This window comes from Schistocerca cancellata, chromosome 4 (assembly GCF_023864275.1).
Source record: "Schistocerca cancellata isolate TAMUIC-IGC-003103 chromosome 4, iqSchCanc2.1, whole genome shotgun sequence".
Lineage (NCBI taxonomy): Eukaryota > Metazoa > Arthropoda > Insecta > Orthoptera > Acrididae > Schistocerca > Schistocerca cancellata.
Window position 1 is genome coordinate 423,233,241 of NC_064629.1, and position 72,089 is coordinate 423,305,329.

Consider the following 72,089-nt stretch of genomic DNA (forward strand, 5'->3'; position numbering starts at 1 on the left):
CCAGAATTGTGGCCTCCTCTTGTGAGTTTCGTCTACATTTAGTTTCATTTTATTTGAGGTGAACCTTTCCTCGGCCTTTCTGAAGACACATCTGATTCCAGGACTGCTTGAGTTGGATTTTCCCCCTTTGCGGTAAGAGTGGTGTCACTGGCAAATTGTAGTGTGTTACTATCTTGGCTTAGATCATTTACAAAAATGAGAAAGGAGAGAGGGGTTGTGATGGAACCTTGTGGTGTGCCATGTTCGAACTTCTGTCCCAGCGGTCACTGCTCCTTGGAATGAAACAATCTGTTACCTGTTTTCTTAGCAGCACTGAAGGGTAGCTAGAACAGCACCTCCCGTACCATAGCATTTTAATACTTTTAGTAAGGTCTTATGAGGAATGCAATCAAATGCTTTGCTCAAATCACACAGTGTGTGTGCCACCAACTTTCTCTCTTCGAATGCCAGCTTTATTTATTTATTTTAATAAGTCCACTACAACAGTAGCTGTAGACTTTCCCTTTCAAAACCATGTTGCACATGATGGAAGAGTCTGTTACTCGTACTAATCAAGAAGCTGATTTTTCATTATGGATTCAGTCACCTTAGCTAACAGTGGAGTGACTGAAAGTTGCCTATAGTAAGGAGTTTTTCTAGTGATCATACTTGAAACCCTCAAATACACTGAAGCGTCAAAGAAACTGGTATAGGCATGCGTATTCAAATACAGAGACATGTAAAGAGGCACAATATAACACTGTGGTCAGCAATGCCTATATAGGACAACAAGTGTCTGGCGAAGTTGTTAGATTGCTTACTGCTGTTACAATGGCAGGTTGTCAAGATTTAAGTGAGTTTGAATGTGGTGTTATAGTTGGTGCATGAGCGATGGGACACAGCATCTCCGAGGCAGTGATGAAGTGAGGACTTTCCAGTATGAGCATTTCACAAGTGTACCATGAATGTCAGGAATCTGACAAAACATTGAATCTCCAACATCACTGTGGGCAGAAAAAGATCCTGCAAGAAGGGAACCAATGGTGACTGAAGGGAATCATTCAATGTGGCAGAAGTGCAACCCTTCTGCAAATTGCTGCAGATTTCAATGCTGGGCTATCAATAAGGGTCAGTGTACGAACCATTCGAGGAAACATCATCGATATGGGCTTTTGGAGTCAAAGGCCCACTCATGTCCCCTCAATTATTGCATGACACAAAGCTTTACAACAATTGGCATTGATTAATAGAGTTGTTGGATGTCTTCCTGAGGGATATCATGCCCAGTTCTGTCCAATTGGTGTACTAGAACATCAACATTCAAATTGCGTTGAGCAGATGGATGTGTACAGGTATGTAGACAGCCTTATGAGTCCATGGAGCCCGCATGTCAGCAGGGGATTGTGCTGGTGGAGGCACTGTAATGGTGTGGGGTGTGTGCAGTTGGAGTGATGTGTGACCCCTGATACATCTAGATATGGCTCTGACAGGTGACACATGTATCCATTCATGTCCATTGTGTGTTCCAACAAACTTGACCAATTCCAGCAGGATCCCACATGTACAGAATTGCAACAGAATGGCTCCAGAAAACTGTTCTCAGTTTAAACACTTCCACTGGCCACCAAAGACTCCAGACATGAACATTATTGAGTGCATCTGGGATGCCTTGTAACATGCTGCGCAGAAGAGATCTCCACCCTCTTGTGCCCCGACTGATTTATGGAAAGCCCTGCAGGATTCATGGTGTCAGTTCCCTCCAGCACTACTTCAGACATTTGTTGGCCCATGCCATGTTGTGTTGTGGCACCTCTGCATGCTCATCAGGGCCCTACATGATGTTAGGCTGGTGTACCAGTTTCTTTGGCTCTTCAGTGCATTTTTATACAATGTCATCTGAATGTAGAGTCTTCCTAGGAGGAAAAATGTGTACCAGGTGAAAGAGCGCATGAAAGTCCAGGGAGGAAAGGAGTAAGAGATGAAAGTCTAATAACAAATTTTGAGAGAAATGAGGTGTGTGTAATCATATGTTTTATTATACAGACTGAATCACCCTTGAAAAATGAAAATAATTACTTTGATTTTTCCTCATACAGGCACATACATATTTATATAAAGACTGTAGTTTGTATTCTTGCATGCCACAAGACTGATGCCTTACATCAGGTGCTCTAGCTTGAGTGAATGTGAGTGAAGCCATAGTGGGACAAAATAGCCTGCATCACTGGTAGTTCAGATTGTTCTCATAAATAGGGCTGTTTTAAGGTTACATAGGGTCCAGACCATGCAAGGACCTTATTTGTGCAATATGTACTCACACTCTTTTTTGAAATGTTTTTATTTTTCATCAATATAATATATGAATGCAACATTTGAAGCAAATATTTCATTAATTTAAACACTAACAGATGCTATGCGCTTTAATTCATTATCTAACCAACATAATGAACATGAGTCAAGACACAGTTACCTACAACAGTTGACTTTTATTAGCTCCATTCACACAGTATGGAAAAACCGCTGTTTAGACAAATAAATAGTTTAATGGCAATATGTGATTGCTTCCCTCCCAAGAAGAGAATTGTTGCTTCATTGAGGAGACTACACACTAATGTGTCAAGACTGATCATGGATGTAGGTGTTTTGATTCAAGTGAGGTTTGTTGTGGTTCAGTTCCACTGATCAACCTCAGTCCAGGTTCAGGCAAATATCCACATTTGTTTAGGCAAAGAGACTGCATTGGTCCACCTCTGGCCCTTCTGTAATCAGTTATTCAGCTTGGCATTGATTAATAGAGTTGTTGGATGTCTTCCTGAGGGATATCATGCCCAGTTCTGTCCAATTGGTGTACTAGAACATCAACATACTGAGCTGGTTGGAAGGCTCCACCCCTAATGCCCCAAATGTTATCAGTTGTTAAGACATCTGGCGACTTTGCTGGCCAAAATAAGGTTGGGCAAGCATGAAGACAAGCAGTAGAAACTCTCACTATGTGCAGGTGGACAATATTTTGCTGAAATGTAAGCCCAGGACACCTTGCTATGAAGAGCAACATACAGGGCATAGAATATCATCGATATACTACTATTTTATAAGGGTGCCATGGATGACAACCAAAGGGGTCTTGTTATGAAAGGAAGTGGCATCCCAGACCAACACCCCCTGCTGTCAGGTCATCTCTTGGCCAGTCATCAGGTCTGAATTCGAATCGGGACTCATCACTGAAGCTAATTCTACTCCAGTCAATGAGAATCCATGCCAAAGATGTGTCTGGAGATGCCCAAGACAGTGATAGGATACCAACCTGTCTGTTGCCTGCCATAAGGTCTGACAGCCAGGAGTGGTGGTCTTGGGTGCCATTTCTTTTCATGGTAGGACCCCTTTGGTTGTCATCTGTAACACCTTTACAGTGCAGTCTTACATCAATGATATTCTAAGCCTCCTTTTGTTGCTCTTCCTGGCAAGCCATCCTGGGCTTACACTTCAGTAAGAAATTCTCACCTATACACAGGAAGAGTTTCCACTGCTTATCTTCATGCTTGCCAAACCCTACCTTGGCCAGCAAGGTTGCTGGATATCTCCACAATTGAGAACATCTGGAGCATTATGGACAGGCCCCTCCATCCATCTCAGGACTTTGGCAGTGTAACACACCAATTGGTCAGAATATGGTACAGTATCCCTCAGGAGGACATCAAACAACTCTATCAATGAATTCCAAGCTGAATAACTGCTTGCATAAGGGCCAGGGGTGGACCAACATGTTACTGACTTGGTCAATTTGTGAAGCCTCTCCTCTTGAACAAATCATCAAATATTTCTGAAATTGTAATCATTTGTTTGTCTATACATGTACATCACCTCTACTGATTTCCATCCCATTTGGCTAATTCCTTAGTGGTGCATTATTTTTTTTTTTTTTTTTTTTGTATTAAATTCTATTTAAGCCTTGGTCTCACTTTTCAGTTTTTACCCCATCCCTACCCCAACTTTCCAGCAGTACCAAATAATTTCTTGATGCCTCACAATGTGTCATATAATATACCCCTTCTTTTAGTCAAGTTTTGCCACAAAGTTCTTTTCTCATCAATTTCATTTAATATCTCTTCATTAACTACTTGATTTACTCTTCTGTGGCATGACATTTGAAAAGATTCTGTTCTCTTCTGGTCTGTAGTCTTTATTGTCCATGTTTCACGTTCAGACAAAGCTAGATTCTAGGCAAATACTTTAGAAATTATTCCTAAAACTTAAATGTATATTCATGTACTAGCAGAGTTGATGTTAAATAATCAAAACGCTCATAAACAAGACACAACTGAGAACATATTTGTCTGCTTGTGTCTGTATATGTGTGGATGGATATGTGTGTGTGTGCGCGCGCGAGTGTATACCCGTCCTTTTTTCCCCCTAAGGTAAGTCTTTTCGCTCCCGGGACTGGAATGACTCCTTACCCTCTCCCTTAAAACCCACATCCTTTCGTCTTTCCCTCTCCTTCCCCCTTTCCTGATGAGGCAACAGTTTGTTGCGAAAGCTTGAATTTTGTGTGTATGTTTGTGTTCGTTTGTGTGTCTGTCGACCTGCCAGCACTTTCATTTGGTAAGTCACATCATCTTTGTTTTTAGGTATATTTTTCCTACGTGGAATGTTTCCTTCAAACAAAAGTGTTGGTATGTTGATAGAGACACTAACAAACAAACACACACACAAAATTCAAGCTTTTGCAACCAACAGTTGCTTCATCAGAAAAACCTAAAGTAGCATATATGAGAATGGGGTGTCATGTTATTTATATATATAACTTACCAAACGAAAGCGTTGGTATGTTGATAGAGACACTAACAAACATAAACACACACACAATAAATAAATAAATATATATATATATATATATATATATATATATATATATATATATATATATATATATATATATATTTATTTATTCTGGGAAAAATATATCTGAAAACAAAGATGTTGTGACTTACCAAACGAAAGTGCTGGCATGTTGATAGACACACAAACAAACACAAACATACACACAAAATTCAAGCTTTCGCAACAAACGGTTGCTTCATCAGGAAAGAGGGAAGGAGAGGGAAAGATGAAAGGATGTGGGTTTTAAGAGAGAGGGTAAGGAGCCATTCCAATCCCGGGAGCAGAAAGACTTACCTTAGGGGGAAAAAAGGACAGGTATACACTCGCACACGCACACATATCCATCCGTACATATACAGACACTAGCAGACATTTGTAAAGGCAAAGAGTTGGGCCTTTACGAATGTCCGCCCATGTCCACATATGTGCGGATGGACACGTTGTAGGGAAGCAGCATACTCACGCCTTATAAAATTCACATCAGTCTTTCCATTGTGTGCCAGCCTAGTCCGCTGTAACTAGCTCTGACGTCATAAATATTGCGCAATACTTTAAAATGAAGTAAATAACTTGAAACGTTTCTAGCATGTCAGGAGTAATACAAAATCAATATTTGTTGGATATCAGTTCAGTAACTTTAACCATTTTCGAAATTTGGATGTTTTTCTGTAAAAATCATTGGCGCAACGGAAAAGAGCTAGAAACTTAAAAATTTATATTTAGATTCCTTTTGCATAATAATTTAGTAGAAACAGTATTCTGGATCTCACAAATTAAAATTTTAGTTGAAATTCATGATTTTCTGGTTTTTGTCTTAGAAATTAAGGAAGCAAGATAGATTAAGCAGGCGAATAAATAAAGCTAGGATGTTTAAATGTAAGTAGAAGGGAGATCTGCTATAATCATAAAAATGTGAGAAGTTTCAACAGAATAACTGTAAAACTATAGCTGTAGCATATCTCCAAAGAGCAAGTTCAGAGCTCGTCTACTGTGTGTAGTGTAATTCTCTCGCCCAAAATATTTGACTTAGCCACGTCAGACTTTTATTATGATTACTTACTTGTGTGCTGATTGCACAATTAAATTGAAAGCTTCATCAGCCATCAGCAAAGGAAGCAATGATTTATTCAATAACTTAAAGTGGTGCATTACTAGCCCAGCGGTTAGTCAGGAGAGCAGATTTGATCAGGCGTTCCCTTAGCCGTCCGCACCGCGGCTTTATACGTAAGAACACTGTGCGAGAGAAAGAAGGCCCCAGTTCTCTCCAGACGCTGATTAGCACACCACCTGTGCCAGGAGTCGGGTCGCGTCGGTATCGTTGATATAAACAGCCTCGGATGCAGTAATAAGTTACTCGGGATACGCGTAACCATGAAATCGTTTTCGAGTGAAGTGTTAATTTTGGGATGACGTTAATGATGTATCTTTAGTTGGCGTATAGCGTATTTTCACGTGCCGCCACAGGACAGACATTCTACCATTATTAGCGTGGCGTTTGATGAACATTATCATCAAATTATGGCGAGCATTCACTTAAACATTTAATTTGAACAGTTATAATTGCATCAGCGCATGAGACTCTGAACTGCTCTGGTAGATGGATTGAGTGGATTCTTTTTGATCTGTGACTTTCAGAATATAGTGAACATTTTAGAGAGAATGGTTTTTGATTATGAACCGCAGACAATCTCCTAATTCCTCAGAGCTATAAGCTGTAGCTATAAATGTATTTCGCAGATGAAGTGGGCACTAGGAATTCTAATTACAGGCTTTACATTTTGCTAATCACTTTCTGGTTGCCAATATTGTAGTTAGAGAGCCAGTGTTGAGAACGGCAAACAGCATAAATACAAAACATTTATTCTATTATTCCACCCGCCGCCCCACATATATTGCTAATCAACCAGAAATGAACTGACAGAAAAGTGAAAGTGATTTTTAAATATTCGGATTCGGAAGTGAAATGCAACATGCAACTGAGCAATGGAACAGTGATAGACTGTTGCATGTGCATGTGGATGACTCATTGGATTAACAACGCATCTGGATTGACAGAGCTGGCACTGACTCTAGCCGCACTGCCGGCATCGCGAGAAGCCAGTTTCGCCTCACCACAGTCGTCCGCTGGAGCAACCGGAGCCGCGCCTGCAGTTGCGGGCCACGCAAACACACAGCAGCTGTCGAAGTGCCATCTGCAGTTCAACGCGCCGCGTCGCATCAGTAATCCTGGTACACTGCGCCGGCAACGCCATACGTCGTGCAGAAGGATTTAAGTTAAGAGAAAAGCTGTTAAAACTTTTACTAACCTGCGCTAAAAGACTGTCGGCGATGGAACCGCAAAAAGAAACAGAAGTTAAACCTAGATCAGGACCTATGTCTGTTGAAGGAACTGTAAATCCAGTAAACGGTTAAAGTGTAAATATGCATGAAAATAGTAATGTTAAAGTTAAATCATAACTAGTGTCTCCTGACAGTAGTGTGAAAAAGGGCAATGATTCAATAGTAGAGACCCCTGTAGTAAAGCAGAAATCAGAAAGTGTTAAGTTATTGGATGATAGTTTCTCTGATGAATTAAAAATGAAACAGTCATCAGAGATGGTAGAGTTTAAAAAGGAGAAGTTAGATAGGACTGATCAATCACAAGTTTCATTTAGTTTTGAAGATTCTGGTGTTGGAGCTAGTTTTCCATCACCTGAGTGTGATAAAAAGCCAGCTAGTGAGCAACCCAAAGATACTGGGGCTATTGATTTAAATATAATATTACAAGCAATAGCTGCCAGTAATGCAAAAATGTCACCCAGTAATGCTAGAATGACAGCTGAGTTAAAATCTGATATAACTGAGGTAAATAACAGGATTGTGGCCAGCCAAACCAATTTTAATAAACGGTTTGAGGCAATGGACAATAAATTAGAATCCAATAAAGCTGAATTAGAAACTTCCTTTAAGACTGGCTGCAATAAGTTGAAAGAGGATCTGGACAGTTTAAATTATAAAATTGATTACAACCATGAGGATATTAAGAAAAAGGTTGCTCAACAGTTATCTGAGATGTATAAAACAGTAAAATCCGAAGTTGCTGAGGTTCGCAAAGACTTCCAAATGGAAGATGCGAAGCTGGAGCACAAGTTAACGCAAAAGATTGAGGCGGAATCTGCACTGTGCTCAGATAGGTTTAAAGATGTTAATATAAAAGTAAACATATGTCAAGCAGAAGCAGACGCAATCAAAACTGATACTACTCATATTGTGCAAAGAGTAGATAACGTTGAAATGAGAGTAGAAAATATTAGTACTAACATTGCTAACATTGAGAGTAAAGTAGTCCGCAGCTCGTGGTCGTGCGGTAGCGTTCTCGCTTCCCACGCCCGGGTTTCCGGGTTCGATTCCCGGCGGGGTCAGGGATTTTCTCTACCTCGTGATGACTGGGTGTTGTGTGATGTCCTTAGGTTAGATAGGTTTAAGTAGTTCTAAGTTCTAGGGAACTGATGACCATAGATGTAAAGTCCCATAGTGCTCAGAGCCATTTTTTTGAGAGTAAAGTAGCTTCAGTAACTTCTGGTAATGGTAGTATGCAACAAGTTGTAGCTGCAAACGCCGCTTTTATCGGGTGTCGGCAGTTCTTGCAGTTCGATCCAGATAAAAATATCCACCCGCTAGATTTCTGGAACGTTTTTGAAGATGTGATTTCACCAACTTGGTCTGAACGAGAGAAAATCTCATTTATTAGAAGCCATTTAGCGGGTGATGCCATGCGTTGGTCAGCTGATGTTATGTTGAACTGTAAAACATTAGCGGAATTTAAAACAGCTTTTATTAATGAGTATTGGTCTAGCAATAAGCAAAATGAAGTGTTGAGAGAATTTTGGAGTGGAAAACACTTTAATGCAGCCAAGGAATCTATTAAAGAGTTTGCCAGGTCAAGCATCTCACGTTTGTCACATTTAGCCGAAAAGCTAAAATCTGAAATGATAATACTAGGTCTTGAAGCCAAACTGCCATAGTATTGGCAAACTAGAATTATATCTGCCCCTAGAGACAATCTGCATCGTTTCATTGAATATTTGGGACGTGTAGAGCGTGTGGCTGCCAATGAGGAGCAAGCACGTAATAACAGAAATGCTAATAACACTAGTAGTAATTTTAAGAACGAGCAGAATGGCAATGTAAACATCAGAACAGTAGGTGTTTGCTATCCTAAGAAAGGTAGGGATTGGAGAAATAATTACCAGAACCAACAATGGCATCCAAATGATAGTAATTTTGTTCCTAACAAAAATGTGCAAGTAAACAACAATGTTGAAAGCAATGCTGTGCCAGTTAACTATAATGCAAATAAAGGTAACAGTAGTAGGCAGAGGCTGGAAAACTAGTTCCCGTCTATGAGGATACTGGCGCTCACCAGGTGGTTGCTTCTCCTAAGCCAGTAATTACAGTAATTAGTATGACAGATCAGAATACTCAAACTGAGGATTCGGATGATGGGTCGGTAGCGTCCAATGATACTGCAGAAATATTAAACCACTCACAGTATTTGATAAATACCATGTTAGAGATGCTTTCTAAGTGGAAAGAGAAAGAGAAGGCGCAGCAGTGTAATGGTAGGGAAGAGCTACAAAATACTGAATTGTCAGGTGAAGAAGCAGAAGAAATTCATGCTTATATTTACGATGAGGATGATGTGCTCTTATCTAAAGCGCGTGTGCAGGATGTTGATACTGTACTAATAGATTTAGGACAGGAGGTAAGTGAGAATGTAGAGGATAGCCTGTTGGGGGTCGATGAACCCAGTAGCTGTGACCAGTTGTCACTTGAGAAGGAACCCGACGATAATAGTGAAAGTGGTTTAGCTGTAACTAGTGTTATGCCCGCTCTGGAGGCGCAGAATCGCTCAGACTACAGTAATTTGGGTCATGTTCAACAAACTAAATGTAATGAAGTCATGCGGTGTTTCAATTTAAAATTAATAGACCGACTGGAAAAGGCAGCTGAAAACGTAATTCAGGAAACCCCTACACACTTTGACCTAAATGTAATGAAGACAGATGTCGATAACTTTAGTTGGAGACTAATCTAAAAGCAACTATTGAATGAGTTTGAGGAACCACCTGTACAACCTAGAATAAGCCACCCTATAACAGTGAATATGTTGGGTATCAATGTACGTTGTCTCTTAGACAGTGGAAGTGAGGTGAGTGCGATATCTCAGTCCTTCTTTGATGCATTACCTGGTAAAGACAAGCTTACAGTAATGAGGGTATCAGGACTAAGAATAATTGGTGCTACTGGCAAGGTGTCAAAAACGGTAAAGCAAGAAGCTTTACTGCCCTTTGATATTAATGGTAATTTAATTGATCATCCATGCTTAATTTAAACAATCTCAGTATTGAGGTTTTAATTGGCATAGATTTCTTGTCGAAATATCAGAGTGTTGTTGACTTTTAAAGAAGCCAGTAAAAATTGGTCTTGCCGATAACTGGAGTAATTACGGTACCTTTTATTGATAAACATGTAGTAACTAATGAAACTTGGGAGCTGCCTATACGAGTTCTGAAAAATAGGAGATATTGGGACGAAGGTGTTAATCTTAGTAAAAGTAAGCTAATGAATTCTGTAGGGAGGAGGTTGTTCTGTAACCTCTACACAGTGTGGCAGCTGTGCAGTCCCAGCTGGGTGAGATCTTCTTTCCCATTTCAGGTCTCACTCTATCTTCATCTTTCCTATCCACCGACGTTTCGACTCCTTCTTTGCAATACAAAAATTTTCCGTCATGGCTATCAAGCCATGAGTTCTGTAACCATTCTGTCCACCGATTAGTGAAGAAAATACCTAATGTGACAAACCTAACAGTGACATAAACAACAGAGAAGTATGATGTAATTAAGATACAAAGGTATTTGAGTAACAAGTATGTATAGAACCCTGGTAATATTATAAGTACAAAGTAGTTGTTTTTTGGAAATGGTCCACCAACAGTAATTTAAAAAGATATACAAATTCGTGTGCAAGCAGGATCTGAAGTGACAGTGAAACCTATTGTATGCTGTAGAGCTAACTAATTAATAGTAAAAGAGATTGCTTAGTGTTATGAAAAATATGCAGATAAGTTGTAAGAATGAACTCACCTTGTGTAGCAAGGAATGGCAGTGTAATAGAATTGAACAGTGTTTGTGGTTGAGAAGTGAAGGACACGTCCTTGAAATATTCATAAGGTTGGAGCTGGCCGTTATTTGGTGTAGTGTGTGACAGGACACACCTACACGTATTGAAGTTATGAGATGGAGGCGTGAATGCGACCATAGGCACCCTTATGTTAGATGAGACAGAGCAGCTCATAGTGTCCTATAGGTTTAAGGAATTTAGCATTACGCTTGGCCATAATTACCTAATGCACTTTAGTGGTAGGTTGAGAGAGACTACCTGTGGTTTCAGCATCCAATCAAGTGGAAATGGATTGCAACGTGAGCAAACTGATCAGCTGCAATACACTATAGATATGAAATAAATGTGCTATCCTATGCTTTAAATTTCAATGGAGTGAGTATTACTTAAGTTCATACACTAGCAAAGTAAGTAAGTACATAATTGCAGATGTGGAACTGACACAGCAGCAGAAGACCAATAAGTGGATTTAGTAGTCAACTAAACGTAGTGTGTTTTGAACACTCAGAACTGTACTATTACCACAAGTTACTCACATACACAAAGAGGTTGAGAAGACAACTGCTAATCAAATATACTATCTCTAAGAATAAGGTAATCGAAGATGAGTCAGTTAAGTAAATAAAATACAGATTTGTCAGGAATGTACCGAGCATTGGTTCAGTGTTCTGGGCCAGAAATAATAAATTGAGATTAAATAGGATTCATGATTGTATGCCTTGAGCATAAATTTTCTCTAGTACATGACTAAGGGCGTTTTGAGCCATTTGTTTACCAATTTTATGACAGTTAAGTAACTGCGAGAGCCACAGGGTGAGCCTCATTACCAACAAACACTGTCTGCCTGTGTCCATTCATGTGAATGGACAGTCACACGTGGCTCTGCCTTTGATCGTGATTTACCAACTGACCTGCCTACACTGTGAAGCTTTCTATGTGGGAATGACCAGAAACAAACTGTCCATTCGCATGAATGGACACAGGCAGACAGTGTTTGTTGGTAATGAGGATCACCCTGTGGCTAAACATGCCTTGGTGCATGGCCAGCACATCTTGGCACAGTGTTACACCATCTGGGTCATCTGGATACTTCCCACTAACACCAACCTGTCAGAACTCCGGCGATGGGAACTTGCCCTTCAGTATATCCTCTCTTCTCGTTACCCACCAGGCCTCAACCTCTGCTAATTTCAAGTTGCCGCCACTCATACCTCACCTGTCATTCAACAACATGTTTGCCTTTGTACTTCCACATCGACTGACATTTCTGTCCAAACTCTTTGCCTTTACAAATGTCTGCTTGTGTCTGTGTATGTGCGGATGGATGTGTGTGTGTGTGTGTGTGCGCGCGAGTGTGTGCCTGTCCTTTTTTCCCCCTGAGGGAGTCATTCCCCCCTCCCAGGATTGGAATGACTCCTTGCCCTCTCCCTTAAAGCCCGCATCCTTTCGTCTTTCCTTCTCCTTCCCTCTTTCCTGATGAGGCGGCCGTTGGTTGCGAAAGCTTGAATTTTGTGTGTATGTTTGTGTTTGTTTGTGTGTCTATCAACATGCCAGCACTTTCGTTTGGTAAGTCACATCATCTCTGTTTTTAGGTATATTTTATATATTTTTCCCACGTGGAATATATATATAAAATTCAAGCTTTCTCCACCAACGGTGGCTTCATCGGGAGGGAGGGAGGGAGAGGGAGGGACAAAGGGATGTGGGTTTTGGGGGGAGTGGGTGGGGAGTCGTTCCAGTCCTGGGAGCGGGGGGACTTACCTTGGGGGGAAAGAAGGACGGGTGTGCACTCGCGCCCGCACACGTGTCCATCCGCACATATACGGTCACGGGCGGACATTTGTAAAGGCCAAACTCTTTGCCTTTACTAATGTCTGCTTGTGTCTGTATATGTGTGGATGGATATGTGTGTGTGTGTGCACGAGCGTATACCTGTCCTTTTTTTCCCCCTAAGATAAGTCTTTCCGCTCCCAGGATTGGATTGACTCCTTACCCTCTTCCTTAAAACCCACATCCTTTCGTCCTTCCCTCTCCTTCTCTCTTTCCTGATGAAGCAACCGTTGGTTGCAAAAGCTTGAATTTTGTGTGTATGTTTGTGTCTCTATCAACATGCCAGCGCTTTCATTTGGTAAGTCATATCATCTCTGTTTTATATATATATATATATATATATATATATATATATATATATATATATATATATATATAAAGAAAGATGATGAGACTTACCAAACAAAAGTGCTGGCAGGTTGATAGGTGTGTGTGTGTGTGTGTGTGTGTGTGTGTGTGTGTGTGTGTGTGTGCGCGTGTGTGTGTGTGCGTGTGTGTGTGTGTGCGTGTGTGTGTGTGTTTGTGTTTGTTTGTGTGTCTATCGACCTGCCAGCGCTTTTGTTTGGTAAGTCTCATCATCTTTGTTTTTAGATATATTTTTCCCACGTGTGTGTGTGTGTGTGTGTGTTGCAGGACTTCACATTAAAAATAATATGACAGAACTTGTTGTCAGGGGGAAGTTCATGACCACAATATTAGGGCTAAGTCAAAGTTAGACATACCTAGGCACAGGTTAGCAATGACTGGAAATTCTCACAAAGTAAACCCACTCAGAATTTTCAGTAAGTTACCAGTCTTTGCTCGGACCATGGATATAATTAGTTTTAAACATAAGTGGTACAATTAGTTAACAGATCACCCTTCTTATAACAATACAGAATACTTTGATTTATCAGGTCATTATATTAACTTTTAAACACTGTTACTTTTAATTGTACTATTATGTACTGCATAAACTTTGTAGAACTAATATTTAATGCTACACGTTGTACTACTGTGCATTGTATATACTTTATCTTGTATCATATTGATGAAACCCATATCATTGTGAAATGATTTATGGTGAATAAAGATTCTTGATTCTTGTATATACACAATGAGAGTATAGTGAATATATTTGTTACTGATGAAGACATGAGAGATTTCCCTGTATCCCAGATCATATAACAGTCTAACAGCTCTTTTATAGCACCAGTATTCTCTTCAAGTACACATCAGTGATTAAGTCCCACAGCCCTAACCAATAACTTATAATTGGGAAAATGTCCCATCAGTTGGTTCAGCAAGTACAATGCACTACTTGTTTTTCTGCATACAAAGTTAACAAGGTTTTCCCATTGAAAATTGCCATCCAAGTGCAGATCTTTATGGCCTCAATTAACGGTATATGAAATTCCACAAATATTTCCTACACGTCTGTGCCACGAGTTTCCTTCTTTGAACTCAAATAACTGTGATTTTGTGGTATATACTTTTAGGCTTTAGTTACTTAAATATTCAGTCACTTCTGATATCTCATCTGTTGAAAAATATGTTACACCCTCCTCATTGTCACTATGAAAGAGCAGAGAGGCATCATCAGCATAAGTAATTAAACGGAAATTCAAAGGGTGTATAAATTACACAAGGAAAAGAAACTGTCTCAATATAGACTCCTGTGGCACTCTGAGCATTACTGTTTCAGTCATAGACTGGATACTACTTTTCCTCATCCCTTTTCAATAATTTATATTTGTCCATTGTTTATGGATTTTTTAGGCAAGTAGATGGGAGTTTAAGAGATGAGTGCAGGCCCTCAGTTTTTGCAAGAGAAGTATATGGTTTACCGGTTTGAAAGCATTTATGAGATACAACAATATGTTCACAGTATTCTTTCCTTCATCTACATAGCTATGTTTTATTTGGTGCTACAATTGATGAGATATTTAACCAGTTCAAGTATGGCATTTATGCTTTTTTTTTTAATTACAATTCTGGAAAGACCATCCCAACCATTTGAGTGTTTGTTTTTTAGCTGCAGAATTATTTTGCACACCTCTTGTTCTTCTGCTTTCTAATTCAAAGTCCTTATATGTTGTGTAGCAGTGTAGTAGTTACAGCACCACCAGGAAACCTTAAAGTTTTATTTCTTCATCTTGAACTTTAAGATGCTTTCCAAATTTATCGTTAGTTCCCTTGCTCATTGTACAGACTGAGTAACATGGAGGTGGGGGATCTGCAACCCTGTCACACACCCTTATTGATTACTGCCTCTATTTCACATTCTTAAACTCTTGAAACTGCAGTCTGTTTTCCGTGCAACTTATAGATTATGCTTTGCTTAATGTATTTTATCCCTGATAATTTAACAATTCCAAAGAGTGTATAACACTGTCCAAACCTTTTTCTACACTGACATATGATACAAATTTTGGTTTGTTTTCCTGCAGTCTATCTTTTGAGATAAGCACCATGGGATCCTGTGTGCTTGTTCTCTGGTGGGTCAGGGTGAGACAGAAGCCACTCAAAGACTGCAGAATCCTTCATTACTTCCCAGCAGTTGATATTTCAAGCTCAAGGCTGAATCTGGCAGTACTGGAAGTTTGGCCTCACCTCATGGACCCCAGTGGCAAAGCACTACTTTGAAGACACTGACAGCTACAATGCTCACCACAGCCCATGTTTGGCATGACCTTGTGTGGTAAGCAATGCTAACCAGTGGCTGAGCTAAGTCAGGAGCTGATGCAGCAGGCTCGCATGGGCAGCTGAGTTTGGGATGGCTGGCAACCAGCCGTGGCTGTGACAGGTGACAGGACATGGATGTCCTGGGTGTGAACCTTAGTCTGGTGGCTGGCTGGTGGTTACTGGTGGGCACCCCAATGACTTGGTGGCTAGGAGGGTCTCAGTAAAGCTCTCAGTTCATCCAGTTGCAGACACCTGTGGCCTGTAGTCCTGTGAGGATGATGTTAGAGTAGTAGCAACCTCACAGCAGAGGCTGACACTTTGATAACCGCCTACTCAATGACTCACCAATTTGATGACCAGCCTGCCTGAATGGCTAGTAGTTATATGTGCCAAAGCAGTTTTGTTGTGGTGTTGATGATGTAAATGTAATGTAAGTTGGGTACTGAAGTGTCCCTGATTTCAATACTAACCAAGCACTGACCTGCAGGTGGGCAGCAGTGTCCAGCAGGTGCTATGGCTTGTTGCTGAAAGTGTGCTTTTTTTATAGCATTGAGCCCTCTTGCTTAGGATTGCACAGTTACACCAAATTTCTCTGGACTCCAAACTGATCTTACCTCAGGTTGGTTATTACCAGTTGCTCCTTTATATAACACTTCTATCTATTCCTTCCACTTTTCACTCTCATCTCCTTTACCTATTATTGGCTTACCATCTGAGTTCTTGTTGTTCATATATCTGCTTCTATTTTATCACAAGGTTTCTTTAATTTTCCTGTATGTCACTTCTATCTTTCCTATAATCAAGCATGCTACTGTGTATCTCTGCATATCTCCTTGAATCCTGCCTGCTTTGCCATTTTTCACTTCCTGTCCATGTCATTTTTTAGGCATCTGTTTTCCACTTTGTTTGTTTCTTTTGCTGCATTTTTATATTTTCTCATTTCATCAGTGAAGTTTAATGTTCTGTGTTATCCAAAGATTTCAGCTGGGCCCTATCTTTTTGACTAGTTGTTTGTTTGCTGCCTTTACTAGCTTACCTTTCAAACCTAATCATTCCTCTTTCATTGTAATTTTCTCCTGTTTCAGTTAGTCATTGCCTATTGCCATCTTTGGAACTCTCAACAATTTTTGATTGTTTCCTCTTACCCAGATTCCATCTTCAGCCTTACTGTGAATTTTGTAACCAATAAATCACAGTCAGAGTCCACATCTTCTCCTGGAAATGTTTTGTCACTTAAAAGTGAAGTATTAATTTCTGTCATCCCATTATATAATCTATATGAAATCTGATGTCCTCCACATCCCTTCCATGCATAAACCCTCCTTCATGATTAAAAAACCGAGTGTTTGAAATGATTAAATTGTGCTCTATACAAAATTTTACCAGGTGGCTTCCCCTTACGTTCTTTCCTCTCAATTCTTGTTCCCTTACTATTTTTCCATCCATTCATTTCCTCCCATGCACATTTCAGTTCCACAACACAGTTAAATTTTCATCTCCCTGAAAGAATAGTATAATGTCTTTAATCTCATTGCAGATTTTTTTCCTGATTTGTTTATCTGCAGAGCTATTAAGCATATATACATGTGCTAATTTGGTATGTTGTGGCTTGGTTTCTATCTTAGCTACAATAATCTGTTCACTGTACTGTTTGTAATAGTTCACTCACATTTCTATTTTCTAGTTCATTGTTTGACCAACTGTTGCATTGATCATACTTGTTTTCATGTTGATAACACTATGCTTATGCGACCATAAATCCCATTTTGGGTGCCACTGAACTTCACAAATTTTTACTATTTCCAACTTTGACCTATCCGTTTCTCTTTAAGTTCTTTAAACTACCTACACAAGTAACAGAGTCACATTTCACCTCTTTAGGCCATATTCACTAATGTTGCAAGGACAGGCCAGACAATATTTCAGGGTGATGATCCTGCAACTACCAAAAAAGTCTGTTACCTCTGTTCAGGAAGCAGTAGGTTAACCTGACTTCTCTGCACACACCATTTTGACATGGTTACACTTATGGTTTGGCTATTGGTATCACTGACACATTTGAGGTACCCATCACGTCAAGGTCTATGGTTCATAAGGGGAGAGAACTAATATGCAGAGGAGGGTGCAATTTGTGTGCACCTGTTTGTGTCTTAATGTCAAAAGCATAAAGTTCAAGTACTACTGTTTGTGTTATGTTAGAGAAAGTACTAATGTTTGTGTTATGTTAGAGACAACAGTCACCTCTGCTGATGAAAAAACAGGTGCTCTTGCACAGAGCAACAAGTTTTGCAGGAGCAAAGAGTACAAAAATACGTTCCATCTTACTCTTTAGATTATGTACTGACCCACCCTGATACATTGAAGATATTATGGGAAATAGCTAATAATGATGATAGTGTGCAAAATTGCAGCTTTTACAGAAATGTTCAGGTTGGGGAAGTGAAGCCACTCTCTGTTCATAGACCAGTACACACGAGGAGCAGTGACCTACAGGCAGCCAATAGTTGGCACTACAAATATTTTCTTCATTATTTAGCATGCTAAAGGCTATTGTGTGCATAAACTGAATATTATGATGATCAATGCATGTTTATTTAGTGATACAATGATTAAACAAGGAGTGGAACAAGACCAGCTCAATACGGTTGGGGTTTGTCTCCAAATACCTAATGTTGAGTGAAATATATATATATTTCTGAAAACAGAACACTGTTTTGTAGCATGGTTAACAGAGGGAAATCTGCTTGGCTGGCTGGTGATTTCAACGGATAATGAGATAAGTTTTTTTGTACTGTTTTTCTGAGAAATAGGTAACAGTCTGTGATTAGAGTCACTTCCATAATTTTCTATTTAATAGCAATTTTCATAAGAATTCACCATATGGTTTCAAGATTTTAAGCATTAATTTCAAGAAGGGATTTGGAAGAGAGGTGGCAGAGTGTGACATTGCATAGAAGCAGGGCCTAATTCCTTGGTTTATACAACATCTGTCCAGTGAGCTCTGAGATTGATTTTATTCCTGTCATATAAGCAATGTCTACATTTACATGTACATCTATATTTTACAAGCTACCTTATGGTGTGTGGCACAGGCTATTTTGCATACCATTGGCACTTCCCTCTTTTCCTGTTACAGTCATGAATGGTTCATGGGAAGAGCAATTGCTAGTAAGCCTCTGTGTGGGCTAGAATCTCTCTAATTTTAACTTCATAGTGTTTTTGTGAGATATACACAGAATGGAAGCAATATATTGTTTCATTCTTTTAAGAACGTATGCTCTCAGAACTTTAACTGGATGCCATGCTGTAATGTAGAATGCCTCTCTTGCAGCATCTTCCACTGCAGTTGGCTGAGCATCTCCATCGTGCTTTTCCACTTACTGAATGAACCTGTAACAAAATGTGCTGCAATCCTTGGATCTTCTTTATTTTCTCTATCAGTCCTATATGGTATAGATCCCAGACTGATGAGCAATATTGAAGCATTGGCTGAATGAATTTGTGCAAGTTACTTTGTTTGTTGAAGAACTACGTTTTCTAAAGATTCTTCCAATGAATCATTCAGGTATCTATCTTACCCATGATTAATTTTATTTGGCCATTCCACTTCAGATCTCTCCACAAGCATATTCCTAGATATTTTATGGAAGTAACTGCTTCTAATGACTGTTTTTGCAATCATGAAATCATTCAAAAAGGACCATTCTGCCTATGTATTCGCAAAATGCTACATTTGGTTATGTTGAGGGTCAATTTCCACTCCCTGCACAAACCATCACTCCTTTCCAGGTCTTCTTGTATTTTGCTACAATGTTCTATCATTTAAAATTTTCTGCATACAACATCATCATCCACAAAAAGCCCCATGGAACTTCCGACATTATCTACTGTGTCATTTATATGTACTGTGAAAAGTTATGGTCCTTCCTTGGGGCACACTGGAAGTTAATGTTCTGTCTGAAGACTTCTCTCCATTAAGAATGACATTCTGAGTTCTGTTTGATAGGGACTCTTCAGTCCAACCACACAGTTGGTTTGATATTCCATATGTTGGTATTTTGTTCATTAGGTGGCAGTGCAGAACTGTACTGAATGCCTTCCAGAATTTAAGGAATATGGCATCTACTGCTTTCTATGTCTTGTGGAGAAACTGAGCAAGCTGAGTTTCACAAATTGTTCTTGGAGACCATGTTGATTCCTACAGAGGAAATTTTTGGTCTCCAGCAATATTATAATATCTGAGCATAAAACATCTTCCAAAATTATACAACCGACTGATGTCAGAGATATAGACCTTCCTGAAATGGGAATGACCTGTGCTTTACTCCAATTGTTAGGAATGGTTTACTCCTCCTGGGGGGAAAAAGGCAAAAGTTCTTTCGCCTACTCTGTGTAGACATGAACTGGTATTCTGTCAGACCCAGTGGCTTTTCATCTGTTGAGTGATTTATGTTGCTTTTGTATCCCTTAGACGCTTATTTTGATATCTGTCATTTTGCTGTTCTCGCAATAATTTATAGGAGGAATTACAGTGTAATCTTCCTCTGTGAAATTTTTTTGGTAAAATATGATTAGTATTTCAGCCTGTCCTGTATCATCCTCCATTTCAGTGCCATTGTGGTCACAGAGTATCTTTGATTCATTTACTGGTTTAACATAAGATCAAAACTTCAATGGATTTTCTGTCAAGTCAAGAGATAGAATTTTACTTTTGAATTCATTGAATGCTTTGCACATGACCCTCCGTATGCTAAGTTTGGTTTACTTCAATTTTTGTTTTGCTGGTATTTAAATTTGCAATGTAGCTCTCTTTTCTTTCATAACAGCTGTCTAACATGGTTGTTGAATCATGGTAGATCTTTTCTTTTCTTAAATAGTCCAGAGATAAAATGGTCCCATACTTGGGAGATAAAATGGTCCCATACTTGGATTTCTGAGTGGAGGATGTTGTCAGTCAAGAAACCTGATGTTTACATTAAGCTCTGATGCTGAACTTCATATGTGTGTGGCTGGTGTACACGTTGAGCCCAGTATATTGGAAGGGAAGACAAACTGCTGGGAGCTTTAATGACAAGATGAATGATAAATGTGTTGACCAAGGATGGTGCACAGTTGCAGTATAAGGACTGTGGTGTCTGGCAAGAGGACTGCCATGGGAAGTAACAAAAAATGAAAGCAACTTATTCTCATTTTTTAACTTTGTTTCTTTATTTTTTACTTATGAACTTATTTGTGGTCTTTATTCTATGAGATCTTGTAATGGTATGTGCCTCATTTTACTTTTTTATTTTAAGTATGGAAGCTTGGTCTCCTGAAATACGTCATTTTAATGTCACAGTATTTCAAAATGATTAACATTATAAATGAGGGTTAAGCAAAATATTCTCATAAATTGTTAAATTACAACTCTGACCTCAATTTCATTTGGCTCTCTGGATAAAATTGTAGTTCAGTCTCATTTACCCCATACTGGTCCTTTCCCAGAAAGGAAGACCTCCAATACAATTTAGCATTAGGAAAGCAATAACCAAAAGTATGATAAATTATGAAATGATATCACCTCAATTCATAAATGCCATAGGGGCCTAATGATATTGACAAAAGTTGTTGTTGTCTTCAGTCTGAAGACTGGTTTGATACAATTCTCCAAGCTAATCTATCCTATACAAGCCTCTTCACCTCTGTATAACTATAACAATCTACATCCATTTGAACCTACTTACTGCAATCAAGCCTTGGCTTTCCCCTAAAATTTTTATCCCTCACACTTCCCTATATTACCAAATTGATGCTTCTCTGATGCTTCAGATTGTGTCCCATTAAGATACCTTCTTTTAGTCAAGTTGTAACTTAAATTTCTTTTCCCTCCAGTTCAGTTCACAACACCCCCCTTACTTATTTGCTTTAACAGTCTAATTTTCAGCATTCTTCTGTAATATCACATTTCAAAAGCTTCTATTCTTTTCTTGTCTGAACTATTTATATTCTACATTTCAGTTCTTTACAATGCTACACTGCAGACAAATATCTACAGAAAAGATTTCCTACCACTTAAATTTAATTTGGTTATCATCAGTTATTTTGCGCCCAAAATAGCAAAATTAATTAACTACTTTTAGTGTCTCATCTCCTAATCTAAATCTCTCAGCATCACATGATTTAATTTTACAATGTTCCATTATCCTTTTTTACTTTTGTTGTATTTTATCATGTAATCACATTTCAAGACATTATCCAAGGTTTTTTTCCTCCAATTTCGTTGCCATCTCACAGAACTATGTTGTCATTAGCAAACCTCAAAGTTTTAAATTCTTCTCCCCGAACTTTAATTCCCTTTCCAAATTTCTCTTAGGTTTCCAATATTACACTGGTAAAAACTTTTACACTAGCTCAGATAATCACAAAATAACATAATTTCATGTGGATCAATAGCCTGGTGCTAGTTTCTTGATTGGAAACAACTATGGTAACTTGTGTGTTGCTAACCTATCCAGCAATTCTACTAGTGAAAGGGGACCTACAGTTTACTATGGAATCCAAACCATGTGTCATTCCTGGTGAATCTCCACATCATTAAGAGGTGAAGGCAGAAGACAGAATGAAGTATTTATGGTCTGCCAGGGATTCAGTCCTATGACTTTTCAGTTTCCAGGCACACACTTTACCACCAGTCCCAGCACAAGATATATCAGTGTAAATGATAAAATTAGATGACTGTGTTAGCTGATGCAATTAAATGTGAAATAGTCTTACTGGAGATGCAGAAGGAAATTGTGTAGCCTGTAGTCTTGGCACCATAGCATGGCGTCATTCCACATCAAAGGGACCAATATTAAAAAGTGTCACCACTCGGCCATCTACAAATCTAATGAAATTTGATGTGAAGGTTGTACAAGGCCTTTGATTGTTATATACCGAATTCCAGACCAGTATCTTCAGTGTTTGAATTCTTAGGGAATTTTAAAGAGAGTCTACTGACCTCCACATCATGTACAAAGGTGTAAATGTACCAACTTTGTTAGGCTTTTTTTAAAAGTTCTAGAAAACATTTGGTCATTTGCTTTAATATACATTGACAACCTTTTACGCTGAATCACACCATGGCAAAAATTAGGGATTTAGTCATACCTAAATATAGATACAAAACTCTAAAGTGTCACACTATTCTGAGAGCCATGGTTTGACGGACCATTGCTACTTTTTGTATGAGTCAATCATGTCACAACTTCAGATGGCTATTCCTACCTATGATGTCTATGTATCAATCAAACTTAATTAGCACTGGATGTCCAGATGAAAAGATATGCGTCTGCAAAGTTGGCCAAAATTTTCTAATTGCATATTTTAGGGTATTTATGGGGGGCAATAACTCAACTGTGTCTTCTTCAATACTTTTTTTCTGGTCACAGCTGGATAGAGCAGCCTTTAAGCTTTCAAAGTTATACTGTTTAATTTCTGGATTTTGCATATTGATGAGTAAGAATACCTATCAAAAGTAGGGAAAATAGATTGCTGATAAACAAAAAAATTAATACAAAATGGAGGAAATGAGGATGTTGAGGTGGATGTGTGGGGTAACAAGGAAGGACAGAATTAGAAATGAATTTGTTAGAGGAGCTGTGAAAGTGGGACCCATGGGGGAAAAGATACAAAAGAGCAGACCAAGGTGGTACAGACACTTACAGAGAAAAGGGGGAGAGTAAATCGGAAACAGAGTTGAAGATATAAAGTTTGAAGGAGCGAAAAGGAGAGGAAGACCGAAGATAAGGTGGAAGGATAAGATATCCGGGGACCTAAGGGAGAAAGGATGGAAGAAGGATGAGGCAATGGATAGAGAACTATGGAGGAGAAGGATCCATAAGAGCGAGGCCGACCCTACGTGACGTGGGACAAGGCAACGATAAAGAAGAAGAAGAAGAAGAATACAATTTGAAGTTGTAAATAAAAAAAAAGGTGTAATTGTAGTATATTTTAAAAGCATAAGATTTTCCTGTGGTTTAGGAAAAGTAACTATGCTAATAAGAAGTGTTGTTACATTATTTTACAGTGTAGAATATAAATATAATAAAACCTCAGAAAGTGCCCTGAAGAATATAAAATCTAGATCATAATGGAATGCTATGTTGCTTTAGAAGTTTTTAACCCTACAATGCATTGTCACTCGGTTTCCAATGGTATTTTAAAGCAACGATAGTTTTTTAAGGCTCTACCCTTACAGCAGTGATATACATTGCTGAATCACCACTTTCAATTGCTGCTTTCATTATTGACAGTTTTCGATGTGTCAGTCTTTTGTGCTGTGTAATCTTTGATGTTGACACTGTGCAATCTTAGTGTTGAGTACTGAGTGTTTAAATAATCAGTAATCATTACTGTAGCTGACAGTAAGCACTAAAACAATATGTTTTGATAGCCTAATTCGTATATTTTATATAAAAACAACACTGAATATTGTCTGAAGTCATCATCATTCTATTAGGGCACAAGGGAAATACAATCAGTTAAGGAAATGTGATTCAGCACCCCTGATGATGGCAACAAGGTCGATTGCCAAAATATTCTGTCCTTTGTACACTCACACCAGGCTGTTCACCCGAGATTTATTTCATCAGTTAAGGAAAAGTTGCCAACTGACAAGGAGCTCCTTCAGTGTAGGTCTGGGCTTGGTTTTACTGTAGATGCCCTTACCTTAAAGAAATGTTCATTGCTTATTGTACACAACATGGAAATGAACTAAGCTTCTCAAAATTTTGTGAGCTCAGTCCAAAATGGTGTAGTACAGCTGTTGCTTCTGGATAACATTCAGTATGTGTATGTGCAATTCATCACGTCAAATTAATGTTGGCTTCAGAAACATCCATTCAAACTGACTACAAGGCTTTGATGAAAAAAACTGTATGCAGTTTGGATTCAAAAAACTGTATGCTCCAACATTGTGAGGAATGTCCAGGAAAAATGTGACTAGAGGCTTTTATTGAAGACTCTTTTAAAGACTATGACCCTGAAGAAACAATGGAATACAAGCACTGGGTCCATGCTGGCAGACACACATTGGAAACTTGCCAGAGAACTGATGACTTCATGGAGGCATTGATTTACCGGTTTGAGAAGCCATCACTTTCTATCAGAACACCAAAGTTTATATCTTAAGCAGCTAAAATGTAATCTTGCAGAAAATGAATTAATTATGTTGATAGATTTTGCTGAGAATTATTCATTTGTTGTTCAGGATACTGTGCAAGGATTCCATTGGGAGAATAGTCAGGCCACATTTCATCCATCTGATATCTATTTTGATGGCAAAGAATGTCAGAGTATTAGCATTAGTATGGTCAGTGACTGTTCTGTCATAATACCATTGCTGTCCACGCCTTTCAAATTACACTGATAGCTTGTTTAAAGACTTATAATGAAAACATTATGAATATTTAATGCTTTAATAGGTGATTCAGCTGCTCAATATAAGAATTTCAAAAATTTCATCAATTTATGCCTGCACAAAAAGGATTTCGGCATCATTGCCAAATGGAATTTTTTTGGAACAAACCATAGTAAATTGCCTTGTGATGGCATTGGGGGAAAAGAAAAAGGACTTGCAGCCTGTGCTAGTCTGCAGAGGGCCTTAGATAACCAAATATTGACTCCATATGATTTATTCAAATTCTGTGATGATAGTACCAAACGAAGACATTGAAAAAATCCACCTAGATCAAGAAACAAGGTTTACCATGGGACATACAGTATCTATAACAAGAGAAAATCTATTAATTGTAATCAGCTCAGAGTAAGCAGTTTCCAATGATGCTACAGCACTCACAGTTAATGCCTTCGAAGCAGATGATGAAATTCCAGCAGTCTCAATTCCAAGTTTACAACCAGGACAGTATGTTACTTGTGTGTTTGGCAATTTTTGGTGGGTTGGATACATGTGAAGTTTCACATGAACAAGATGCCCTCATCAGCTTTATGCACCTACACAGTCATGCTCATTCCTTCTACTGGCCAACTGCTAAAGATACCTGCTGCATTCCTGAGCAACATACCTTTATGAATAGAAGCCACATCAACATCACCACCAGGAAGACAATACAGTTATCCACAATCTGTCATTGACAAAATTATGGAAGTGCACAATAAAAACTGGAACTGACTCTTTGGTATTTTTGTTTTGCAAATTTGTTGTGTTGTGTACTATACTTGTTTTTATGTCATTTGTTAAATTAATGTTTGAAACTGACTTATACACTTGAATAAAAATAATTAATTATGGGACTTAATGAGTAAAATATTTGATTTTTCAATCTTCTTGAAGTGCTAAAGAATAACTTTTGAAACATATTCTTTCTCATCAAACAGAAAGATCCAGAAATTAAACAATATTTCTTTGAAAGCTTAAAGCGCGCTTTTTCCAGCTGTAGCACGAAAAAGAGGATTGAAGAAGGAACAGTTGAGATATTGGCCTCCAAAAATACCCTAAAATTTGCAATTAGAAAATTTTGGCCAACTTTGGAGATGCATATCTTTTCATCTGGACATCCAATGATAACTAAATTTCTTGGATATATAGACATCGTAGATATCAATAACCCTCTGAAGCTTTGGTGTGATTGGTTCATATGAAAAGTAGCAATGGTCGGTCAAACCATGGCTCCCCGAATAGCGTGAGGAACTTTTTAGCCACTTTAAGAGTCTTGTATCTATATGTAAGGCTAAATTCCTAATTTTTGCCATTGTGGGATTCAGCATGAAAAGTGGTAAGTGTGTATTAAAGCAAATGACCAAACGTTCGCTAAAAATTTTAAAAAAGCCTAGTAAATTTGGCTCATTTGCATCTTCGTACATGATGCGGAGGTGAGTAGCCTCTCTTTAAAATTCCCTATGAATTCAACCATTGAAGATACTGAACTGAAATTTGGTATGTGGCCACCAAAGACCATATGGAACCTCCACTTCAAATTTCATTAGATTTGGAGATGGTCGAGTGGGGACCCCTGGTCCCCTTGATGTGGAATGACCCCATGGTAAGCTACACACTCTGTTTCTCACTGATTTTCTCTGCTCTGTGTACAGATTGAATAACATCATGGATAGGCTACGACCCATCTCACTTTCTTCTCAACTACTGATACCCTTTCATGTCCTTTGACTCTTATAACTGCAGTCTGGGTTCTATATAAGTTGTGAACAACATTTCACTTTCTGTATTCTATTCCTGCAACTATTGGAATTTGAAAGAGTGTATTCTGTCAACATTATCAAAAGCTTTCTACAAATCTACTAATGCTATAGATTTAAGTTTACGTTTGTTGAGTGTACCTTATAAGACAAGTTGCATGGTCAATATTCCCTCGTGTTCTGACATTTCTCCAGAACCAAAACTCATCTTCCATAAGATCGGTTTGTTCCAGTAGCCCATTCCATTCACAAATACTTTCAGATAAGTCAGTTTTTAAAACTTCAATGAAATAGATCGCTTCCTCTTGAAATTTTCATTCAAGATTGCAATGGTGCCAAGCGCATTGGGGCCGTACCAAATTTGATTGGGGTCACATGCTCTTCTTGGATGAGAGCGGATGCAGTCTGCTTAGTGATTCTGGACCAGTGGCGGCTAGTGGGCTTTAGATTAAGAGGGCGACACGTATGACCAAACAATTGCATGCAACATTTTTTTCTCTTTTAAGACGCTTCCTGTATGGGCAAATACAGTATTTGGTGTACTAGCAAGTGACGCGATTTAAACCTTCCTCTAACATAATATATAAAAGTTTACGCACAAATATATATTTTTTAATATTTTCTGCTGGCAAGACAGTAATTTAGGGAACAAAATTAAAACGACGTTCTTACCTTAATAAACAGGTTTGTTGACGAAATCCATTCTCCTCTCCTTTCCTGTAGCAAAGTGTCAATTACAAGTTCATTAAAAGTATGAACATTCAAAAGTGTTTTATCTATAGAGCACAGTGCTAACGGACTCAGTCTCTCTTCTTTCATTGTATTTCTAGTGAAAAACTTTATTCTTTTCAGTGTGGAGAAACTTCTCTCGCTTACCGCTGTTTTCATTGGTATTGTACAAGTAATTCGTATAATTTCACTGACTCCGAAAAACGGCTTCTAAATTACTCTCGTAGATACGATTCAGAAGTGTCAAAGCTCCATTGGCAGTCTCGAAATCATTTCTACTGTATCTGAGTGTCGATTCCTGTCGCCGTTCATTTTCGTTCAGGCCAAATAATTTAACTTATCTGAAATTCTTTGTCAGGGAGTACCAGCTTGTGTTTTGGAAACTTGTGTTTTGGAAACAAACTGGGTTGGAATAGCTAATATAGCTGCTGACAAGTGATTGTTAAATGCGAAACGCTCGTCAGTGTTAGCCACAACAAGGTCACAGACCTCCTTTTTAAGAGTTCTACGTGCGTCTACTAAACAGTAACGTTTTAGGCCGTCTATCTCTACGTTTTCATTTCCTTTACCCCGTATGTCTAGCTACCTTGACCCCACTGATGATCGAGATCAAGAGTACTTCTCGTCAGTTCTATCGCTTACTTGAAATCAGGGACATTCTTCAGAACTTTCACACTATCACCTTATCTACGTTGCAGCTGATTAATGGGACATGGAATCGTATTTTCGACGAAAATAGCGATTTTTTCCTTAAAATATTCTACGGCACATCCTTTTTAAAATGATGTATTGCACATTGTTGTACTCCAGTCCTAACCATATTAACTTACCAGTTTTCCGAAGTGGTACGCTCACTTTTTCTCTCCGTCATGGCCGACCGGTTATCTGTCAGTCTTTCATCGTGATTTCAAGACTTATAGTTTCCAGTGATTAATTTGTGTTATGTGACAGCTTTACTGTTTGCCAGCTTGGGAAAGATGCGCCCTTGTTTTCTGCTTATATCTTTGACTTCGTGTTTATTTACGTCTAATGAAGACACAAAGGAAATTGTCGCGTATTGTTTGTATTTTTGTGTGAAGATGGGAAGGGTTAGTGCAAAAGTGTTCAAACAATGTGTGCATTGGCAGAAGAAAGTGAAGAACATGTTACACTCAATAGGAAACATTGTTTCAGCGCCTTCAATGGTGGAAGAACGAAGATCTGTCAATGCAGCTGATCCACAGAAACCCAGCGAAAATTGTGCAACTTCCCCTGTGTTGCGTTATGTGTTATAAGGGAAATGTTTCTCTACATGTTTAATGCCATATCAATCTGGCTGCTAAATTTCTGCTAATCTGCAGTGAATTTAATGATAGCTGCACGTTTTCCAGTTCTGATTCAGTGAAAATCACTGACATTGAAGTTTATAATGGGCATATTAGATTAGTGTATGGGCTGCAAACTATCGGTAGAGAAAGAGCAGCAGGAGCTATGCTGTGTAGTGTAATACATCTTCCTCCACCAATTTTAAATTTGGACATGTACAACTATGCATTAGGCTCTGCAGCTGAGGATGCAGCCCACAAAACTACGCGTGAAGCTGTAGGAGAAGTAGTCAAACAAAATGAAACTTCCCCTGACCTCACAGTAGCTTTCGATGGTACATGGGAGAAACAGTGTCATACCTCCAATGATGGCATTTTTACAGCTACAAGTGTTGACGCTGGAAAGGTGATTGACATGGCTATTATGTAAAAATACTGTCGTTGTGGTAATAAACGGAATAAAGAACATAGTGATTAATGTATGGCAAATTACTCAGGCTGCAGTGGTGGAATGGAGGTTGCTAGAGTAAAGACGATGTTTGATCACTCTTCCAGTGGTATTTATTTATTTATTGTTCAGCTAATTCAGTCTATACAAGATGTGGCCTCTTTAAGTTATTAAATACGTTTTAAGAGGTTTTTCCATGCTCCAGTGGTATAATGTACATTATTTGGTAGATAGTAATCCAAAAACCTTCAAATGTGTTATGGAAAGCAAATCATATAGAAATAATGTTGAGATACAGAAGCTCGAGTGTGTGATGCACATTCAGGAAAGAATGGGAGCAAGACTTAAGACATCTGAAGACAACAATGAATGAAAAGAAAAATGCTAAATGATGGGAAAAAATTAGATGGAAAAGGGAGGCTGACTTGTGCTGCAATAGACTATATTCAGAATTGCTATGGATCAGCAATCAAACAAAATACAAATTATGGGTAAGCTATGAGGAAACCTGTATAGACACTGTTCTTCCACATTGCCTCTACAAATAAGCACCCTAGTCATGGATTATATCCTGATGATCAGAATGATTGGTATAAATATAATAGGGGAAAAACATCAGGAGAGAATTACAGTCATCACCACAGTTACCAGCAGCTGTAATAGAGGAAATTAAACCAGTCTTCAGGGATCTGCCTGATGTACACCTCCTGAAGAAATGTATTCGTGGGAGAACAGAGAACCCAAATGAAAGTGTGGACAGTGTAATATGAAATTGTTTCCAAAAACAAGTGTTGTGGGTATTAGCACGCTTTATTTTGGTGTACATGATGTTGTGGCATCATTTAACCAAGGTAACATCACAAAATGCCAGATGGCCTTAGGTCAGGGTAGGATCCAGATGCACACAACTCTCTCCAAAGTTTACTAAAGAAAGCATGGAAGATGAAAAGAGGCACTGTGAAAAGACTTCAGAATGCACTGGAAGATGAAAATGAAGACTGTAACTATGGAGCAGGGCTGTTTTAACTTTAAAGCCAGTTTCCTGAAAGTTTCATTTTTCCACATTTAATGTATATTTTGTCAGATTTTACTGTAAATGGGACTATCAAATTTTCTGTGAGTGATTAGATAACTAATGTGTATGTACTGAAACAGTATTATATCCATTTTTTTTAAGTGTAGCTTGTAGAGAAAAAAAATTAATAATTGTGTCTTCAAACAAGGTTCAAACATCGTTGTTCCAACATTGACAGGATACAAATGAGCATAAACTGTAAAAAATTAACTCTCTAGCTTTTATGAATTCTGAGAAAAGGTACCTTATATAACATACAATTTTTCATTGCGAAGCTGTGGGGTCCACGTCCCTTTAAACAAAATGTTGCAGTGAGACAGTACCTTACTGAAAAACTGAAGCCAAAAGAGAAACTCTTTGTTGTTGCTGAGATGTCAAAAAGTCCAAGAGCTTTCCTTGCTGTCATCATCCTCAGTGATCCCAAGGCTTCCGCTATTTTTTTTATAGTTAAATATGGTGTTTACACATAGTGTTTTAAAATTCCATCTTGTCTCAGCATTGCTTCAAATACATTTCTTCACAACATTATCCAGTATGACAGTCCTCTTCTCTGACTTTGAGAAGAAAGTAGAGAATCCCTGTAAATTGCTAAAAAATATTCAAAGTTCTTTGTGCTGTGTTGCACAGCGCTCTACAAAGAGGTTAAGTTGGCGGGCATAACAGTGTACAAAATTGGTTCTTTCGTACACTGCTTTTACTCTTGACTGTACCCCATTGTGCCTATACTCATAACTGAAGCTCCATCATAATTCGGAGCTATTAGTTTTTCTGGAGATTTGGCAATCTTTAATCTGTTTGTTGAACACTTCACTTCTTATTCCCACAGCTGTATGATCTTTGGGTGTGTGAAATTTATGAATCTTTCATATACTTCCACTTTTAATTAATATTGTCAAATTGCTAAGAATATAATGACTCTTAGAAACATCTTCATCCTCATTATGTAAGCTGTACCTAGCTGAAATCTTACATTGACTTTGCCAAGCATAATAAACCCAATGCTATTGTTTATGCGTAGTTCACTCAATTTATGTTTTTCAACTTTGTCAACCAAGTGTTTAACGTCTGTTTTCCCCGCTGTGGGCCTAGCATGTTCTGCAACATTCATTACCAGACACACGTAACAGAACAAAACATTTCTTATTTCACATCCACACAGCCAATCCACATCTTTGTATAAAATAGGAGTATATTTTCTGGTAGAACTACTTTTGCTTTTGCACGTTTTTTGAGTCTGTATAATGTTTAAATCTAGTCTTGGCAGTCCTAACATTTTCAGTACCAGTGTTCTCTCAAAAGTAAGATTTTGACAACCAATAGTTAAAACATTTTACACTATTTACACCACTCATTTTAAACAGGAAACTAGTGCATGAGTTAGTCACTAGGTCTCACTTTCAAACAATCTGATTCACAATGAACCAACAAAACTACTACCACAGGTGTGGCACTACTTGTTTACTTTCCCTGTTTCAGGGGAATGCTCTCCAAATACTTTCACAATGCACTGGCCCCACCCAACCCCCAGTACCCCCGCCATTTCACACGTATCCATTGCCTGCCTTTAAATGGCTGGGATGGTTCGCCGTGAGTCTGACAGCCAGCCCATTCCAAAAACATTGATCATTTGCGTACAGGGACTGGTAATCTACCCATTCTAAAAACATTAATATTCACACACCCAGGCTGCTGGTATAAGAAAATTAAATGAGTCAATTTTTTATTCTCGTTTCGTACATACCACAAGTTTTCAAGTGGTAGATGTTACTGGAAGGATGCCGCCTTGAATTCCTCAAGGAATAGCCACCACTGTCCTCGATATACCTTTATATGACAAAGAGACAGGAACACATAACACACCCAGTAACATTGGTTTGGTGGTTCATGTGTTATGGTGTGGGGAGGCATAAGGTTGTATGGACATACTGGTCTCCAGATCTTTGAACATATGGTACATTCACTGGTCAACAGTATTGTGACACTGTACTCCTTCCCAATGTGCATCTTTTCAGGGATGCATTCAGCCTTGATTTCATTTTTATGGATGAAAATGCATGACCCCATCATGCAGCAAGCTGGACAAGCCCTTGGAATCGGTGGATATTCAGCGATAGGATTGGCCTGCCCATACCCCTAACTTATGAGGGTAATTTTTAAAGTAAGAATCAGCAGCATATTGTGTCTGTGCATCCTGTCACATGACATCTGTTCACAGTTGGCCACTCTTCGCCAGTCTCTCACTGAGCCGCCATTACATTTCAGGTCTCTACCGGTGTATATTGTATCATTGTACTGCTTCATTTGCCACCATATCAATCAGTAATCCCGCTGATTGTGAAGTGTGCTCAGTTACTCGGTTCTTAAATGCAAAGCAAGTTTGTCCTGATGAAGTTCATTGGGAGCTTGTTGAAGTTTACGGTGCAGGTATAATGAATGGTGAAAATGTGTGTCAGTGGTGTATGCTGTTTAATGAAGGAAGGACAAATCTTCATGGTTTCGATCAATCTGGACAGCCTACTGACATGAATGAAGGCTTGACACAAAAACTTGATGAGGCAGTTTGCCAAAACAGGAGCTTCACTATTGACAAGTTGCAGCAGAAATTGCCACAAGTTTCAATATCAGTAGTTTTTCATACTGCTACTGACAAACTTCACGACAAAAAAATTTGAGCAAGATGGGTGCCAAAAACCTTGACAGAAGAATGCAAAAATTTGGCACCTTCTTTTTCCATTGTTGAGCACTTTCACAGTTCTTGAGTCACACTGTGACCGGTGGTGAAATGTGGATGTGTAGTGCACAACAGAGAATAAACATCAATCCAGTGAGTGGCATCATTCAGACTCCCTGCAGAAGCCACCAAAGTTCAAACAAGAATCTTCAACACAGAAAATCGTGGCCACTGTTTTTTTAGATTGGAAAGGCATTCTTCTATTAAACTTTTTGCCAAGAGGAATGACAATATAGGATGAAAGGTACTGCGAAACATTATTAAAGCTTAGGTGCACTATTCAAAATCACCAGTGGGGACTGCTGTCTAGCAGTGTCATACTGCTTCACAATGCTGCGCCTGACGTCTCAAGCACAAAGATGCAAATGGATAAGTTTTATTAGGAATTACTGTATCATCCACCATACAGCCCTGACTTAGCACCATCAGACTTTCATCTGTTTCCAAAACTGAAGGAATTTTTTGGTGGAAAGTGCTTGAAAAATGATGAAATGTTGAAAGAAACTGTTACTAACTGGTTTAACAGTCAGGCCACAGACTTCTTTGGTCCAAAAGCTGGTGCCATAACTTGACAATTGTTTAAATGTTCATTGTGGCTATATTGAAAAGTGAAAAACTGTGTATGTTATAGTTTGTGATACTATTTATTTTCATAAATAAAGTTTCTCTTATCCCATTACAAATCAGTTCTTACTTTAAAAATGAACCTCGTAAATCCCATCGAGCACATGTGGGATGCATTTGGGAGACATATTGAAGCAAGTCTACATGCACTAATGACCATTCAGCAGTTGTCAACTGCACTGGTGGGTGAATGAAGTGTACTACTACAAAAACCCCTTACCAACCTTGTGGCCACCATGGAAGCACATTGCAGAGCATGCATTGCCATCCATGCTGCTCACACACACTAGTAAGAACCACATCCCACCTACTGTAATGTCCAGGATCCCATCATAAATCATTGTGACTTCAGTGTGACTATTGTCTTTGAATGAAAGTGTCATTTCAGTTTGTTTTATTGCATAGTTTTTCAGTTAACTTTTGTACTATACCACAGCAGTTCTTTCCACGTGTGGTCCAAGTTTCATTAAACTATGTTAGTTGGCAGCAACACATCATGTGGAAGTTTCTTTCATCCTTAAGTTTTGCAAACCAGTGTATTTATCACTCGGGTTTCATTATATTTACATTTGATTCAATGGCATTATTCTAACTTTGGCATCTGTAATCTTTTATTTCAATATCATTGTAAAAGTGGCCACTCATTTGGAGGATATCAGAAAAATTTATTTCAAATTTTTGGATGGGAGGATTTTCTTCTCTTGTTGTGAGTTACTTGTTGGAAGACTGCTCCTCCAGCTTGATGATGATGATGTTTGGTTTGTGGGGCGCTCAACAGCGTGGTTATCAGCGCCCGTACAATTACCCAATCTTTGCTCAGTCCAATTGCGCCACTTTCCTGGATGATGATGAAATGATGAGGACAACACAAAAACACTCCTCCAGCTTGCACTCCAGACAAGCCTGCATTGCTGGGCTCAGCAGAGAACCCACAGCTGAAGACTGATGGTGAGGCATGTCAGCATGTATTGCCTGATGTAGTCACCAATATGAAACGTGGAGCATGTCACGTGTGGCACTGGAGGTTTCGAGCAAAATGTGAAATTTAGAATCGGCTCTCTGTTCGCTGCCTTCGACCCATCAACTTGCACCATCTCCTCTCTCCTCTGTAATCAAAGTATATGGCCTATCCAATCCAAAAGCTGGTCACCTTCCCTAGCCATGCCCTATGTACCCCATATACTGAATTATATGCTTATTTGGCAAAACTTCCTGTTCTCATTTAAAATCAACTTGGATGCCCACCTGACGAGTCCTGACCCCCCAAAATCGTGGACAATTGGTGTAAGAAATGGGATTGTTCCCACTATTTGGTCTTTAAACTTTTATGTTTTTGCAGTGGGATGCCACCAAAAACACATTGTTATGGGTCAGAGACAAATCATGTTACTGGGTTTGCTATGCTGAGGTGGTGCTGCAGAGCCATTACTTTCCCATCTGCCATCCTGACTAGCATGGAGCAAAGTCCAGCTGCTTGGGCATGTGCTCAACTTGTGCCACTATGTCGCCTGATTGGCTGATCTGTATGAGTGTGGCCCAGTTGTGGACACACTTGCAGCCACTGTAGCCTCACTGGCACCTGGCCGTGCTGAGAGAATGCGTCACCTGCTGGTGCCACCCCATCTGCTACATGGCTGGGTCTGCTCAACACCACTATCCCTGCTGCTACCTGGTGGCCTGCTGGATGGCTGAGTTGTCATCACTGTAAATCACACTGTGTTATGCAGAGCATGCTTGCAACTGACACATTGCCATCAGACTGCGGCTTCTGCTGCACCTGACAACTCTGCTGCAACACGTATTAGTGCAGCTGACTGTAGCACCTGTGGCTGCCCAACCTGGGGGTTCTACATTTGATGCTGGTAGTCACTCTGCATCCCATCATAGCTGTAGTCATCCTGCCCTGTGTTATAATGCTGCAGGACAGTGGTGCAGCCTCCATAAGTGTCCTGACATCGACACTGGGCAGCCCCCCTGACCCCTGATGTAGCCAACCTTCCTCACTGCCTGTGACACTGCCACATGGATAACGTGAGCAAATGCCCCCCCCCCCCCCCCCCCGCCATGTGTCTCATACCATTGATGCCCAACACTGTCTATGTACCGAGCCACACAGAGTTGTGTTTCACCATTGCTACTGTAAGTGCTGAAAAACTATGAACTTTTTCCAATAACAGGCCGTGGGTTTATGTCTCATTAGTGTTGTTGTTTGTTTGGATCCCTCCTCCCTTAACATGTAGATGTTCATGAAGTAGACTTAAATTTTGCCTCTTACTCAGCGTTGCACCTTTGTTTAGAGGTATCTTTACTCAGTACATTATATTTTTGTTTGAGTATAGTTAGTGTGAGTTATGTTGAATGTGTATTTTTTTTAGATGTGCACTTCATATGTATGGTGTTAAGTATCTTAATGTGTATGTAATTTAGACCATTATATCCATGTGACAATTAGACCAGCACTGAGATACATCATAACAGTAGATTAAACTTTTGCAAATATCTTGTTTTCTGTTTTGCTGTTTTAGGGTACTATTTATTGGGTGTTGTTGTTGTGGTCTTCAGTCCTGAGACTGGTTTGATGCAGCTCTCCATGCTACTCTATACTGTGCAAGCTTCTTCATCTCCCAGTATCTACTGCAACCTACATCCTTCTGAATCTGCTTAGTGTATTCATCTCTTGGTCTCCCTCTACGATTTTTACCCTCCACACTGCCCTCCAATGCTAAATTTGTGATCCCTTGATGCCTCAAAACATGTCCTACCAACCGATCCCTTCTTCTAGTCAAGTTGTGCCACAAACTCCTCTTCTCCTCAATTCTATTTATTGGGTATATGCACTAAAAAGATTTCACACTGTAGAAAGAAGAGCAAATCGAGTGAATCAAGATTCTTGTTGTATTGTTTTTATTCATTGAGATGTAGAATAAATCAATAAATGGGGTTCTTATTGCAGTTTTAATCTTTATCTGCTGATATATATTAGTGTGATATATAGTCAGATTGTCTTCATCTAGAGGTCTACGTATGCGAAGGGAATGTGAAATTTAACATAGAGGAAGATCAGCTAAAATATTGCTATGTAAAACTGACTATTTGCAGTTATGATATGGCAGAATTAAAACAAAAGTCTACTATGGTGGATAGTTTACTGGCAGTAAAGCCTGGTGAGAATGTAAACAATGTTTTACAGAATGTCCAAATGTAATTCGAATTTGTTCATAACCATATGAATTTTTGTTGTTGGTGGCACAATTAAAGTTGTCCAAAGGGAAAAAATGTTTCTATTTTTTTATTTCATCAATTATTTAATTGCTAATATTGACCCCAATAAGAGTTATTAATTTTTTACACAGATCTATGGGAAAATATGAAGGATGACGTTTTCCTTTTTTCTGTAAGACATTGTATGCAATGATAAGAATGGGTAGCAAAATTTGGCAAGTAGTTCATAGAGACCCAATGTAATTACCATTTTTTGGGGAGCCAAAATTTCCATCCCTTGCAAGTAAAGCCAAGTCCAGATACTGACAAAACTTTTATATGTTTGTTGAGCTTTTTCTATTATCTCCATCACACACCCTCATTTACTCCATTGTACTGCATTAAGTAGTTTTGATGCTGCCAGCCACTCACCTTAAAGAAGGGTGTATGGCTAAGAGCCAAAATATCACAAAAAGAAATAATACTATCCCAGATGCATACCAAAAAAAGATGGAATACATAAAAATTTAATAACTTTTGCTTTCCACTGTAGTAATTTTTGAAACCATTGTTTTCATCTTTCCACCTGTTCAGCAAGTGTAGAATGGATGTCCTCGCTCTTCTTGTTTGGAGATAATGACACAATATTTTTCTCATGAACTGTGCTATCTACATGTCAAGTTAGACGAGTATTACCATTCTTCCAGTCATTCAAAATTTGACAAAGACAGATAGGTACTCTTTAGCCTCAACCTTGCAAGGAAAGCAAAACAGATTTCATTTACTTCGTGAATAGCAGAGCCAATGCCTTTCTAATTTACATTTGTAAGTCATAGTGAAATAGGACTCCAGACAGTGCCTCATTTTATATTCTTTTTTGTACTGAATTTTAGAGGAAGTGAATTCACAGTTACATTTTGTCAGCTACGACTACCTTTTCTAATCCAATACTACTTCATCTAATTATCAAGACCATTCTTGTGCACTAGATGAAGAACTGTTACTGTTTTTCACGTGAAAAACAATGTAGACTGCTATTTATGTTACATTCTGCAATATCATATGTGACTGAATTATCTGAACTTAAGTCTCTGGATAATCAGTGCTGTTATGAGTTTTTTGGCTGCTGTTGGTATGGGCACTGCACGATCTATTTTCTTGGCTAGACTCATGATATTGTAGTGGTTGGTTAGGCACCATTGCTTTACAGCCCATACATTTAATACAGAAATGCTCAAACCCTTTTTAGTAAGTAGACAAGTTAGGAATATGTAAAATTAATGGATCAATCTCATACCATGAATTGATGAAACCAGATTAGTTATGTGGTCTAAACTATATAAATGTGTATTAACTACTGTTCACATGTATTTGAATGATGGGTTCACATGAATTGCAGATTCCTAGTATAAAAAACATTAAAACAAGAATTAATGTATGTAGTATCCCTGCATCATTGAATAAAGAAAAACATGCAAGCGAAGTTTATTCAACTCCACAGTAATTTGCAAAAAGCAACAGCAAACATTCAGAGATTGGACATGAAGTTTTCCTCTACCAGTCATGGCGTACAATTAAGTGTATAATCCTCAAAAATCACTGCAAGAAACATGCAACAAGTCTATTACCCACAAATATTACGTATCAACTGTATAAAATAATTATAGTTCATAATGCCTCACTTCTGATAAATAAAGTTAAAGTTCATATAGCTGTACAAAATCAATCATGAAAATCAACTAATATAAGCTCAGTGGAAAGGTAGAGTGTGCAACTTGCACTAACAAAATTATTCAAAGCTCATTACATGTTAAAATATATACCTTGTGTAGCTGCATGGCCACATCAGCCACTCAACAAAAGTACACACATTAACACTGACTGGATACGAAAAGGACTGAAAAATCCTGCCAACCAGCAAAAGGTCACATACATCCTGTTGCTCATCCTTAAATACCTTCTGTGACATCACACACTACTGAATTCGTTTACTGACGTCATCAGCTTTCATATGATACATTATATGGTCAGACTGATCTAGTGGTTTAGTTGTTATTAATTTTATAATCTATCATAATCAAAAACAATAGTGAATTTCATAGTGTTAATCCTAGAATTGTGCCTGAAGTTGAAAGTATCCCATCTCAAGTACATCTCTTAGCGTCACACAGCCCTCCTTCAAATTTCTGTTCCCTGGGTAATCACAATATGAAGTAGCACCCAGTTTCACTGTTCTAATTAATTATGTACAATAGACATCACTTACATAATTATTATCACCATATGCAGTCAACAGTACAGGTATATCATACATCATTGATATTCATCTAAATATCCACTGCATCATTATCTAAATTTTTGTGATCTACTTGGTTTTTCTGTATCATGTTTGGAGGGTCTTTAACATAAGTTTCATTTTGACCACTGTAACTGCCATTGTGTCATCTCCATCTTTCAGGTAAATGCTCATGCTATGGCCTTAGGTAAACCTGCATCCAGTCACTCAGACATCTGCATTTCTTGCATGTCTCACCCACCCAGCAAGCCAATGCAAGCTCTGATAACATTCACTACTGCCTCTCACCATGTAAGCTGTCATCTCTTAGTGTCACACACCCCTCCTTTAAATTGCTATTCCCTGGATAATTGCAATATGAAGTAGCACCCAATTTCACTGTTCTAATTAACTATGTACAAAGCACCTATGTCTGGGTTTCAGACAGGAGTGCTTGTTTCTTTCAGTAGTGAGGTGCTATTCCAGCTGGAGATCCTCTACAATGCTGTTCGAGCTCAGGTGGAGTTCTAAGTGGTCTGAGGCATGAATGGGCATTTGTAACGAGGAGGGAGGTGTGCTAGGGTAGTCCATGCAGTTGTCCAAAATCACTGTGCCAGGGTGGCATAGTGGTTAGTGCAGCTGCGCAGTGAGCTGAAGATATGGGTTCAAATCCCATCCTTGGTACAAATTTTCATTCATCACTTCAGTTTGCATTGTAGTATACATCCCTACTTGTGATGAAACTAGTGTGATACATTTCATTTTGTGGCAAATAAATCAGCATGAGTAATAAGCAGGAAACATATGTACACACTCAGACTTAAAGCTAATGGATACATCTAACCCAGATGCATTAAAACAGATCTATAAGAGAATAGTTCCATTTATGAGCTATAAAAATGAACAACTTTAGCAGCTTCAAAATTTACATCCGTATTTGACTTTCATGGAAACCTTAATCTAAAAGCACAGTATTTTTCACTTCCCCATTTTCTTTCCTACTTCTCCTTTCAATAACACATAAATTTTTAGAAACACTCACATGCTCAATTTCTTTGTCTTATTATAATCTTCAGATTATAATGTGCTTCCTCTTTCTCCACAAAAACACTACTGGAAGCCTTATCCAGGACTATATGACTTCCACCACCACAACAACCTGATCTTCCACTTCTTCCTCAGAGTAAATGTAACAATAATGCTCCCATTACCATGGTCAGCTCCAACTTCACTAACTAAGCCATCACTTACGTAATTATTACCATCATATTCAGTCAACAGTACAGGCACATCATACATCATTGATATTCACCTAAATATCCACTGCATCATTATTATTAGAACATACTCCACTTTGAGTGGGCTTACACACATTAATATTTAAAGAATAAACAACATAAACTTTAGTTTCACTCTTTACGCTATTATTCATCTTTCCATGGCTACACATTAATTCATCACCAATAATTTCTTTGTGCAGTGATACTATGATTTTAGGGGTGTGGTGGAGTACTGCAGCAGCCACTGGTATCTGGCAAGTATAGGGTGTTATTTTTGACATAATAGCCAAGTTGTTGCACTATTGTGAGACAGGCGAGACCTGCTCAGTGAAACATGCAGGCATAATAGTAATGCATGGTTCTTGCAGTGGAGGCAGTGGGATTACTCCACCAGCAGGTTTCAGTTGTGTTGCCAAGTAGGTGAGCAGAAATGGCAAATCGGCATAATAAAGGTGCTGTTACCTTGTATAAACAGCTGTCAGTTTTGTAGTAAATTTATATGTGACCCAGCAGTTCCACTAGGATCCGGGGGCTACGCCAGACAAGGAGGACACATGGAGCAACCAGCAGCAGTCTTAAGTTCAGGTCTCTGTTTCAGTACCAGCTTCCTGCATGGAGTCTGCCCTCCAAACTTACTGCCACAGAACAGCAGGCCTTCCTGGCTCACTCGAGCACCAGCTAAATTCCTGCACTAGTGCCAGCAGATCACAGCTCTTGAACAGCAGCCATCTCTCACCACCACAGCAGATGTGCCTCCACACTGCATGCAGTGGCTGCCTGGGCACAGTTGCTTGTTGCAGAGTTGGCTGCCTCTGTGAGATCCCTGTTCACCTTCGTGAACTGCTGATGCCTAGCACTGTTGCTCATGCCAGGCACTGAGTGCTGGCGTCAGCAAAGCTGGGTGTAAGTGTGTTGCAGCCAGCTGGTTGTTCATTTGCTTTCATGCTGCTGGCCACCTGCTCTCTTCCCATGGAGTGGGTGCTGGTTGCCTCCCCACATTGTCACAGTGCTATTGTAATAGGTAAAAATATAACATAATTTTAACAGCTACTTCTCTATGGGTTTTCACTGGCCTGCTATCCTGCCTCAACGCTCCCTGCCTGCCATTCTGTCATCACAGTCACCCTTCCACCCATAGGTCGGCTACAGTTCGCATTAGAAGTGGTGGCACCATCTCCAGTGGGTAGCAGATGGAGTGTTGTCTGCACAGTTAAACATATGCACTACAGCCTGCACTGTCAACACAGTGGGATGGGTGAGAGAATTAATGCTTATTTTTGGTGTGTGTGACATGGGACCTATTGGGGAGCATTGCTGTAACTTGAGGGTTATTTCATGTAGTTCAGAGAAACTGGCTAATGAGTCTGAGTTTCTGGGAAATGGCAAGGAGCAATACTTGGAGCCTGTTAGATGTTCACAGGGTAATGTGCTTTAGCACCATATATTGCATCAATATATGTAATTCGTTTTATGTGCCACCATCGTGCTTATTTGCGATGCAGTGTAGGGAGTCTAGATAGTTAATGGTAAGGCATAAAGTGTAATTTGTTGATCTGAATAGCTGTGTATATATATTGTGTATATTGGGTGTGAATGAGTCGTAAATGTATTGCAATGGCACAGTCAGAGACGCAGGGCATTTTTGAGCCAGAAGCAGTGTGTTTGTTGACAGGAAAGCTAGCACAGTTGTCTCCAGATAACATGGAGCTATGGGTGCAAATTGCAGTTAAGGATGAGAAAATAGCTTTGCTTTATGCATCAGACCATGTGATGGATCCAGCTGCCACTTGCCTGATCATTATGTTTTCTGGAAGGTCATCTGAGGATGTGGTGTTGTTCATCGAGGACGTGACACCCGACAATGTTGTCGGGTATTGGTGGTTGGTCTGATAGTCAGTTGTTGCAGATGGCAAAATTACTTCCAGTGTGAGAGATGGAATCTTTTGTGAGACATACAGAGGCACTGAGAAATGTGGAGATGTTCAAGCACTTATAGCAGGGGTTTCTGCATAAGTACAAGAAGCAGAACAGTGCGAAGTTTTTTTGGGAGTGACTGAGAGCTATTACAGAGAGACATGGGGAAACCATAGAGGTTTTTGATGATAGAATAAGGAAGGTGAATGTATGCTCATATGAGTTGGAACAGAACAATGAAGCAAATAATTTTTTTCTGCAGGAAGCCAAGCAAAGAATATTAAGGGCTTTCCTAAGAGGCTCACCAGCGGATGTGTCAAGAAGAGTGTGCATAAGTGCCCTAAGGACCTACCTCTGGATATGTTGTACATAGCAGAGTCACTGGAAGGGAACAATGTGTTGTCTTCATTGTGTTGTTTTGTTAATAGGAGTATTTAACACATAAGAGAGAAGGACGGCAGAAAGGTAGTACCTGCGAATTTTGATAATTTGGGTGTGAAAGAAGTGAAATTGGTGAAAGGGATGTTTGTAGCGAATTTGGAAGTTCTGCATGAGTAGGACTGGTGTACGGAGGCTTTACATCATGAGCACCCACAGGCCACCACTGTTACTGCCTCATCTCAGTAGGTGGAGCATCTAAAGGGAGTGCAGAGAATGTGGACAGAGGTGTTGTTGTTAGAGTTTGAAGATTTGTTTTTTCCGTGTGGCCTGTTACCAGCAAAAGCTAATAAACAGCACTGAATTCCAACAGAAAATGAATTAATCATGTATCGGGAACTGTACCAGGTACCATGATATTTACAACCAATTCTGGAGGAGTTTATCAAGCAAAAATTGGCTGATAGGGTGAAAGAAGAGAGCAATAGTCCACATGGGACAGGAATTGCAATTGTGCCTAAGAACTCTACCGACAGTTCAGAGAAGTACAGAATCTGCTGTGATCTGCTGTCTTAATAGTAAGACAATAAGAGATGAAAACCCTACATCTAACATCACAGAGACAATCAACAGCATGGGGTAATGCTGGTGTTTCTGTACCATGGATTTGAGAAGTCGATATCATCAGTTGGAGGTGGTCCCAAAGGAGTGACCAGAGACAGCTTTCTCATTACTCTGGAGCCACTATCAGTATTGGAGGATGCCATTTGGGCTAAAGAATGTCCAGCAATGTTTCAGCAATTGTTGGATGTAGGTTGAAGGCTCGCCAGTGTCTAGTCTGCCTGGATGATGTAATTATGTTCTCAAAATACATGGAGGAACATAGGAAACAGTCGAGAGAAATATTTTAGAGGTTGTGAGCTGGATATCTGACTTAAGTATGGGAAAATGTAATTTGTATTGGAGGAAGTAGGTTACTTAGGACATGTGATCAGCAAAGGTGGAGGGAGAACAGATCTGACACTGGTGAGTGAAGTATAAGATTTCCCTGCTCTGAAATCGAATAAAAACTTCAGTCATTCCAGAGACACTGAACTATTATAGGAGATCTGTGAGGAAGTTTGCTGATACAACACACCTTTGAAAAAATGTGTGAAATATCTGTGGATGGAGGAATTTCAGGGTGCATTCGAAGAACTGAAGAAAGTGTTAATGTTGAGTCTTGTTTTGACTTTTCTGGATTTTCAAAAGGAGTTTATATTATTCTGTAACGCATCTGACCATGTTGTAACATGTGTCCTAAATCCAGAGACCAATGGTGATGAGTATTCTGTGGCTCTTGCCTTGACGCAACTTAATACAACAGAAAAGACTATTCAACCACAGAGAAAGGAATGCTTAGCTTTATATATGCAGTCACATATTTTCAGTGTTACCTTTACCTGAAGGAATGTGACTGACAATCCTGCTCTGATATGGTTATTAGGCTTGAAAGAGCTGTCCAGCAGACTAACAACATGGCTATTAAGACTCAGTGAGTTTGACAATGAAGTCATAAACAAACTAGGAAAGAAACATGAAAATGCAGCTGCTTTGAGTGGGAAGGTAGAAATAACCCAAGTACTGGGTCATGGCCTTGTTGAATGGCAAGCAGCGCAGAATGCTGGCAAACTGTAAGTTATACAAGATGCAACTGAAGTTCAGCATATATGAGGTCTGTTATGGAAGCTAACTAGATTAGGGCCATGAGTGGCAGTGCTGGCTAAGTTGAAGGAAGAAGTGCTAAGAGAGGCACATGGCGTCAAGTAATGGTGATCACATGTTGTCAAGTAATGGAGAATGAAAAACAATGAACTGAAGGGTGCCTGAGATATATTGGTGGATGCAAAGGAAAGGAGATGTGGACCAGTGTATGAGAAACTGTTAGCACTGCATGCATTGTGTGGACTTGAGTCATAAGTGCGTACCATCACAGAGACTGCTAGAAGTATCAAAGCCATTTGAAAAATGATTGGAGTGGATGTAATAGGACCATTTAAATAGACTAAAGACAGGGAGCCATTTCGTGGTGGCAATAATAGATTGATTTTCTCATTGTGCAGAGATGATTTCTATGATGAAACAGCAAGGAATTTTTGCAGTTCAAGAAGTAATAGTCAGCAGTTGGATACTTAAGTCTGGGATGCTGTAGGCAATGATTATAGATCAGGGGACGAATTTTATGTTGGTCTTGATAAAGGAATTATGTTGCTTGTTATGGATGAAGAAACTAAGTACCACAAGTACCAAATTGTGAGCACCATAAAATTGGAAGGGTGTTAAGGTACTGTGTGAACTGATACCATAATGGGACACGTAAATCTCATTTTTCATGGCAGCAAACAATTAAAAGGTCCACAACAATACAGTGTAGCAAATGCAGTTTTTATATTCTGGCACAATTTTTCAAGAACATGAAAAAATTACGAAATTTGAATTAAATGTTATAGGAATTGATTGAAATTATGATGAAAAACTCGTTTTTCCACAAAAATCAGAAAATCACAACAAAAAAGGTCAATATAAGGCATAAAATGAAGTGAATCGTATTTTCACCTATGTTCATCATGTTTTTATGAGTTTTCTAAATATTTTCATTCTTTTTTTAAATATTTCCACAATTTTTAAGTTTTTCCGCCACTTTTTTGGAATTGTGTTTGAATGACCAATCATTTACCTATCATTCCATCAAATTTCCAATAAATAAATACTTAAACTTGTAATGGGGCACTTTTTCTAGCATTATCTTTTTTTTTTTTTGTAGAAGTAGCCATTACCAGGATTAATCTCGAATCTGGTATAGGTGAACAATCTCAGCTGTTTCACTGAAACAATTTCATATGATTTTGTGTATGATATATTATATTGCAGGCTAAAATGTGTAAAAAGAAATTAATTTGTTAGTCGTCTCTACGTGCAGTTACAATTACTTTTAGAAATATTTGAAATTACGAAATTTCGGGCATATTTAAAATTCGTATTACTAATTGCACAATTTAACACCAATTATTAAAACTATTTGTGGATTCATTTATAAAATAATGATTTAGTTTAGTAAAGATTCTTCTTTTGTCAAGAAAGTATGTAAACTCTTTTGCTTTGTGAACTCTTCACTTTGTAAACTCTTCGGAATATTGTGAATACCACAGAATGTAAGTAGTAGTGCGTATGCCTCTGACGGAAGTGAATGTGGTTTTTAATTTTGTCTACAACAATGTAATTGATGGTTATATGGAAATGGCAATTGTGAAGTCAGTGTGATACAGAATAGTAAGTAAAATAAAAGAAACTCATATCAACAGAAAATTCTTCGTCAGTTATTTAGTCTTCGGGAACCCATAACGTCATAAATCAAAATTGCGACCTCAAGAATGCACCCCTAGACGGAAGAATTGGAGCCAACAACACTGTGATAATGAAGATAAGTAAAAAGTTTATGCCTCCTGAAGCTTTTGAAAGTAATGAAGATGCTACAAAAATTTTATGGTGATATGTGGGAGGGTAAGATTACAAACGTTTCTGATTTTTTCATTTTATTGGGAATTTTGCCATAACATACAATAATATACAAACTACATCTCCTCGAAAATACATAATTTAAAAAAAGTTGAAAATTTCTCAGTAAAAATAATTTTCAAACTACAAACTCAATATCATGATCTTCATTCTCATCGTCAATAGAACCCAATATGTGCCCTTGACATCAAGTGTTCATCAGAGAGAAGGGTATCGTCAGAAGCCCTAAATGTGGAAAAATGAAACTTAATGTGGATGATTAGGGAGATCAAACCTGTAATGTTCAGATACAGTATTACTAGAGGCCCGCTTGACACAATCATGTCGTTTAAATATCAGGGCATAACGTAGCAAAGTGAAGTAAAATGAGTGTGTGATAACTGTGGTAGGGAAGGGAAGTGATCGACTTCAGTAGGGAGAATTTTAGGAAAGAGTGGTTCACCTGTAATGGAAACCACTTATAGGATGCAGGTGCGACCTATTCTTCCTTACTGCTTGAGGGTTTGGGACCTGTACCAGGCCAGATTGAAGTGAGACATCAAAGAATTCAGAGGCGGGCTGGTAGATTTGTTACTAGTAATCCAAACAACATGTCTTATGGAGACGATTTGGGTATTCAAATGGGAATCTCTGTTGAGAAAAATTAGAGAACCAGCATTTGAAGCTGACTGATTCTGCTGCCACCTACATACATTCTGTGTAAGGACCACAAAGATAAGATACAAGAAATTAGGGCGTATACTGAGGCATATAGGCAGTAATTCTTCCCTTGCTCTGTTTGTGAGTGGAACAGGAAAGGATATGATCAGTAATTGTACAGGGTATGTCCAAAATATTAACTGTTATCTTCAGTGACTTTGTCATTAATAGTCCAAAAGGTATACCTTATTTAACGAGATTTTCGAAGAAATTGCCATATAAATATTGAAAAAATGATAATATGGAGCAGGGATGGATAGCAAAATTACCATTACAAATGCGTCTGCCATGCTATGAATATTACGATCCTGAAACAAAATTAGTTAGATAAAGTATGTAAGAAACATTATATATCATTCAGAGATCTTAAACATTTAGAATCTAGTCATGAAACAGACAAACAATTTCAAAAAAGTTATAAAACTATACGCTGAAGGTGCTACATTTCGAAAAAAAATGGAGCTACAACATCAGTAGACATTAAATGGAGCTACCAACACTCATTTTTTGTGCATCGGCATTTGAAAGCCATAATTAATGGAATTCCAAATCAATTTCAAGCACAACATATTTATTTCGACACAAATAAAATAAAAACACGATTCTATAAACAAAAGTAAATAAAAAATCAATAAAAATTTCTTTTAACCAAATATGAAAATGTATAAATATCAGAAAAATCATAAATATTAACAGAATATGAAAATAATTAAGACTACATTAATCGTAAGTTTTTAACGGAATCTAAAACCCTGCACAAGGAAAAATTTAAAATTTTTTTGAGAACAAACGTTAACGGGGTTTTCATTTGCATTATTTCTAATAAATTTTTATTATATCTTTTTTCATTTTCGTTTTTATTACTTTTCTGTTTTTCCTTTGTATTTTTTAAAACTAAATTTTATGTATTTTAACATTATAGATGTGTTTTTCATTTTTAATTGTTTAGTTCAATTTTTAGAATTTTTCGATTAATATTCCGTTATGAACATCGTAGGTTAAACTCTTGTTGCCATAAATATTATGTAAGATAAAGTATCATTAAGAATTTTATTACTGAAAGTAAGACATAATTTCATAATTGTATTTTGTACATCAATAATATTTTTTATATGAGTCATGCATAAAACACAAATACGATATCAGCGCACACTCCACTGCAGAGTGAAAATCTCATTCTGGAAACATCCCCCAGGCTATGACTAAGCCATGTCTCTGCAGTATCCTTTCTTTCAGGAGTGCTAGTTCTCCAAGGTTCGCAGGAGAGCTTCTGTAAAGTTTGGAACGTAGGAGACGAGATACTGGCAAAAGTAAAGCTGTGAGGAAATGGCGTGAGTCGTGCTTCGGTAGCTCAGTTGGTAGAGCACTTGCCCACGAAAGGCAAAGGTCCTGAGTTCGAGTCTCAGTCGGGCACACAGTTTTAATCTGCCATGATGTTTCATATCAGCGAGTAAAGTTTGGAAGGTAGGAGACGAGATACTGGCAGAAGTAAATCTGTGAGGACTGGGCGTGAGTCATGCTTTGGTAGCTCAGTTGGTAGAGCACTTTCCCGTGAAAGGCAAAGGCCCAAGTTCGAGTCTCAGTCGGGCACACTGTTTTAACCTACCAGGAAGTTTCACAAATGGGATAACTTGTAATGAAATATATGGATTTATATCAGTATCTCCTTTTAGTTACATTACTCATTCAAAATCATGAAATGATATGTGAGGTTTCAAAATTATTTTGTGGATTTAAATTACACATATATTAAGGAAAAATTTCATTTTATAGGTTTTTAAGTAAATCTTCTGTAATTTACCATTATCAAATAACGAACAATCAACTAAATGATAAGTTTTTCTTTTTGTTTGGAAAACAACAAACATCAATCTGCATTGCATTATAAAGATTCGTTACATCTATATTTTAATTATTTTTATCATTCAATCCACTGATTTCAATAGCTTGTAATTCAAAAAAAGATAATGGTAATTTATGATATTTTAATCTTTCTTCTTGTAATTCAAGTTCTCAATTGGAATCGTATTTAACAAAAGGCACTCTAATTTCCATATTCTGAACAACGATTTTTCTTTTTTTTGGTAATGTATCTTTTGTTTTGACACCAGCTTCATTTTTGTCACATCTAAGAACAACATTTCAGCTAGAACTAAAATTAAAAGTAATAGTTAAATCTCCTTGTCGCATTACTTCTTTAAAGCCTTAAGAAAACAACAAATATTTCTTATAGATTAAGTACTTCATTTTCTTTACTTTTTATTTTACAATTGTTAAGTATATGTCCATATTAATTTTATCAGAAAGGGATGAAATTAAATTTATTAAAACTGATAAAGAAGTAAGGGGATGTTCTAATCTTTCTCAAATGTAATTTTCATATTTTACAATTTAAAACCAAATAATTTTGCAAAATAATTACCTATTAGTTTTCTTTTTAGATTTTCCATCATATAAAGAATCTGATACATCAGATTGAACGATTTGAAAATTCATATATAATTGAGCATGGTTTGGAGGAACCCAACCATTGCCAATGTTTATATTAATTTCTACATCTTTATAAGAATATTTAAATTACTTTTATCTTTCTCTTTCACTGGATAAGAATAAAACTGATTGTTTTCAATTTTGTTCGTTTATTAAGTTCAAGATGTATTAAATAATTACATTATGACATTATTTTTAGATAGGCAACTATTATGGGCATTACCAAAACAGGCCATTTAACAAAAGCTTTGTTATCAATCTTTTTTATAACATTTTTGACAAGATATATTCTCTGGATATTTAATTTTTGTTGTTATTTTTCATAAAAATTTCCTTTAACTTCTTTTACATCAAAATTTCTCAATTTGAATGTGACTGGATTAGAATAAACAACTCTGTTGAAAACTTTTGTTGGCTAATTAGTTGTATAGCCTTCTTCAAATATTTCTTTCGATGTACTTATTGTCACTTTGTTTCCTGTATTATACTTAGGATAAGTATCTTCAAAATTTGTTGTATAAACAGTTTGCAATCAATTATTTTATTTTCTTTGTTTACATTTTTTGCCACTATTTTTATTGCTGGATGTGTTGTATTATCATATTCTTTAATTAATTTAGAAACTAAATAAATCCATTTATTAATTCCCTGTAAGTTACATTTTTTCCACATTTTTCTTTTAATGTTCTATTAAATCTTTCACCAACAGATGCCTTTAATTTTGTAAAAGGTCAATAATGATTAATTATATATTTTTCATTAGTACTTGAAAATCTATATCATAACATTCTTTACCATTATCTGTGGTAAATTTCTTGTAGATGTATGTACACACAAAGGAGTTAACAGCTTATAAAAAATATTGGTGTGGCTCATACTGGGTGTCTTGCTCAAGGAAATTTTCAAATTTTAGATGAAAAATAGTGAGTTTTAAAGTTTTTTAAGCATTTTAGAGGCATATGATCAACATTAGAGCCCCAAAAACTGGACTCTCTATAACTTGACATTCCAGGAAACTCGACAAGCCTGACACATTTTTTGACTATGAAAAAAGAAGCAAAACATAAACACACATGGTATTTTCGTAAAAATTTAATTTAGAGTGATAATCATGCTTATAGACTATTACAGAGCAGTGAATATATAGCTCTGAAAATATTGAAATTATATTTAAATAAATCCTAAACTATCGTTAAAACATAAAATATTGTTGTTGCACAGTAACAGCACTTTGATTAATAAGTGAAATAGGTAATTTAAGCTTATTTTGAATAAGGCTCAGATTAATTAAATAAAAACAATATCTCAAAGTTAATGATTTAATACAGTTAATAAAGTTAATAGAGTATATCTAATACTTTCAGTCAAAAGTATCTAAATAGCATGTTTTAATTGGGTCTTACACAATAAAAATATTTAAGTATTTGAAAATATCTAATACAGTACTATAGTAATATAGTTATGCAGTACTAAACTAGTAGTAATATTTCTAACCTGAAAATTTAACATTTTTTATGTATTTAATTCTATATTTTATATAGATTTTTAATGTTGCTCTAAATGCCATTATTAGCGTGTCTCTAGAAAGGTGCAAATGTCGACCATTTGACTGGATTACTGAATACGAACTCGTTGATAACTGGTCAGCTATCTAATTGATCCAAAACATCTTAGTGAGTATGAAGAACAGCCAAGTTGTTCAATCGCTTCTGTCCCATTGTTTATCAGAGATATGACTTCAGACATCTAAGGGCGCTGAATGACCATTCTGATGTTGCTGTCGTGATTGGAACTACTTGCTGAAGGTTAATGCACTTCACTCCTTCATGTAACATTTCTCCAATTGCAGGCGCTTGTGTAATGTACTTTCTTACATCACGCATGTTTTTTAAGACCACTTGTTTTTTTACTAGCGATATTGGCTAACATATTCAAGTATCTCTCAATAACTAGGTGATTTTTGAAAAACTCAGTTGATTTTCCTAAATTTGCTTCACCTCTATTTACTAAAACCAAGCACTCGTGTTGAACTGCAATGACCTGTGTGAGTTAAGTTGAAGCAAACCGCTCAGTAATCCAAGACTGGATCAGTTCACATACTTCAATGTAAATAGCTTTGTAGTATTCCTTAAGTGTTTTGAAAGTGTCTGGTGAGCTGGCTTCCTTGTTTTCATACTTCTTTGGTATACGATTCTGAGGAAGCGAAGGATCATCAACTTGTGAAGGTTTTCCCAAAAGTGTTCAAAACTATCACACCTTCCATTCAATATACAAATCAAGCCCTCATGTATTTTTTTCATATCAGCAACACTTAGATGAGGACATTAGAATTTTTTCATTGACATCCTCTACTGGGTTCATTCCATGGCAATAAAAATGTAAACAGAAATAAGTCTTGAAGTAAGTCTTGAATTGTAACATTGACGCAAGGTAGCCTGCAAATTTGTGACCTGCCTCTGTTTTGTCTTATGCAGAAATATGTTTAAAAAAACTCTAGAAGTTCTTCAAAGTTTTCCAATATTCTCAAGATACTAGAAGCTGGCATAGTCCATAGAGTTGGGGAAAGGGGTCGTAGACCAGCTTGCTCACTGGCGCTGTCACAGCGTATGCTTTTGAAAAGTCCCATCCTTTTGATGGATTCCTTTGCGGTGTTTATTAATGCCGAAACTTACTATTCACGCGACTGCACTATCAGAAAAGCCATCCATTGTTATATCTTTAAAAGTACATTATAGGTAAAGCTTATTTACAAAATCATCTACATAAAGGTATACGAGGGGAATTCAAAAAGTAAAGACACATTTGTTAAAAGGTGTACTTATTCTGATGATAGAAAACTGAAACATGCGTTATTTTTCTAAGTAACCTCCCTGGACTTCAATGCAGTTTTCCCGACGTTTTACGAGTTTTTTTTTTTATTTCATCAGAAAATACGTTTTTCGGTTGCATCTGTAACCAATTTTGCACCGCAGCAATGACATCCTCATCACTTTAAAATCTTCTTCCCTGTAGTGTTTCCGTTAAGGGTCCAAACATGTGAAAATCGCCTTGAGCCAGGTCTGGACTGTATGGTGGATGTTCCAGAACCTCGAATCTCAATTCCTTAATTGCGTCAGCTGTCCATTTGGAAGGATGTGGGCGAGCGTTATCATGCTGCAGGATGACACCCCTTCACAGTTTTCCACGACGTTTGGATCTAATTGCAGGTTTTAGTTTCGTACACAACACATCACATCCACCATACAATACAGACCTGGCTCTAAAGCCTCATTTACGCTGGGGCGACGTCTTGCAACACTGTGGTATACTACGGAAATGTGGCGTGCGTCGTCTTGTAGCATGCTACAACAGGCAACATCTTGCGGCGTATATTGCATGCGGCAGGTTAATTTATACCAGACCAACAGAATATGTGCCACACATGTGTTGGTCTTGTAGTATAATGGATGATAAAGTGATAGCAGCGGCGGCCTACTTGGACCTTGCACATGCAGCTAACAACGGAAATGAAAACCAAAGGAAAAGAAAACGGTGGTGGAAGAGAAGAGTATTTAAAGAAGGTCCACGAAATAGTATCCTAGGAACTAGAAGCAGATGATCGTACTTTATTTAGTAATTTTACCAGAACGTCGACTGAAGACTTTCATTACTTACTGCAGATAACTACACCTCTTATTGTAAAGAAAGAAAACAACTGCCAAGACAATATTTCACCAAGAATTCGATGGGCCATCACATTACGATTTTTAGCCCCCCATGAACCATGGACCTTGCCGCTGGTGGGGAGGCTTGCGTGCCTCAGCGATACAGATAGCCGTACCGTAGGTACAACCACAACGGAGAGGTATCTGTTGAGAGGCCAGACAAACGTGTGGTTCCTGAAGAGGGGCAGCAGCCTTTTCAGTAGTTGCAAGGGCAACAGTCTGGATGATTGACTGATCTGGCCTTGTAACAATAACCAAAACGGCCTTGCTGTGCTGGTACTGCGAACGGCTGAAAGCAAGGGGAAACTACGGCCGTAATTTTTCCCGAGGGCATGCAGCTTTACTGTATGATTAAATGATGATGGCGTCCTCTTGGGTAAAATATTCCGGAGGTAAAATAGTCCCCCATTCGGATCTCCGGGCGGGGACTACTCAAGAGGGTGTCGTTATCAGGAGAAAGAAAACAGGCGTTCTACGGATTGGAGCGTGGAATGTCAGATCCCTTAATCGGGCAGGTAGGTTAGAAAATTTAAAAAGGGAAATGGATAGATTAAAGTTAGATATAGTGGGAATTAGTGAAGTTCGGTGGCAGGAGGAACAAGACTTCTGGTCAGGTGACTACAGGGTTATAAACACAAAGTCAAATAGGGGTAATGCAGGAGTAGGTTTAATAATGAATAGGAAAATAGGAATGCGGGTAAGCTACTACAAACAGCATAGTGAACGCCTTATTGTGGCCAAGATAGATACGAAGCCCACACCTACTACAGTAGTACAAGTTTATATGCCAACTAGCTCTGCAGATGACGAAGAAATTGAAGAAATGTATAATGAAATAAAAGAAATTATTCAGATTGTGAAGGGAGACGAAAATTTAATAGTCATGGGTGACTGGAATGCGAGTGTAGGAAAAGGGAGAGAAGGAAACGTAGTAGGTGAATATGGATTGGGGCTAAGAAATGAAAGAGGAAGCCGCCTAGTAGAATTCTGCACAGAGCACAACTTAATCATAGCTAACACTTGGTTTAAGAATCATGATAGAAGGTTGTATACATGGAAGAACCCTGGAGATACTAAAAGGTATCAGATAGATTATATAATGGTAAGACAGAGATTTAGGAACCAGGTTTTAAATTGTAAGACATTTCCAGGGGCAGATGTGGACTCTGACCACAATCTATTGGTTATGACCTGTAGAGTAAAACTGAAGAAACTGCAAAAAGGTGGGAATTTAAGGAGATGGGACCTGGATAAACTGAAAGAACCAGAGGTTGTACAGAGTTTCAGGGAGAGCATAAGGGAACAATTGACAGGAATGGGTTGAAAGAAATACAGTAGAAGAGGAATGGGTAGCTTTGAGGGATGAAGTAGTGAAGGCAGCAGAGGATCAAGTAGGTAAAAAGACGAGGGCTAGTAGAAATCCTTGGGTAACAGAAGAAATATTGAATTTAATTGATGAAAGGAGAAAATACAAAAATGCAGTAAATGAAGCAGGCAAAAAGGAATACAAACGTCTCAAAAATGAGATCGACAGGAAGTGCAAAATGGCTAAGCAGGGATGGCTAGAGGACAAATGTAAGGATGTAGAGGTTTATCTCAGTAGGGGTAAGATAGATACTGCACACAGGAAAATTAAAGAGACCTTTGGAGATAAGAGAACCACTTGTATGAACATCAAGAGCTCAGATGGAAACCCAGTTCTAAGCAAAGAAGGGAAAGCAGAAAGGTGGAAGGAGTATATAGAGGGTCTATACAAGGGCGATGTACTTGAGGACAATATTATGGAAATGGAAGAGGATGTAGATGAAGATGAAATGGGAGATACGGTACTGCGTGAAGAGTTTGACAGAGCACTGAAAGACCTGAGTCGAAACAAGGCCCCCGGAGTAGACAACATTCCATTGGAACTACTGACGGCCTTGGGAGAGCCAGTCCTGACAAAACTCTACCATCTGGTGAGCAAGATGTATGAGACAGGTGAAATACCCTCAGACTTCAAGAAGACTATAATAATTCCAATCCCAAAGAAAGCAGGTGTTGACAGATGTGAAAATTACCGAACAATCAGTTTAATAAGCCACAGCTGCAAAATACGAACACGAATTCTTTACAGACGAATGGAAAAACTAGTAGAAGCCAACCTCGGGGAGGATCAGTTTGGATTCCGTAGAAATACTGGAACACGTGAGGCAATACTGACCTTACGACTTATCTTAGAAGAAAGATCAAGGAAAGGCAAACCTACGTTTCTAGCATTTGTAGACTTAGAGAAAGCTTTTGACAATGTTGACTGGAATACTCTCTTTCAAATTCTAAAGGTGACAGGTGTAAAATACAGGGAGCGAAAGGCTATTTACAATTTGTACAGAAACCAGATGGCTGTTATAAGAGTCGAGGGACATGAAAGGGAAGCAGCGGTGGGGAAGGGAGTGAGACAGGGTTGCAGCCTCTCCCCGATGTTATTCAATCTGTATATTGAGCAAGCAGTAAAGGAAGCAAAAGAAAATTTCGGAGTAGGTATTAAAATCCATGGAGAAGAAATAAAAACTTTGAGGTTTGCCGATGACATTGTAATTCTGTCAGAGACAGCAAAGGACTTGGAAGAACAGTTGAATGGAATGGATGGTATCTTGAAGGGAGGATATAAGATGAACATCAACAAAAGCAAAACGAGGATAATGGAATGTAGTGGAATTAAGTCGGGTGATGCTGAGGGAATTAGATTAGGAAATGAGACACTTAAAGTAGTAAAGGAGTTTTGCTATTTGGGGAGCAAAATAACTAATGATGGTAGAAGTAGAGAGGATATAAAATGTAGACTGGCAATGGCAAGGAAAGCGTTTCTGAAGAAGAGAAATTTGTTAACATCGAGTATAGATTTAAGTGTCAGGAAGTCATTTCCGAAAGTATTTGTATGGAGTGTAGCCATGTATGGAAGTGAAACATGGACGGTAAATAGTTTGTACAAGAAGAGAATAGAAGCTTTCGAAATGTGGTGCTACAGAAGAATGCTGAAGATTAGATGGGTAGATCACATAACTAATGAGGAAGTATTGAATAGGATTGGGGAGAAGAGAAGTTTGTGGCACAACTTGACCAGAAGAAGGGATCGGTTGGTAGGACATGTTCTGAGGCATCAAGGGATCACCAATTTAGTATTGGAGGGCAGCGTGGAGGGTAAAAATCGTAGGGGGAGACCAAGAGATGAATACACTAAGCAGATTCTGAAGGATGTAGGTTGCAGTAGGTACTGGGAGATGAAGAAGCTTTCACAGGATAGAGTAGCATGGAGAGCTGCATCAAACCAGTCTCAGGACTGAAGACCACAACAACAACAGCGATTCATACACGTCACTAATGTACTTATTTAAAGTATCATATTCTGCTATTTCCCTCATAGTGCCAGAAGTATGTGAAGCTATTTCATTGGTGTTGAAGAATTACATAAAGGTAAGCACGCTACATTCAATACTGATTTCATTTAAGTAATGTTTTACTGGCATTTTTAAGCAAATTAAAATGGATATTAAAGAACTGTCAAAAATACTTATTTCTAAAATCGAATTAATTCGAGCTCTTCTGTTTCTGTTTGAACAAATTCGTCACAATTATTATTGTCCACATATACAATTTCACAGCTAGGTTTTGCAAGCAATGTTTCGATGCTTGGAGTTCATACTACCCCAAGGCCGCTTTAAAAAGAACATTTGGAAATATGTGCTTGACATATGTGGGAGGTACATGTTCTTCAAGAGCTACATCGCTGTCATCTTTTTATACTGTGTCAGACATCAGTCTGAAAAAATAGGGAAAGTAATGAGTATGTTTTAGTTTTCAGATTCCAAAGGATACTGAAGAATGGCAGAAGGTAGCAAGAAATTTCGAAGTGAAATGGAATTTCCCTCACTGCACTGGAGCCATATATGACAAACATGTGCAAATTATGGTGTCCTCCGATTACTGGAAGTGAATACATCAACTACAAAAAACATTCAGCATTGTCCTTATGGCAATTGTAGACGCAAATTACTGTTTTCAATATATACATGTTGGATGTCACAGGGACAGAAAGAGAGGGGAGGAGGAGATTAACTTAGAGGGGGAGAGAAATTGACCTTAGTGAAGGGGAGAGTGCCGGAGGGGGTAGGAGGTGATAGAGGAGAGAAGCAGATGGACAGAAAGAAGGTCAGGAGAAGATGGGGAGTGGAAAAAGGAGTTGGGCGTAAGGGGAAGGTAGAGACATCCGGGCAATGCCGAGTTTGTTTACCTCATTTATAATATAAATAAATCTTCATATGTTGTTAATTAACAACTTTGTAAATGATTCATGTAATATACGATACTCAAACTGTACTAAAATATGAGATGAATAAAATGTAAAATTAAAATTTTTGTGTTGTTTTGTGCTTAATTTTAACACTCTGAAATTATAAGTGAATGTTAATTTGTTAAATCATCGTATTATGACAAAGCCACAGCAAAGTGTGGCCGGTTCAGCTAGTATTACAGTATATAACTGTCATTTTAACTTACAGAGTTTAGTTGAAGAGACGAGATGAATGAGACTGCTCCTGAAGATTCGAGGGTTTGCCTGTTGATTTGTCATGTTCGCTATGGTGCTGAGACTTGATTCACCTTGCTGCAAATTTTTCTGCATCGAAGCAATGCAGTGGAGGTCCAGTTATTGAAATGAAAAGTAGATTTGAAAGTGTCGGAATTTGTAAGTGATTTCTCTGATCAGTCAGTGTTAAATTCATGGCACTAAATCCGCGTTCACATTCAGCTGTAGATATAGTTATAACTTCGACTGCTTTCACAAGTTCCTTCACAGAATTGGGCATGTGTTGAGGATTTTCTTTATAGATAAGAAAATCTTTAACTAGTGACGCACATGTGCTTTCACGTAATTTAAAATATACCTTATTACACAAATTTGGTGAAATTGATATGTCACCATAAATCACATGTTCATAATCATCTGAAGGCCATGTATCTGAATTTAATACGGCTACATCCGAAAAGAAATCCAGGTCCTCAAAGCGGTTTTTTATATTGTCTACCAAAGACTGAAAAAATTTCTTCCGATATGTCTGAAATCTGTTATATTCATCACAAGATGGGTCTTTAATTAATAGCCCTTTGAATGTGCGCTTTTCCTCCAACTCTTGTACTATCACCCTAATTCGTAGTGAGTCATTTGTTTTCGGTGTTTCAAGAGTTCTTATAGCCACGTCAATTTCCTGTTTTGCTTTAAGGACTAGAGAATTTCTGTTCTGCATAATGAATGCTAATACTTGAAGAACTTCTAGGGCCTAATAAAGCATAACTAATTCCATTACAAGCAACCACTTTGTGAGATGTTTTAGTAAACTTTCAACTTTAGATCTCTCCTGAGTTGATCGGGAACCGTCATGTCCCAGTTTTTCAAAAACATGGACAAGAGAAGTGTGACTTTCAAGAAGAGATCGAACAGCATTAAATGAGGAAACAACCCAACGTACGCGAAAAATACAGTCTAGTTTTAATAGCTGCGAGGATAATTCTTGTGAAACACTTTGTAGTAGTCTCTGATTTTTGGGACTTCGAGAAAACACAGAATATAGGGAATCTTAAAAAATCTGTATATGGTATACATCTGCTACATCATTCATAACATCGTGGACAGCTAATTCCATTTTGTGGTTCATGTAATGAACGACAGTTAAATCCTTATGTAAATGAGTATGCAGTAGAGCGTCTACGCCTTTGTAAGGTGCAAGCATTGTTGAGGCACCATCTGTTGCGATACCAACAAGGTGAATTTTAGTACATCATTTGTAATGCCATACATTTCAAGAGCTGCTAGCAGTGTGCTGAAAACGCATTCTCCTGTCCCACTTTCTAATTCAACAATGTCAAAAAGTAATTGCAAGCAACTCCCTCAAAGGAAAAACGCAAATATATTATTAAACAAGTTTTATTCGAAACCGTTGTACTTTCGTCCATAATGATAGTAAAGTTTTACCCCATTCTACAAGGTAGCGAGCAAGATTCTTTTCCATTTCTTTTCCTACAAACATAATGATGGTCAGAATGAAGCATATTACCGACTGATAAACCATTAAGCTTTTCAGAATGAGATTTTCACTTTGCAGCGGATATGTGCGCTGATATGACACTCCCTGTCAGATTAAAACTGTGTGCCCTACCGAGACTCGAACTTGGGACCTTTGCCTTTCGCGGGCAAGTGCTCTACCATCTGAGCTACCGAAGCACGACTCACGCCCGGTCCTCACAGATTTACTTCTGCCAGTATCTCGTCTCCTAACTTCCAAACTATACAGAAGCTCTCCTGCGAAACTTGCAGAACTAGCATTCCTGAAAGAAAGGATACTGCGGAGACATGGCTTAGCCACAGCCTGGGGGATGTTTCCAGAATGAGATTTTCACTCTGCAGCAGAGTGTGCGCTGGTAATAAACTTCCTGGCAGATTAAAACTGTGTGCCCGACCGAGACTCGAGCTGGGGATCTTTTCCTTTCGCGGGCAAGTGCTCTACCATCTGAGATACCGAAGCACGACTCACGCCCAGTCCTCACAGATTTACTTCTGCCAGTATCTCGTCTCCTACCTTCCAAACTTTACAGAAGCTCTCCTGCGAACCTTGCAGAACTAGCACTCCTGAAAGAAAGGATACTGCGGAGACATGGCTTAGCCACAGCCTGGGGGATGTTTCCAGAATGAGATTTTCACTCTGCAGCGGAGGGTGCGCTGATATGAAACTTCCTGGCAGATTAAAACTGCGTGCCCGACCGAGACTCGAAATCGGGACCTTGGCCTTTCGCGGGGAAGTGCTCAACCATCTACGCTACCGAAGCACGACACACGCCCGGTCCTCACAGATTTACTTCTGCCAGTATCTCGTCTCCTACCTTCCAAACTTTACAGAACTCTCCTGCGAACCTTGCAAAACTAGCACTCCTGAAAGAAAGGATACTGCGGAGACATGGCTTAGCCATAGCCTGGGGGATGTTTCCAGAATGAGATTTTCACTCTGCAGCGGAGTGTGCGGTGATATGACACTTCCTGGCAGATTAAAACTGTGTGCCCGACCGAGACTCGAACTCGGGACCCTTGCCTTTCGCAGGCAAGTGTTCTACCATCAGAGCTACCGAAGCCCGACTCACGCCCGGTCCTCACAGATTTACTTCTGCCAGTATCTCGTCTCCTACCTTCCAAACTTTACAGAAGCTCTCCTGCGAACCTTGCAAAACTAGCACTCCTGAAAGAAAGGATACTGCGGAGCCATGACTTAGCCACAGCCTGGGGGATGTTTCCAGAATGAGATTTTCAGTGTGCAGCGGAGTGTGCGGTGATATTACACTTCCTGGCAGATTAAAACTGTGTGCCCAACCGAGACTCGAGCTGGGGACCTTTGCCTTTCGCGGGCAAGTGCTCTACCATCTGAGCTACCGAAGCACGACTCACGCCCGGTCCTCACAGATTTACTTCTGCCAGTATCTCGTCTCCTACCTTCCAAACTTTACAGAAGCTCTCCTGCGAACCTTGCAGAACTAGTACTCTTGAAAGAAAGGATACTGCGGAGACATGGCTTAGCCACAGCCTGGGGGATGTTTCCAGAATGAGATTTTCACTCTGCAGCGGAGTGTGCGCTGATATGAAACTTCCTGGCAGATTAAAACTGAGTGCCCGACCGAGACTTGAAATCGGGATCTTTGCCTTTCGCGGGCAAGTGCTCAACCATCTGAGCTACCGAAGCACGACACACGCCTGGTCGTCACAGATTTACTTCTGCCAGAATCTCGTCTCCTAACTTCCAAACTTTACAGAAGCTCTCCTGCGAACCTTGCAGAACTAGCATTCCTGAAAGAAAGGATACTGCGGAGACATGGCTTAGCCACAGCCTGGAGGATGTTTCCAGAATGAGATTTTCACTCTGCAGCGGAGTGTGCGCTGATATGAAACTTCCTGGCAGATTAAAACTGAGTGCCCGACCGAGACTTGAAATCGGGATCTTTGCCTTTCGCGGGCAAGTGCTCAACCATCTGAGCTACCGAAGCACGACACACGCCTGGTCGTCACAGATTTACTTCTGCCAGAATCTCGTCTCCTACCTTCCAAACTATACAGAACTCTCCTGCGAAACTTGCAGAACTAACACTCCTGAAAGAAAGGATAATGCGGAGACATGGCTTAGCCATAGCCTGGGGGATGTTTCCAGAATGAGATTTTCACTCTGCAGCGGAGTGTGCGCTGATATGAAACTTCCTGGCATATTAAAACTGTGTGCCCGACCGAGACTCGAGCTGGGGACCTTTGCCTTTCGCGGGCAAGTGTTCTACCATCTGAGCTACCGAAGCACGACTCACGCCCGGTCGTCACAGATTTACTTCTGCCAGTATCTCGTCTCCTACCTTCCAAACTTTACAGAAGCTCTCCTGCGAACCTTCCAGAATTACCACTCCTGAAAGAAAGGATACTGCGGAGACATGGCTTAGCCACAGCCTGGGGGATGTTTCCAGAATGAGATTTTCACTCTGCAGCGGAGTGTGCGGTGATATGACACTTCCTGGCAGATTAAAACTGTGTGCCCGACCGAGACTCGAACTCGGGACCTTTGCCTTTCGCGGGCAAGTGCTCTACCATCTGAGATACCGAAGCACGACTCACGCCCAGTCGTCACAGATTTACTACTGCCAGTATCTCGTCTCCTACCTTCCAAACTTTACAGAAGCTCTACAGCGAACCTTGCATAACTAGCACTCCTGAAAGAAAGGGTACTGCGGAGCCATGGCTTAGCCACAGCCTGGGGGATGTTTCCAGAATGAGATTTTTACTCTGCAGCGGAGTGTGCGCTGATATGACACTTCCTGGCAGATTAAAACTGTGTGCCCGACCGAGACTCGAACTCGGGACCCTTGCCTTTCGCGGGCAAGTGCTCTACCATCTGAGCTACCGAAGCATGACTCACGCCTGGTCCTCACAGATTTACTTCTGTTAGTACCTCGTCTCCTACCTTCCAAACTTTACAGAAGCTCTCCTGCGAACCTTGCAGAACTAGCACTCCTGAAAGAAAGGATACTGCAGAGACATGGCTTAGCCACACCCTGGGGGATGTTTCGAGAATGAGATTTTAACTCTGCAGCGGAGTGTGCGCTGATATGAAACTTCCTGGCAAATTAGAGCTGTGTGCCCGACCGATACTCGAACTCGGGACCTTTGCATTTCGCGGGCAAGTGCTCTACCATTTGAATTACCGAAGCACGACTCACTCCCGGTCCTCACAGATTTACTTCTGCCAGTATCTCGTCTCCTACCTTCCAAACTTTACAGAAGCTCTCCTGTGAACCTTGCAGAACTAGCACTCCTGAAAGAAAGGATACTGCGGAGACATGGCTTAGCCACAGCCTGGGGGATGTTTGCAGAATGAGATTTTCACTCTGCAGCGGAGTGTGCGCTGGTAATAAACTTCCTGGCAGATTAAAACTGTGTGCCCGACCGAGACTCGAACTCGGGACCTTTGCCTTTCGCGGGCAAGTGCTCTACCATCTGAGATACCGAAGCACGACTCACGCCCAGTCGTCACAGATTTACTTCTGCCAGTATCTCGTCTCCTACCTTCCAAACTTTACAGAACTCTCCTGCGAACCTTGCAGAACTAACACTCCTGAAAGAAAGGATACTGCGGAGCCATGGCTTAGCCACAGCCTCGGGGATGTTTCCAGAACGAGATTTTCACTCTGCAGCGGAATGTGCGGTGATATGACACTTCCTGGCAGATTAAAACTGTGTGCCCGACTGAGACTCGATCTCGGGACCTTTGCCTTTTGCGGGCAAGTGCTCTACCATCTGTGCTTCGGTAGCTCAGATGAGTCGAATATCTGAACACTTATGTGGTTTCTCGAATGGTGCATATTTCGCAGATCCTGCCCCTACCACTCATGCTCGGACGTCGACTTCAATCAGCACTAGGCTATTTTGTGATGATTGGATCACCCCTCAAAGTGCGATACACAACGCTCACGCTCCCTACGGACAAGGGGGGACTCGGACTTACGAATGTTCACTGCCGAGCGACGGCGCTCCTTCTAGCCACGATGTACAAGCAATGGCGTAGCGGGCGTGATTCCCTTACATCCCGCCTCCTGGATCTCCTAGTTCCAGCGTCCCTCACCCCTCCGGTAGCGGTGGGCAACATTACGCCACATTTTGCGCGTGTATCAACATTTATCGTGGAACTTAGTTATGTTAGAGACGAGCTTCCGCGCACGAGACCACCATGCGCGAAGGATTTTATGTCTGGCTGCAACGACGGATAAGTCGTAATGTCATTGAACTCAAACACCCCAAGTTGCATTGGCCGAAGATTTGGAGACATGTGCACCAAAAATTCCTTCCTGCCTTCGTTCGGGCACTGTGGTTCTCTGTCACCTGTGGCAAGTTCAACACCAACGAACGACTCTATGCAATTGGATAATGGACACTCCACTATGCCCGAAATGTCGCCAAGTGGATGACGACCATCACCGCTTAACTTGTATCGCGGTGGAGGACGTATGGCTCCTAGGAAGACAGATGGTGGCTTGCTACCTCCGTGTGACCCCGCAACATATTACACCTGCTTCCTTCTTATATCCGGAGAGTGACTACTTTCCGGCGACTAAATCACACTCGATCATCTGGGTCAAAGGTTGGACGATCGCGTACCTCTATGGGGATGCTGCCAAGTCGCGACTCGACTTTTGGTATTTCTTGCAGCAAGCCACAATGAGGTTCATAGATGGTCACACTATGGGAAAACCTTTGCCAGCTATCTTCACGCAGTCTTCCTCGACCCCCCACGCAGTTTGGGATGTGCCGGGTGCAGTCGGTGTGCACATTTGACGCTTCTCTCACCGCTCCATATGTAATGCACATACTATACCATGAAATGATCTACATGTTCCTGTTAACAGAGTGATCTTTATGGAAAATAAATAAATAAATAAATAAAAACAACATCCCTGTATCCCTGTCCCTTAAAAAAAAATGGTAGAGTACTTGCCTGCGAAATGCAAAGGTCCCGAGTTCGAGTCTCGGTCGGACACACAGTTTTAATCTGCCAGTAAGTTTCATTAAGCTTTTGTAGTTCGATTTCAGCAGGATACGATTTGAATGATAATTTCTGTTCAGCTATTACATATGCAGATCTGAACAACGAAGCAATTGCGATTACTTGTTCTTGATGCTGCATTCCCCACAACTTTCCACTTTCACTCACGCATTTTTCTAAACTTTTCTTTTATTTTATACTCTTGATTTATACACACTTCATATGTGATTTGCACTTTGCATGATCCCCGATTTTATCATTTAGTTTTTTGGCGTTATTAGCAGAAACACCAGCTAAAAACACGTTATCGATACGCACACGTTCACTGCTTTCCACCTTAAGTTCACGAACTTGTGAACACCCTGTGCATTTTACTAAGTTTTTGTCATTTACGGAAAGCCACGGCTGAATCTTTTACCAGTTTTGAAAACGTGATAAGGCAACACAATTCCCTACTATAATCTCAAGAGTAATGTTACTCCCATTCCTACCTTGAGACATGTCACAGTTTTCAGTCATCGGAGATTCAGTCTCTTTGCCTGTATTAGCACCTTCGTTACCGTTCTCTTTTTTACTTTTACTGTCTATTTTAACTCTTTTAGCACCACTGTTAGTATCCTGACTGTCAGAGTTTGTACACGTATCAGGTAATGCACTGCTCTTAAGAAAATCAGAAATTTTGAGTTGTTTGAATGACAACCAGAAATTCCATGGTTCTTACAGGCCCGGACGCACTCAACTCACTAATGAAGCTACTGAAGCGGGAACGTGTGACGATCGCCGTGTGTTTGGTGGACACGAGGCAACGAACGAACGGCATCAATTAATTTGGAGTATGCGATGCTTGGGAGCCTGTGTTAAGCTCCAGTCACGTACTTCACAGCTAGTGAAGTCAGACTCCCCGATCCCGTCTGGTAGGTACCGCTGCTCAGTACGCTCTACTTAGTGCTTTCGTCCCAGGCGCATTAGTCCGCGCCATACAGTCGCCAAAAGGTGGCCTAACGGTAAATGTTCGCGCAGGTACCGGGCCGGTCACCACCCTGTGTCAGGGCCCAGGGTGGGAATCTTAGCCCCCAGCTCACCCGACTCTAAGGTACGACTGCTGCGGTATGACTGCCACACTACTTCCCTCGCAAGCTCGCAACTAAACGGATGACGCACCTTAGACAAAAGCAACAATGACAACATGAGAATGATGATTTGGTTCTAAATGTTTTGAAATGCTTAACTACTACGTAACACGTTTTTGAAATTAATAAGAAAACATATTAATAGTATTAATAGTAAGACTGTATTAAAAACTTTCAGTGTTCGGGTCCACAAATTTAAATTATATGTAAAGTTTTACTCCAGTGCATGGGAAATAAACATCCCAGGTTGGGATGCATAAACTAAAACCAGAGGAGGGGATGGTCTGATGCAGAGGGAGGGAGGGGGGAATCCCTCCCACCCCCCTGCAAATCGCACACTGAATACGAAAATATTCAGTCTTCTTGACTGAAGACAATACCTTTCTGCACACAGACTTTCCTAGTAGATCAATGATCTCGTTTTGAATATCGTGGAATGTCCATTTATACCCTGAACGCCCTAACCAATCGTTAAACTCAGGCATGTATTTCTTTCGGAATTGCAACAATTGAAAAAAATTTGAGTTTACTTCTTTGTGCCCTGTAATTGTTAGTCCTTGTCGGCACAGAAACCGCATGGTAGTAAAAATTGTCTCGAGAGCTAAACGGCCTTTCTTCATATCACTATCTAACTGTTCATTCAATTGGGAGGCCCCACCTCGGTTAGTGATAGACTTTAGTTTCAGAACACCTTCTTTATGCGTAAACATATTTTCATGAAGACAGAATTTTTCCAAAGCCTTTTTCCAGTTAGAAAACCCTACAGAAGTAAATGCATCTTCTTTTTTTTTGGAGAAAACTGTAATAGATTTTTAGCATCTGACTCTTTGCAGGTTTTATAAAAAAAAACTTTTTAGGTAAATGCTTCATATTCTGGCCATGTATATTTGAGCAACCAAGACTTCTGAAATGATCTTCCGTTACCGGATTGTCCAGGTTTCGGCTGTGAACGGTTCTTGTCTGAAGAAGCAGTTGATGACACAATAATTGTTGGAGGCTGACTTGCAGTATCGTCAACTTCCAAACGTCTTTTTGGTAGCAAATTTATCCATTGCAAACTTAATTCACAATACACTAAGAGAGTAAAGTAAACGAATAAAATATAATCATACAAAATAGTCCACTAGACACTGAAGTTGGAACACTAAACATGTCTGCAGCATGCACTGAATGAAACTATCCATACTGAATGACTGCAACAGCAGGGTGGGTTTTATATAGCTGCAGTGTCGTAATGTCTCGAAGCATCAAGGTGATGTGAGGTGGAGGGTTCCAGGCACTTCTGCTCCAGCCCTTTTGATGTCGACACAGCTGCAGTACTGGCCCGCCGGCGCCAACCTTTACCCAAAAATTTGCGCACCGGCACGAAGTCTATGTGTGCTCGCAGCACCATAACACTATCATGATTCACACCACTCTTTGACAGTTAACCTGCTTACTACTGAAAGAATTAATTGTTGTAGCTCATTACTGAATGTATTTTAAAAGTTAACTATCATCAAACAAGGAAAATAAAAAATTCCAACATAATTTTGTGATTTTACGAAGCATGATATAACTAATAATTTTCTTAAATTATTGGGAAGGGGGGCAGCTCCGTCACCCTCAAAAGAATTGTTGATGGAGCTCAGGCCCCATGGAGTCAGCGCCTGTGGGAGTTAATGAGGATTCAGACCACTACCTTGTAATTGTGAAACTAAGAGCCCAAATATCTAACACAAGGAAAGTTAAAGGAACATCTCAGAGAAAAGTATGTCGTATCAAAGCTAAAAACTGAAGAGATTGCTAAAACATACTCTGAGGTGGTTACTGAGAATCATGCAGTATACACTCCTAGTGTAAGTAATACTCTGGATCAGGAATGGAGTTCTAGCAATGATACATTCATTAAAACAGCTGAAGGAGTGCCAGGAGAAGAATGAAAACAACCAAGGAAATCCTGGTGTGATGCAGACTGTAAGAGGATGAGTCATGAGAAAAAGTTGGCTTGGGGGAAAATGCTTCAGAAATCGTTTACGCATTTAGTGGTAAGAAATGACCAAGATAAAAGGAAAGAAGAGAAGAAACTGCATTGGAAGAAGAAAAGGAAATGGGAAAGAAAGCAGATTTTAGAATTGGAGAGAAATGGAAAAAGAAATGATGTCAGGAAATTCTATCAGAAAATTAACAGTGAAAGAAGAACATTTAAGCCATGTATCAATATATGTACAAATAAAAATGGGTAATTATCAACTGATAACCATGAGATATTAGATCGTTAGGTAGACTATTTTAGCGAACTCTTTCATGCTCCAGAGCCTCATATTGAGGAGATCCTAATCCACCCAGAAGAAGATGATGAGGCCATAGCCCCTCCCATCTCTCAAGCAGAAGTACACAAAGCAATAGCCCACCCGAGAAACAATAAAGTATGAGGGACTGATAATATAACATCAGAACAATTGAAAGTTGGAGGAGTTGAGTTAAATTGCAAGGTATACAGGTTGCCAGACAAACGGAATGTAGGGATAGTGTGTGTGATACACATGAAAGCCGATATATTTAAATGTGCCAACTACAGAGGCACAACATTCCTAAATGTTGCAATAAAGTATTGTCAAATATCTTTTTAGTAAACTTTCGCCCATAGTTGAAAACGTTATAGGAAGCTGTCAGTGTGGATACGGACTAGGAAAGTAAATTGTGAACCAGATATTTACTCGCCAGCAAATAAAAGAAAAGACCAAGACAAAGAATTTAATGTTGGTGTGCACCATCTTTTCACTGGTTTCAAATCTGTGTATGACACAATAAATCAGGCTAAATTTTATGAGGTAATGAGGGAATTTTGGGTGCCTGAGAAGTTGGTGCGTTTGACAGAGGTTATCCTAAGGCACCCCCAGTGCACCAGTATACTGTGCGAATGTAGTTTAGGCTATCTCCCCTGTTCCCCACATGAACTGTGCTAAGACAAGAGGATGGGATTTTCCATCTACTCTTCAATTTGGTACTCGAAAAAGTGGTATGTGAATTGGGTATACAGACAGGAGGTACTATCAACTCTAAGTCTGTACAACTGTTGGGATATGCAGATGATTTGGATGTAATGAGTAGAACATTCAGAGATCTGCAAAGTGCCTTCTCATCCCTAAAACTGTGGGCAGAGAACATGGGTTTGAAAATTAATGATGGGAAGACCAAGCAAATGTATGAAGGAACAAATTGACTTTTTCAGCCCACAGTAACCCTTGATGGGATGACATCTGAGCAAGTGGAATATTTCATTTATTCGGGCTCTAAGACAGAAGCAAATGGCACCTCTTCGACTGAAATTGTGACCTGCATAAGAACTTCTAATTAAGGTTATTTTACAGTGCTGCAACATTTTAAATCCAAGCTCATATCATGAGAGACTAAGTCCCAACTCTATAAAACGCTGATCCACACATTACTTACATGTGGTTCAGAAACATGGACGATTACAGAGCAAAGTTGTGTAGACTGATATGAACTATACATGTATAATGACTAGTTGTGACAGATCCAGCAGGGAAACCATGCTGCAAGAAACCTGGAGGACGACTGAGGCTCAGATGGAGTGATGAGGTTGGAGAAGACGCTGCCAGAGATGGTTGCCGTAACTGAAGGGCTACAGCGAAGTCCATAGAGGAATGGCGGAAAATTATCAAGGAGGCCAAGTCACATCCTGGGATGTAGTGCCAGTGGAAGAAGAAATTTCTTGGAGGACTTTGCTTTAAAACTGTTTCAAAAGTTTTTGAAATATTTTTACTGTGTTTACCTTTAATTTGAATAGCCCATTCATATTTTGAAAACAACATCTATTATAGATAATAAACATTTATATCATTTATTTGCTTTTGGAATTTGTTTATAATTTACTGGAACTATTTGAACTAAGTGCACTTGACATAAATCGTCTAAACTAAAAGAAATAACATTTCTCCTTCTAAAATTTTTTCTAATTCATTTATGTAATTCATTAATATCTTCTTCCGAATATTATGTTCCAAACAACTGCCTTCAATTTTTTTAAAAATAATCTGCTGTTTTATAGTATTAAAAGTTGAACAAATTCCTTCAGTTCTTTGTATTCCAACTTTGTTGTTGTTATATTTGGATGATGTGTTTCAGTAAATTTTACCATTTTAGACATCATATAAAATTACATACCAACATTTAAAATTACTTTCACAACTACTGGAACGCTTATAACTTTATCTTTTAATTTTACTGTTAGAAAATTTGATTTATACATATTTATATTCCTTGGTTTTCATTAGCTAATTCATAAAGTATACCAAACACACTGAATGAAAAGTCTAGATCATTAAATGATGAAATTTTTTAACATGTTCTTCAATAAAAACTTTACCAAGGGTAAGTACAAACAAAAAATGTGTGTTTCTTGTTCATTTCCAGTTACAAATGAAAGGTCAAATATTTGTATATCATAGATATTATTTTTAACGCATTACATTCCTCTAATGCTTTATTAAGTGTCGAAGTGATTTTATTAATTCTTTTTATGTTAATCTTCTATAGCACCATCGTAAATTTTATTTCTTTAATTAAATTCTAGTAATCTATTTTTAATTCTTTTTATATGCATTGTTGGATAACATAGTTAATGCTTTCTGACTTGACTTTTGTAGCAAGAGTTTTTAATTGTTATTCTACAGTTAAAATCTCCCTCTGCAGAAAAACTAAGGAGACTGTTCCACTCCAATGATATGAGTTTAACACCGCTGGACCCAACTCATCACACGCCACACAGCCATACACTCATAGATATAATAGCAACAAAGCGACCAGATAAAATAATTCGCGCCAATCAGACATCCGCTCCAGGACTCTCTGCTCACGACGTGATATTCTTAAATTACTCAGTACATACTACCAAAGAAAAATCTCACCTGGCTTTAGACGGAAAAATTCGGAAATTATGTCGCAAAATTATTGCACTGTATGATAAACATGCTCCTCAACGCACTGTCAAGGTAAAGAGAGCTCCCGCTCCGTGGCTCACCACTGCATTACGCCAGTTAATGAATAAACGTGATGCTGCACATAGGGCCTTCAAGCGTAACCCAACTCCCGAGGCGTACGAAGCTTATAGGAAACTCCGAAATAGAACCAAGCAAAGCGTGAGGAATGCCAAAATCAGACATGCCCGCTCTGTCGTATGCGGCATATCAAAACCTGCTGCACTGTGGAAAAAGCTGCGCAGTTTCGGTATAGGGAAGCGAAGATCTGACGCTGTTTATCAAGCGTCTGCAGAAGAATTAAACGATTTCTTCTCAACAGCTGTAAACTGCCACGCAGCGACAAATTACCAGCCCCAAAATATCAATCTCTCGAGAGACAAGTTTTTCCTAAAACATGTCACTACCGGCACAGTACACAAGGCAATTATGAGAATCTCTTCAGAGGCAGTAGGAAATGATGGAGTGAGCATTGGCATGATTAAGAACGTCGTAAACACTATTACTCCAGTTATCACAGACATCTTCAACCTGTCTCTTGTCAGTAGTACATATCCTACTGAGTGGAAGCAAAGTTTAATTCAACCTATACCCAAGACTGACAACCCTAAGTCGCCAGGTGACTACAGGCCGATCAGCATACTACCTGCAATATCTAAAGCCCTAGAATACATCGTCCATGAACAGCTGACGGATTACCTCAAAACTCATAACATCCACGACAAATATCAGTCAGGCTTTCGAAAGCACCATAGTACAGCAACTGCATTAATCAAAGTAACTGATGACATTAAACACGCTATGGACAGACGTGAAGCTACCATCCTAACACTGCTTGACTTTAGCAAGGCTTTTGATACAGTTGACTTTGATATATTACTAATTAAAATGAAGCAGCTGAATTTCTCAAACAGCGCAATACACTGGTTCGACAGCTACCTCAAAAACAGAAGTCAACAAGTCATTTGTGGGTCGGAAAAGTCATCATGGAAAAACGTGCGCTCTGGAGTTCCCCAAGGCTCCGTCCTTGGTCCATTACTCTTCTCACTGTACATTAACGATATTTCTCCAGTGATTCACTCCTGCAACTACCATCTATATGCCGACGACATCCAACTGTACATAAGTGCAAGCCCCAAGAACATTGCTGACGCAGTAGCGAGTATGAACGCAGATCTTTGCTCTGTTTCTCGATGGGCACAGAACCTAGGTCTGAAACTAAACCCCAAGAAATCCCAGGTCATACTTATATCTCATCCAAAGTTAATCAGTCGGTACTTTCGCGAAACAGTCCCTCAAATACTCCTCAATGGTACCCAACTACCATACCAAAAAACAGTAAAAGACCTTGGAATAATCTTGGATGAACACCTAAACTGGGAAGAACAAACAGTCACAGCTTGCCGGAAATCGCTCTCCTCCCTACATGCAATTCAAAAATTTAGAAAAATATTTCCAACCCATGTTAAACAAAAATTAGTCCAAACACTAGTCTTGCCTAATCTTTACTACTGTGATATAGTTCAAAATAGTGAAAATTCGAGATGCCTCGAGCTAGTGATGAATGCTTGCGTTAGATACGTATGCAATATACGGTTGTATGATCATATCAGTCCTTCATACTCCCAGCTAGGTTGGATACGCCCACATAAGGCACGTGATCTCCACACGATGTGCTTACTTCATCGATTTCTTAGCCACTGGTGCCCCCAATACTTATCTTCTCACATTAAACACCTATCATCATTCCACAACTGCAATGCCAGATCGGATACGTCTAGCATCTTGGCTG